At 35.8% G+C, this 72,089-nt stretch overlaps 1 pseudogene; it reads right to left on the minus strand.

Annotated features, from left to right (window-relative positions):
* Positions 1–32,699: 32,699 nt before the first annotated feature.
* Positions 32,700–50,826, minus strand: LOC149175188 (putative methyltransferase PMT20; annotated as a pseudogene).
* Positions 50,827–72,089: the final 21,263 nt, after the last annotated feature.

Raw genomic sequence — 72,089 nt, forward strand, 5'->3', positions numbered from 1 at the left:
AAGAGATTGTGGAGGATCCACCACCTAATACTCCATCGCAATTTGGAGTAGGGGTCACTCTATATCCTTCTTCATGAGAAATTAGTCTACCATTATCGGAAGTTCCTGTAGAATCGCTAGGAAACCTTTTGGATAGACTAGATATGTCTGAACAACTGTCGACATCTAGGACTATGTCATCTGACACAGCAGCGGCAGAACTTCCTGCTGCTACTCCGAAAATGTTCGCCGGCGTACCTTCTGTTGCAACTAGCTCACAATCACTGGATGGGATCCATCTAGGGGTTGTTTCGATGGTATGGTCTATTCCTGTTTGTTCGTCCGGAATAATATCTGGAATCTCTTATGTTGAGTCTCAGCAAATTGATCCTTCGCAATGTCAATTTGGGCAGTTCGGTCCTCAAAGGCAAATAATTCCCTTAAGCACCGGATTACCGCCGTATGGGGGGCAATATGCCCTTTCATTGTCTCCTCAAGGAGGTCAAACATACGTGAGTTCCCAACAGAATTCAGGTTATGCTGGAATTACATCCAGTGGTTGGATGCCAATACTGCCTCAACAACCAGGAGTTGTATACTCAATGCAACAAAGTTTTCCTATGTCAAATATCCCCACTACACCGACTATTGTGACAGTGTCGCAAGTACAAGCGTTACCTATTGTATGCCAACCTCAAGTCTCTCAGGTTGCAATCCAACAACCCCTTGTCCCTACGACGCCACCACAATCATTGGTTAGTGGCTCCTTAACTGGAATGACCCAGGCTCAAACAGGTACCATTACCCCTCATCTTGGTCAAACAACCAATATTGGACAACAACACATGGTCCCACAACCATGGCTGGTGCAATATCAACAACCACAATTCCAACAAGTTTACCAAGGATCTGAGCACCAAGTCTTTGCAAGTAATGGGCAGCCGTATATTCAAAACGGTCAACATCAACCATTTCATAATGGTTATGCCCATCAACCTTATCAAAGTTATCAGCATCAAATGCACTATGCTAGTATGCAAAGACCCACTGCTCAGGCAATCCCATCTTATCCTGGGTATGCTTCGCCGAACCTGAATCAACAGTTGCCCTTCGTGGCGACTTTAGAGTTACCAGATCTAAATCGGCTAACAAACGATCCAATCGCTTACGCCCCTTGGTGGCCAGTGATTCCTCACAAAATTCCGTCAGATATTCCTAAATTTAATGGAAATCCGGGTGAAGACCCATCGAATCATGTGATGACCTTTCACTTGTGGTGTTCGTCTAACACTCTAAATGATGATTCGATCAGGCTTCGCCTCTTTCAGCGAACGTTAACTGGTCCGGCGGCAAAATGGTATATCAAATTGCCTAGAGCTTCGTTTGATAACTTCAACACCCTAGCCACAACCTTTTTAACCCATTTTCAGTTACCCATAAGGTACGAAACGGGAACAGAACTTCTTACCAATTTCAAGCAAACGACGGCCACTCACATATCCGATCATATTCATGAGTGGCGACGTCGTCGTAGAATGGTAAAAACATATGTTCCTGATCATCTATTGGCTAAGTGGTTTATTAAGTCATTGTTACCTTCTATTATGGAAGATGTGGCAAAGGGAGGAGTCGTCACTGAAGAGCAAGTAATCGCTCGTGCCCAATATCTAGACTTGATCTATACTCAGTCTGGCACACTCTTCGATAAAATTCCTGATGCTCCTAGACCAGAATTTTCCATTCCTCCATCTCCTAAATCAAACAAAGACTCTCATGCCGGGGACGGCGTGATAGGAACGACCAGCACGAAAACCACAAAGGCTAAGTCGAAAAAGGCCCGTATGGTTTCAGGTAAAAATGCAAATGAAGAACTTCTTACCTTGGAAGTAAATGTCATATCGACTGACAAAGGCAAAGAAACCAAGCAACCAGGGGGCAAGAAGAAAAAGAAAGGGAAGAAGAAAAAACAGGAGGAGTCATCCCTTGAAAAATATTTTGCAAACCCTTCGGGAGATAGGAAACCAAAAAGTCCATGCCTAATATGTGATGAGAATCATTGGACAAGAGAGTGTCCGTATAAATCTAAGCTTAGAAAATTCTTCAAGAATTCAAAAACCTTGGCAGTATTGACTGATCCGTTTCCAAATCCAGGAACAAATCTGGTTGCTAGTGACAATGCTTCCCCATCCCAAGTGCTAATGTTGCTGGTTTCAAAGCAGTCAAACGATGCTTTGATATCGATAAGGAATAAAGATTACGGGAATCCACAGCTGTCGAACAATGAGGCCAATGATCAACCTAGTAGTTCGACAACAACTTTGACCGAAGTTGTGCCACCCATCATTCCTGAACTAATGATAAAGCCGCCAAAGGGAGTAGTACACAAATCGGCATTTAATCCTCGTGCCAGAGCAGAATAACATTATAATATAGTGGAAGATCTGGCACAATCGCCATTCGTTATGTCGACACTTGAGGTACTGCAAAATTGTCCCTCCCAAAAGCAGGCTTTATTAACAGCGATAGGTGGGATTGACCCAACAGATTCCAATCTTGTGTCCTTTAATCACAGAGGATATGACCCTCAGTTACTAGCTCAACATTCAAGTGAAAGCCCTCAACAAAACTGTTCATAGAACAATTATTGATGAGAGGGCATCTACATGTATTATGTCGATGAGTTGCTGGAAAACTTTAGGATCTCCACCCTTATCACGATCTTCGACAACATTAAAAGCATTTGACGGACAAACATATACCCCGTACGGGATTTTAAGTAACTTGCAAGTCGAACTGGGGGGAAAAACAGTAGAAATAGATGTTGAAGTAATTGACGGAAACCTTGATTACAACATCCTACTGGGAAGGCCCTGGATATACGCTATGGCAGCAGTTGTGTCAATCTACTTCAGGAAGATTGCATTTCCGTTTCAAGGAGGAATTACAATCGTCGACCAACAAACTTTTCTCCCCAATAGTTCACAAGTTACGGGAAGCATTCCGATGATCCATAGAAGCCCTCATTCGCTTCAAAATATCGGAGTAGGCCTACTAAAAGACCCTATATTAATGGGGACTTTTTCCCTACCGCCTCCAATAACTCTGGCGGAAGTGGCAATGGTGGGAACCTGCAATATGATATCTTCTATTCAAAAGATCTCTAAAAACGATATTAACATGGATCATCTGCAGGTATTTCCTCTAAGCCCAATAGAAATCTTGTAGCAATCAATGTTTCTAGCATAGGAGGCAAACCCAAATCAACGCTCATCAAGCGTTTGGATAGATAGGTTTAAGGAATATGGTACCCTTTTAGATCCTTGATCGCAAGTATATTATACAGACGAAGGAATTGTTCAGTCAATGATGATTGACGAGGCCCCATGGGAAGATTACCACCATCGTTCCCATCTTCTGGATTACAAAGAAGATACTCCTAGTGACCTTCATCATCCATCAGTTTTTGATTTTCTATCAAATACTATAAACACGGTGGATTCCGAGTGAAACTTGTCCAATATTGAAGAGACTATCGCCATAAATATCTCGACCAAAACAGATGTTGTAGAGAATATTCATTTCGGCAAATCTTGTTCTCCTTCAGAACTGGAAATATATAGCGCTCTTTTTCGCAAATTTAGAGATGTCTTTGCTTGGTCATATGATGAAATGCCAGGCATTGGCTCGAGTATAGTTGAACATGAAATTAAGATGTATCCAGATGTCAAACCGGTACGACAACGGCTACGGTAGGTGCACCCCAATAAAGCCACTGCCATTAAGGCAGAAGTTGAAAAACTTCTCCATGCTGGTTTTATTTACCCAGTTCCTCTAACCGATTGGGTATAGAATATTGTTTTTGTGATGAAAAACAAGGGAAGATTAGAGTGTGCGTCGATTATAGGGATGTAAGCCAAGCTTGTCCGAAAGACAACTACCCTACACCCTTCATTGACCAGATAATTGATGAATGTGCCGGATGTGAAATCTTCTCATTTATGGATGGATTTTCCAGGTATAATCAAATAAATATCCGCCCACAGGACCAGTCAAAGACTGCATTTATTTTTCCGTGGGGCACATTTGCATATCACAAACTACCCTTTGGTTTAAAGAACGCAGGGGCAACATTTCAGAGGGCAATGAATTATGCCTTGCATGACATCAAAAACATCGTTCAACCACATCTCGACAATCTTTCGGCTCATTCGCGAAAGCGGACCGATCATCTGCAGCATTTGAGAGCGATATTTCTACGTTGTCGACACTACAAGATACAACTCAATCAACACAAATGTGTGTTCTGTGTTAGTTCTGGTCGTTTACTTGGTTTTGTGGTCTCAAAGGATGGGATTCGTCTCGACCCTTGTAAGGTTCAGGCAATCATTAATTTGCCTCCACCTTCAAATTTTCTTCAGATTCAGAAACTCCAAGGGAAAGCAAAATTTCTGAGGAGGTTCATTCCAAATTACGCTGAACTTGTTAAAGGTTATACTCGTCTATTGAAAAAAGAAGTACCCTTCATCTGGGATCAGGTCGCGCAAGCTTCCTTTAATGCTTTAAAGGAATCCCTAATAAAAGAATCATTAATGTACGCTCCTGATTATCAAAAAGAATTTACCCTGTATCTGGCTGCAGCGGATACAATCATCGCAATGGTTTTAGTTCAAGAAGACAATGGAATTGAACATCCTATATATTATTTAAGTAGAAACTTAAATGATACAGAAAGCAAGTACTCCTATGTTGAAAAGCTAGCTCTTGCAGCTGTTCAAGCGATACAAAGATTTTGACACTATATCTTCTTTCGAAAAACTACCATTCTGTCAAATTGCAACCCCATGACTTATATATTGTCGCGACAGTTGTTGGGGGGCAAATATTCAAAATGGATAGCAATTCTACAAGAGTTTGATTTGGACTTTATAAAATCCAAATCGAAGAAATCCCTGGTTTTTGCAGAGCTACTATGCGATTTCCCATCGTCGTCCAACGATGTGACATCAGAAGAAACAATCGTGGACGAATCATTGTTTCTGATATCTTCAAGCAATCCGTGGTATGGAGACATAATAATCTATCTCCAAACCCAAACGTATAGGTCTAATACCTCCCGCTCGGAACAACAACGCATTCGATACCAAGCAAAAGACTACATGATCGTCGGTGATACACTTTACTGTCGTGGTGTCGATACAGTTCTGACGAGGTGCCTCACCCACGAGGAGGCCGAAAAAGTCCTGAATGATTTCCATTCAGGCGCGTGTGGGGGGCATCAATCCAGTTACGCTATGGTGCAAAAGCTCCTACGAGCAGGATACTTCTGGCCAACAATGTTTAAAGATTGCATAACCACAGTCAGAAGTTGCCATGCATGTCAAATCTTTGATCGGGAAACCAGAATATCACCCACACCGCTGCAACCAGTAGTTGCTGTTAGGCCATTTGCAAAATGGGGCATAGATTTCATGACATGTAACCCCACCTCGGCTGGGGGGCATGGGTATATCATAGTCACAGTAGACTATTTTACCAAATGGGCTGAGGCGATGCCTACATTAAACAACAACGGTGAAACAATTGCCCTCTTCTTTTCAATCATGTAGTCTCCAGATTCGGCGTTCCACAGGCCATAGTCACAGATCATGGATCACATTTTTGCAATCACATGATGGTTGAGTTGGCTGCCAAGTTAGGGCTGTCCCATGACAACTCTACTCCATATTATCCACAGGCTAACGGACAAGTTGAGGCAATCAACAAGGTCCTGAAGCGGATGCTGCAAAGGATGATTGGAGTCCACAAAAGGATTTGGAACCTGATCCTGTACTCAGCCTTGTAGGCATACCAGACATCGGTGAGAAATGAAACTGGGTTTACACCTTTTCAATTGGTGTATGGCCTAGGAAGCAATCTTACCAATTCAATGTGAAATCTCGTCCCTCAAACTCGCAGTCGACCTTCTCCCCAGAACTTTTGAAGAAGAGGCTTGTTTCTTGGAACTAATCCAATTGGATGAAACCCATTATGATGCCTCTTTGGCCAACGAAGCCCATAAGAAACGAGTCAAGGCGCAGTTCGACAAGAATGTCAAACCTCGTGTCTTCTCAGAAGGTGACCCGGTCTTACTTTACGACCAGGGATCCGACAAATTGGGAGCAGGTAAGTTCAAATCCTTATGGATGGGCCCCTATATTGTTAAACATGTATTAGCAAAAGGAGCCTACGAGTTAGTAGATTATGATGGGATTCCACTGGCGCAACCTCGCAACGGGTTGTACCTTAAGCGTTACTATGCTTGACTCAAGATAGTAACCCCTATGATTTTGTTACATTTTTGATTTCGCTAAGGGTAATTGTTTTGGTTAAGTGATCCACTTTTACACTTGTTGTAGATGTCAGACCTATTGGAATCATTTGTTGGATACGCCAACGGAGCGAGTCGTAGTTCGCGGAACCTATCTTCTGCGGCCTGGGCCATCTTCAATCCAAGTGGCGAGTTAGTGAGTTTCAGGGGGGTATGTATTGGTCGGTCAACGAACAATATTGCTGAATACAATGCGTTGATAGAGCTCCTCTCTGATGCCATTACGCGTGGCATACGCCGACTAGTCGTCAGGCTAGACTCACAACTCGTCATCCTACAGCTCACTGGTATCTACTCCGTACGGAATCCAGCTATCTATCGCATGTTCCTAAGGGTCAGGATTTTGGAAAGGCAGTTTGATTCTATTCAATATCAGCATATTTCCATAAACTTAAACACATTAACGGACTCATTGGCAAATTATGTGTTAGATAGACATTTGCAACATTTATAAAAGAAGCATTTCATCAAATATTTGCATCAAGATCACGTAACTCAACCAAAATAAAGCTCCGAAAATCAAAAATATATATATAACTATTCATGGTTCATACATAATGTTCTGTAACCAGGACAAAATTGGTCAAATGACCCAAAACTCAAAATGCTAGGGGGCACCCTAGTCTAATGATGTTGGTGATAACAAGTCACCGCCTGTGCAATCATGCGTAACAGCCTAGTCCATCGACTCGGCACGCCAGTAGTATGTCGCTGCAACCTCAGGGGCAGCTCGTCAGTCCTCACATCCGGAATACCAAGAGTGAGGCCCTCAACCTGATCCTGCAATGCTGAAAGAGTCTCGGCCACATCAAGGTCGTGAAGGATAGCCCTCCCCATAGCCTCTCCTGCTGGAGCGGCAGCTGGTACTCTTAGACGTACTACTGGCCGAATTGGTCCAACATCTGCATGAGCACATGAGTTTTGATTAGTCCTGATAGAAGAAAGTACAAGAACATTATAAAAAGAAACGATGAACAGAGATATGGTCAGAGAATTTACCAATAACACCCCACTGCTCACCAGCCGGCAGCACCAAATCCGGGTCACCCCGGAAATCCATACCAGCATATGGATACTTGGAAAAAACCATCTCCTGACAGTTGAACCACTCGAAAAAGGTATCAGAAAAGGAAACTTGGGACTGACCAGCATGTTGGGCCATAAGGTCGACCCATCTCTGCATCCGTGGCTTAGTCGGTGGAGGTAAGCCAAGTGAGATGTACTGCGGCTGCATCAGTGGGATCTTTTCCAAGGAAAAAGCAGTCAAAATAGAACCATAACCGAAGTTCTTCAATTTTCCGTTCTTTACCTTGGTCAGTTGTTCCTTCATCATAGGGAGTACTGCATCACACCAGTTGAACACCTTTGGTTCAAGGCATTCCAAGGCGTACTGCATAAAGGACCTGTTAGCTACGTGAGGAGCCGCACTACCAGCCAGTCTAGTAAAAGTGAACAGAATGGTCCTCAAGGACCGGTCATTGACATCTCGGATGTTGATCTTGTCGTCCCTACTCGGCTAAGATCCCTCTCTGCAATACCGGCGAATATAATCTCTCATGGATTCGCCCCCACGGGCGGAACCTGATAATGAAAGAGGGGCACCATGCCTCGATAAACCGGTCAAAAAATAGATGTCTACGACAGTCAAGGGGATAGATTTGCCTCTGATCTGAAACACCTGGTTGGTAGGATCCCATGCATCAAGAAGATATTGCAACAAGTTGATTTGTTGCCTCATGCTAGAAATGTGGAAAAACTTGAACAAGCCGCAGTTCCGCAGTGCAGTTACTGTAACCGGATCATGTAGAGCAAGCATGTCCTCTTCTTCATGCTCGCGTTCTCGCCATGTAACAACCATTTTGCTCCGATAAATCTCTGAAAAACAAGCAAGAGAAGAGTCAGGATCTTGATTTGGCAAAAAACAGGCAAAAATTCCATGAGAAAACAGTGCAAAAACTTCCCTTCTTGCGCCCATCGCACCCCAGTAGTGTACTGGGTGGGATGCATCCCTACTAGCCAATGGCCAAGCCGGGATGCATCGCACCTTTCGATATAGAAAGGGTGCGATGGAGCCAAGGTGATTTTTTCAAACCCCAGAGGCTCAGAAAAACAGGGAAACATGCACAGAATTCAAAAAAGAAGGAATGCAACTGAAGAGCTCAGGTTTAACTCCTACCTGGTCAAGACAACACCGAGAATCGTCCACAGAATCTCCCGAAATCCACTGGTGAAAATCAAGGGGGAAAATCACCTCTAGAGCTCCAACAAACCAAAGTTCAAATGAAATGGTAAAATGAGGGGTATAAAACCACTTTTAAATTACTTTTCACATAATTCAAGTAAAATATTAGTGTTTTAATTGATTTTGATACATATATTGTTCATTTCTAATCGGTTTGATGAAGCAATTGAACAGGCGGTACAACCTTTGAAGGAACAAAGTGATTAACAGTGAAATTAAATCAATGACCATTATGAAAAGCAGTTTTAATGTGGAATTCAAGCTCGTTAAAAATTAAACATAAGCAATGAGCAAACGTTCTCCCAGAGTTTAAGCTCATTAAAAAATGAACCAATTCCCAGTAAATAACCATTGTGAATGCATTATCATCAGCTTTTGAGCCTTGGTCGTGTTCTCATCATCACCTCCACTCTGTTTAGCCGATCATTCACCTCCATTTGATTGTTTACCCCTTTTGAGGAACAGCTGCGAAGAGTGATCCTGTTAGCCATCCTCGTGACACTGCCGTGACTGGAAAATTCCAAACCTTACCTGGAATCAGCTACTACCCAAAAATTATCACTCGTTCCTCAAAAAACGAGTCTCCTTTAAGCTCTTTTCAACTGACTCGTAAAATATGAAAAGATTGTCGAGCAATTGGCCTCTCCAGCTCATTAAAATGACTGAAAGTGCTATCCCTCCTCTAGATTTTAATCTTTTTGGACCTGAGGGATTATTACACAAAAAGATCGAGCGCTTGTCTTGTTCGGCTCGTTAAAATTACCGAAAATTCATCCCTTTTGTATTATTTTATACTTTTTCGGGCTTAAGGGATTATATGACGAAAAAGGATCATTGGAGTTTCCTTTACGTCCCTTTTAAAACTCTCTAAAATTGAAAAGGACTGAATTATCTTTGTCGTTAAACTCGTTAAAATCGAAAAGCGATAAACTTGTTCGTACAGACAAGAACGAGTTTCGCTGTTGCTAGGCTCGTTAAAATATAGTGACGAGTTTGCCCGAAGGGCAAATTATAGAACAAGCATATGTTATCCTCTTGAAGCTTGACAAAAATAAAGAGGTACTGGTCAGCAATGACTGGGGAAAAATTGGGAAGAAAACTTGAAGAAACTTTATTGGTAGCAAGTCGCTCTTGAACATGGCACTTTCACTCCACATCCGAGTCGGGTTGGGTTGTTCCGTTCACTGGTCATATCACCATTGGTCCATCACACCATCCACATTTGGGGTTAACGCTACCAATCCATCATGTTAGTGTCGCCGATATGTTCAAGAGAAGTCACTCAGAGAATTCACACGCGTCTCATCCGCTGCAATACATTCACACTCCATTCTTTCATGACCGCCACCCTGAACCCTGTATCATCAAACCGTTTTCACCTCCAAAATCATTTACTCCATTCCATGTCGTAGATGTGGGATTCATTAAGGCCCTCCTACGGCAGGTCACTTCTTGTCGACATCAGCTCATTATCCAAGAAGTCGACTTAGGAACAACCCTTTCAGTACTTTGAAGCTTGCATGCCTCAATGGCAAGTTTCTCACTTCTGGCGATAGGTTTACATCAATGGCCTTTGACCGAAATATTTTGCGTGGTGTTCGACGCCAAGTCCCTTATTCACACCCCGCGAATTGTACTGTAGTACCTTGAGGGTCATCATCATTATCGGTGATTCCTCTCGCGCCTGTTAACAGCTTACATCATTGGCTAGTAATCAGGCGATGTCTTTCCATGTTCGACTCCAGAACATCTTTCACATGGATCGACTTGTACTCCGAGTGAAGATTGAACGAGTTTGAAGACCCCGGATCTAGTTTCATCCATCTGGGCTGCGATATATTCAGGAAAATAAAGACATCAAATGTACATTATTGCTGCACAGATGATCATCCGAATCAAAGGATGATGACTCTATCAGAATCATCAGTCTCCCGTGCAGACGGTTGTCTGTCTTATGTACATGCAAATGAATTTATAAAGCTGAGCATGGGAATGCCTGCCTCAGCTAGATCATGAAAAATATTATGAAGATAATGTATTGTATTGTATCTTATTACAGGTCGCCTTCCAGCTCGAAAAAACTTCGGATCCTCATGATAAAGCATTTCACCCGACATCAAAAGATTAATGACCTCATGCTTTAGGGGGCAACTATTATAGACATTTTTGGGCACTGCAACCCCAATCAAACATGTCCATAAACCAAGGGCTCCTATGTCCCTAAAAGTGTTGTTCCATCCCCTAAAAGAACAAGGTCAGCTGATTACATCATCTCCCAGAAGTTCTCCATGAAAAATTACTCAGAACTGGTCAAAACTGGACCATCTCACTTGCTCCATGGTCAAAGTGCGATGCATCCCACCTAAATGCACACGGGAGGTGCGATGCATACTGAAAAGCCCTTCTATGGGGTGTGATGGGCGAGAGTGGACAAATGGCAGAGACAATTTGCGAGGTGGATGATCATGGAATCTTCCAGAAACTTCTCCTGTGACACTTGCCTCTCTGAATTCGCCTAGGGATGAGTAAGAGATCATCAATCTCCAAGTGGAATCAAGAACTATCAGAGAGAGGACACTAATCAAATCCCAAAAGCTGACTCACCCCCCTGCAATCATCTATATATGGATCCCTCATCCCAGAGATCCAGAAGCTGGAATTTTGTATCTTGTAAGGAAGTGTTGTTGGTTTCTTGTTGGAATATCATAGTGTTGGGTGATCTAAGCTTTTCATGAGGTGAAAGAAGGGCTTTCATGCTGGAGGATGACGCTGGGTCAGAACAATTGGTTGTAATCCTCTTTTCTATTCTTGATTATTAATAAAGCTATTCAAGTTTTCCTCCACATTCTTGTATGTTTGATGATATATGCATTTGTGTGGTCAATATACATATGGTCCTATATTGTTTATGACTGTAGATCTCTGTTCTTCGATAGTATTGTGCTTCTGTGATTCCACAGGTTCTCTTTGAAGCTGGGTAGACGAAGGAGAAGCGGAAAGGATCTGTCAGAAGGGAGAGGAATCGAGTAAGGAACCAAGCGCAAGACTGAGGTTGGTGTCCTTCATTCTACTCTTATTTACTTTTCATAAAGGAAAACGAAAGTGGTTTTAGTTTGTTTGTTTCTAAGATAGCTACCAGTCTTAGTGGGACTAGCAGATCTGAGTGGACATTAGATTTCCTGATAACAAGCATTGCTTTGTGTCATTTCTAATATCCAACTAGATTGGATAATGAAAGCAAGGGATGAATGGAAGAATGATGAGAAGTGTGGACACTCATTCAAAAGTTGTAGCAAGATATTATTACATCTAATACATTTCACTGGAAAAATGATTCATTATGGTACAAAGATCGCTTATATATTTGTAAGAATTCCCAACTCAAACAAAATATTCTTTTGGAATTGCACATCTCTGCCTTAGGAGGGCACTCAATATTTTTAAAATCTCACCAGAGGGTCAAGAAGGAATTTTTTGGGGATGGCCTTCCATCTGATATTCAAAAGTTTGTGGCGGAATGTTTGGTTTGCCAACAAAATAAAGTTGAGACAATTAAGATCTCGAGTCTGTTACAACCTTTAACCATTCCAAGTCAATGCTGGGAGGAGGTCTCAATGGATTTTATCATAGGTTTACCCAAGTACGGAGGAATGAGTGTCATCATACTGATAGTTAATGACACCAAAGCCAGTATATCTTCTATTGCATTTATGGAAACAATTAAAAAGCTACATGGAAACTCAAATATTATTGTAAGTGTCGGAGATCCCATTTTCACTGGAAATTTTTGGACAAAATTATTTTCTTGTCTGGGTAATCAATTAGCTCATAGCTCATATTATCATCCTCAATCTATTGGGAAAACTAAGATAGTGAGCAAATGTTTGGAAGGATATCTTTGTTGTTTTGTGTTTGATAAAAAAACATAATGGATCAAGTGGTTACCTTTGGCTGAATGGTAGTATAACATTTCCTTCCATACTGTAATAAAAATGGCCCCATTTATGACACTTTATGGATATCATCCATCGTCGATCACATCATCTTTAATAGAAACTTATAATGTTCAAGCAGTGGAATATCACATCAAGCATCAACAACAACTTCTCCAACTCTTAAAGGATAACCCCACTTTGGTGCAGAATCAAATGAAACAACAGATAGATCAACATCGTAGTGAAAATAGTTTTGATGTAGGTGACTGGGTATTTTTATGACTACAACCATACAAAAAAATGTCCCTCAAGCAAGCTAAGAAGAATAATAAATTATGACCAAAGTACTATAGTCCTTACAAGGTGTTGTAAAAGATTGGTAATATGGCATACAAATTGGAGCTTCCGGCATCTCCCCGAGTGCACCCAGTTTTCCATGTTTCATGCTTAAAGAATGTTATAGGCGACAAGCTCTCAGTTCAAACAGTATTGCAAGAACTTGACGAGGAAGGAAAAATCATATTAGAACCTGAAGTATTCATGGAAATAAGAACCCAACAGCGATGCAATCGATCAATTTCAGAGTATCTCATCAAGTGGAAGAACTTACCCGTTGAAGACTCCACATGGGAGGATGAGAATTTTATATAGACGCATCCAGAACTACTCAATCGTTGAGGACACCACTTTTTTGAATGAGAGGGGTATGTTATGTCCCTATAATACTAGTGTATCCCCTTATTGTTATTATTAGTGTAGCCCCTTTATTATTGTTATTGTTGTGTCCATGTAACCCCCATATTCATTAGGGGACTTTTGAGGTCTAAAATGGGTTTCATAAGGAAATTATAAAATAATAGTGGAAATAATAAAATAATATTACATTACATCATCAAATTTTAGAGGGAAAAAATAAAAAACTACTTTTTCAACTCGTATTTTCAACTTATCTCCTTAAGGGTTTACTCAAGTTTCGAACAAAAAAGTCTTTGAATGCATAATTTTATTACTTATCCAAGGAGTACCCATGTTACATACTGTCGTGAACCCTGCTACATGAAAAATGAGAAATACATGAAAAACGTGATTGCAGTCACATTTTTGTCATGTATTTCTGATTTTCATGTAGCAGGGTCCATCGAAAGTATGCAACATGGGTAATCCTTGGATGAGGAATCAAACTTTGCATCCAACGAGTACTCCCACTCAAATTTTGAGTTAAACCTTAGGGAGATAAGTTGAAAATACAAGTTGAAAAAATAGTTTTATTATTTTATTATCTTTTAAATTGTTTACCTTTTTACTCCAAAAATGGTGAATCATCTCCCATGGTTGAAATCATCATCTTGAATCCTATTGGTTCTTATAAAATTTATTTTGGTTGTACATTTTTCTTAGGAGGCCCATTTTAGACCTCAAAATTTCTTTAATGGTTATTATTGTGCCCCATAGAATCCCCACTATTTTTATTGTTGTACACTTACATTATTATTTTTATGTAGGCTCTGGTGATATTGTGACCCTTTAGACTCCTATATATACCAAGGAGGTCTTATCATTTGTATCATCCAGGAATTTTTCATTTATGTGATGTAAAGGAGGTTGCCACCTCGAAGAGGTTATTTCTCAAGTCGTTGATCTATCTTTTGTTTACTTTTGTGATATGGTTTCATTACATAGTATTTTTGTTTTTATTTTTTTAAATTGAATTAATTATCAAATGCGTACAAGATTTAGTCCCAAGGGGGCAGCTCAATTGGTGATCGAAGTAATATGAAATCTGTGAAAACTAAGAGATCCAAGGTTCAAATCCCCCCCAGTTGTGACTTAGTTTATGGAGAGGAGGACAAATCGTAGACCCCCCAAGGTGTATTATTTGTTACATGTCAGGCGGACTGCTGGGTTCCTCTAGGATACGATAAAAATATATATACAAGATTTGAGATAGATGATCCATAAATTATTTTGGAAATTCGACTGCACAGTTTGTCACAACAAATATGATAAAATTATACTTCAAAATTTGAAATCTACACTATGAGGTTTTACTTCTATTTATATTTATGGATATGTAAATTATTGTTTATTGCATATGCATGCAAGTTATTCTTATGCGTAAATAGAGAACAGTGAAATAAAAACTCAAAAACCACGATTGTCACAAGATATAACCTGGGAAACCCTTTCGAGAGAAAACCAAGTTAGAAGATGAGATTGCTCTGCTCTCTTTATTTGAATAGAAAATGGATACAAGTACAAAGAAGGTTTGTGGAACATGGGCTACTATAGTGCACAGGTCCTCTTTGTATGTTCTATCCTATCCTTCTTGGCTACTATGTTTGTGTATGGAAAAAATGCTTCGAAAAGAATGGAACCCATTTTCCTCTTAGGGCCCCAATTATAACACAACCCAATAGCCTAGTAGTGGTTATGTTTGAATCCTTAAGCTCTTAACTAGAGTTACAAAATTGATTCCTCTAGATCCCTCTTCATCAGGATCACATGGATAGCCCTTTTCCCATGAATAATGGGGTTTGACGTGGCATCCTATTGAATTATGGTGGTCAAAATAAGAAGGTCAACATTCAAGTGGCATAACTTTTGCATAAAAACTATGATCGAGGTGATGTAACATGGAAGACTCAAAGAGTTTCAGATTATCTACATTCACCACTGAGTAAATGCACATGAATGGGGGTAGACTAAGTCTATAGGTGTTATCTCCTACCTTTTCAAATATCTCAAAGGGACCATATCGCAAAGCCTTGATTTTGTTACTAGGACCCTATAGGCTCTCCTTTTTCAACTGTAACCATACTCTATCTCCTACCTTGAACGAATTATATATTATGTACTAATCATGCTTGGCCTTGTATTTTTCTCGTGACTTCTGCATTGTCTCCTATACATATATATGGATTTCCCTTATCTTCTCCAAAAAAATATCTATCCTCAAGAAATTCCTTGTAAGATCCTCCCTCACTCCTCCTTACTTCCCATATGCAATATCTAAAGGTGAATGTGGAAAATATCCAAAACAAGTTTTAAATGGGAACTTACCAATAGAAGTGTTGACTACTCTCTTATAAGAGTGATCAAATTTTCATCCTAGGTATTTGGATGCTTATGATTGTAATCCCTCAAATGCTACACCAAATTCCTATTGACTACTTCTGTCTTCCCATCTTTTTGTGGATGGAATGTTGTATACCTGTTTAACTTCATCTCATTTTCTCCCACAGTGTGGTCCAAAATGCACTAAGAAATCTTGTGTCCCTATCTAAAATGATGCTCCTTGGTATCCGAAATTTCACCTAGACTTGTCCAAAGAACAAGTTCATTGCTTATTTCCTATTGATGGTACTTTTACAAGGCATTAGAACACAAAACTATCATGAACATGTATTCATGTCCCTTCCTAGTTTTTATTGAACCTTCCACAAAGTCCACAGAAATTCCTTTTGAAGGATGAGTGGGTACATGTAGGGGATGATATATACCGCGTTTCATGTTACCAGGCTTGTTGATACAACAAATCATGCATCCTCTTATGAACCTAGCTACTTTCACAGGGGCTTCACTAGGGGAAAATACCATACCACGTGTTTTCATATTAGGGCATATATTGAGGGAAAAATGACATAATATATTGAGCATACAATAGGGGGTAAAGGGTTTTTATATTGATAGGTATAAAAAATGGATCTCAAAGTTAATGAAAAAATGTAAAGGGGTATAAAAAATGTTAATGAAAAAATGGGTACCTACAATATCTAGTGAAATTAGGGGTTTTTTAAATTAGGAAGGTGTATTAGGTTCGTATTGGTAGGGTGTTAAATTATGTGTTTTTTAGATTTATTTTCTAATATGTAGTCAAATTAAGAGGATTGTTTATTATGCCATGAATTCACATGATATGTCAAAGGTTCATTGGGTAAAGCCCCTGTGACTACCTGCTCTTGCATCTTGGGCCAATACACATACCTCTACAAATTAGCCATTGTCTTCCCTACACCAAAGTTCCCTACAAGCTTGGAGGTGTGAAAGTCTCTCATGAACTACAATCATCAACCTATGGAAACACATAATGTATCTAGCTTGTAGAGTAACCCATCCTAGAGATGGTAGTCAACTATGTTGTCACTGTTTTGCACATGGATCTGGTTCTGTATCTATTGAAACACCTCCTTGAAGTCCTCATCCTCCAAATTTGCCTCTCTTTATGCATCATGGGTGAGTGGCTCCATGTGCATTAGAGTTCCCAAAGATGTGAAATTTGATATGAGTGGCCTTGAAAGCATGTTGGTCAACTTGTTTGTGCTCCCCTTCTTATACTTTACCACTAAATGAAACCATTGTAGAAACCCCATCCACTTATAATTCTTGGTTTGTTGTAGCTTACTTTGGGCTTGCAGGTATTGTAGTGGTTGGTGATTTGTGTGGATTAGTCTCTCCTTTCCCAGTAGATGGTGTTTTCAATCCTTCACAACTTGGACCAAGGCATAGGGATCCTTATCGTAGGTAGGGTAGTTAAGAAGTACCCCATGAAATGATTTAGAATGGTAGAATACATGTTTTCTTCCTTGTATCAAGACCACTCCCATAACATACCCACTCGTATCTATCTCCACTTCCAAGGGCTAGTACAAGTTTAGTAATTCTAGAATTGGCGCTTGGCTAATTTTCTTCTTTAACTCCTCAAAGGTCCTCTATTGATCCTTTCCTCACTGTAAACACTTGCCACTTGTTGGTATGGCATGGAGTGGTGTTGCTATTGTTAAAAATAAGGTTATAAATTTCCTAAGGTATTGTGCTTCCCTAGAAAAACTCTTAACCATAGAAACATTAATATGTGTCGACCATTTCATGATGGCCTCCATCTTGGTAGGATCTATCTTCAACTCTTCTCCACCTATCACATACCCCAGATACACCAAATACTACTATGAAAACTCAAATTTCTTGAGGTTTTCTATCAGTTGGTTCTTCTTTAATGTCTCCAACACCTATGTCAAATGTGAGATGTGCTCCTCCTAAGTAGCATTGTATACTAGTATATCATCTAAACAGACAATAGCGAATGAATCTATAAAATGGTGCAGTATATCATTCATTAACCTCATAATGTAGTTGGTGCATTACATAGGTTGAATGATAGGACTAACCACTCATAAAAACCTTCTCTAACTTTGAAGGTGGTCTTATAGGTATCTCCTTCTATGACTTGAAACTAGTGACCCCTCTAAGGATGCCTTCGCTCTTACTGACTCTTCTACAAATTGATTTTCTCTTAAAAATAGTAAACATACTTCTTGCTAGAACTAATTAATTTATTGACTTAGTTGGCACTTACCAATGAAATTTTTGGCTTGCCTTTGTGAACATTAATAGTGAGTGTTTTTCCATCCTTGACAAGCCAATATCGGTTGGCTCTTTGAATGAATATCTCATCCCATATGTACATGTAGGAACTTACAAACACCATAACACATACATCAAGGGGAACTACATCTAGTTATACTTAAACTAATAAAATCAACATTGATAGAAAATCTAATTTTGCATTTTTTTAACCTTTATCTCTACGTCCTTATTTACCCATCCCAATGTATATGGGATTGGATGATCACAACCTTTAAATCCCAATTTGTTGATCAACTCTACTACAATGAGATTCGTCTTTAATCTTGAGTCAAGCAGATCATCAATCTTGGTATTTTTCCCATGTATCTTAATATGGAAGAATTTTGTCTTTTCATTCTCTTCATGTTGTTAAAGGCTACTCTCATCTTTTTTCTGAATTTATGTACATACGATCTTCTCATCCATGTTCGAGGTGCTTTCAACCGAGTTGTTAGAATCAATGGCCATGGTATTCTTCTTCTTATTGTCTTTCTTTTTGTTCTTTGGGTGAATCTCTATATGCAACTTCCAATACTTCTCCTTTTTATGACCGTCAATGTTACAGTGGTTGAAGTGGTTTATGGGATTTTTTCAATTACATGTTGTGGTTACCATATTTATATTCCCCCCTTTCCATTTCTTCTTTCACTCCTTAGAAGTGTCATAGTTCTCCTTATGCTTTGATCCAATTGATTTCCCTTCAACTTCAAGCCTATGTTCTCCAAGTAAGTTTTCCTGTACACAAGCCTCACCCACCAATATGGGATTGAATAACATCACTTGTTTTGCAAATGATTATGCAAACCCCCCAAATACTTGAGGTGTACATCTCGGTTCTTTGGGGAGATACTAGACATTACGACCATAATTCTAAATTTTGTAGTGTACTCCTGTACACTCTGCCCCCGCTTCCGCCTGAAGTAGTACCACTGGAACCATTGGTCCTTTACATACATGATAAAGTAAAATTGTGACTTTATGAGGGTTTTAAAGTCCTCTTAAGTTTACTCATTGAAGGATCTCCCTTCATCCTCAAGGTCTCTATGTGGCTTTCCCATTAAGTCAAGGCATGGCCCTCTAGTTTTCATTGTAGAAATGAAATCTTTTGTTCTTGCTATATATGATGAACATTGAAATAAACTTCTAATTGTTGCAACCATTGATTTAGCTTCAGAGCACCGATATCACCTTAATACAACTTGATATCTACCTTTTCTTCCATTTTGAATAGGAACTATGAATGGTTCATGGCACTCAAACTGGGTTGATCTTTTTTAGGTTCTTTCTTTGATTCATTGTTTTATTACCAATCTCCTGATTTACCCTTTGATTGAACCTCTACATTAAAACCCCCATCTTCTCCGAATAGCCCAAGTATATTGGTCAAGGCCACTATGAGGATATTCACATTACAATTTATATCACTAGTACAAAATGGATAATCAATTACTTAAAAAACAACTAAAATTTGCATATAAACGACTATTTTTCAGTCGATGACCAGTAGTAGTTAATTTACAGTATCTTATAATGCGACTAATTTTTAGTTGTTTTTAGCTTAGTCATTAATTGGTTGTCTCAATTTTATCGTCTAGTAGTATATATAGTCATAAATTTAGTCATTAATTGCCACAATTAATGACCAAATATACAACAAAATATATTACTATATGATCACCCGAGAAAACCAATTAATGACCAAAATGTTAGTTGTGTTATAAGATACTGTAAATTAGCTACTAATAGTCACATATATGCAAATTTTAGTCATCGTTTGAAACCAATTAATGACCAAAGAAATATGACTAAATTTTGGTCATGTTATAAGACACTGTAAATTAGCTACTGATAGTCGTATATATGCAAAATTTACTCTTCATTTGTAATTACAAATTTATCATTTACGATAGTCATTTATCTTTTTTTGGTAGTTTCATATTCATTATATAAACTACTAATTTAGTAGTTTATATTCATTTCATTTACTTTCATTAATAATCATTATAAATAACTAATTTAGTCGTATATTCATTTTATTTGTGTTCATCATTAATCAATATAACCTACTAATTTAGCGGTTTTAGATTGATTTTATGTGTTCATTATTAATCAACATTGATTAATTAATATGATTTTTTGATTAAATTTAAAAATGTCATACAATGTGCATGTTCATCTAATATTAAAATGCAAAATTGCATATGTTAATTACAATACTAAACATAATCAAGTGCAACTATGAATAATTTCAACCACATAAATTTTATTATTTGAAATTTTAAAGTATTACAATATGAGTTTCCAACTTAATATTGGTTGGACTACAATTTACACATGAAATGATGTTTCATCACTTCAAAGCATTATCATTGTGTTGCCAAGGCATTGCAGGTGAATTCACCAACTCTGAAAACTTGACCATCAGTCTCTATGTGTTTGTCTTATGTGGGATATTGACTCTAAGGGTATCACTAGATCAGCTCTCTTGTCTCTCTCTTTTTGCATTTGTCGCTCCAGTGTTATTTCTCTTAGCCTCTTTCTTCAATTCCTGCTTCTTACCATCAATACTGAGTTCCTTTTCTGAAAACAAAGAATATACAATGCAGAGTGTAAGACATTAAATACAATGAACACTAGAATATAAACTAAAGTATACTATAAAGAGTTTATATGACATATACCTCAACATCAGCAATGTCAAATAAATTTTTCCCCATACAAACAAGAAACTCGAACAAGTTTTCTTCAGTTGGGCGATAGTGGCCACTATAACGTATCTAGATGACCTGTATCAACAAAGCAAATAAAATTTCACCATATAAAATAACACCTTAGTAACTTAGTATTCAACCTTCAAGGAAATCTTAGGCACAATCATGCCAACTAAGTTACATGCTAAAAAACTCAAGCTATAGATAACTTGTGAAAACAAATAATCTGAGGTGTGATGTTTAATTCTTGTCATTTTATTCACAACAACATTTCATTTTCTAATGCATGAACTTGGTCAAGTATATAAACAACATGTGCTCAAATAACAACATGAAAGCAAACTTTTTTATAGTCATGAATTTTTTAAACACGAAATAGCTATAAGGATTCCAATCAATATCGTGTAATACTAATTTCATCTTCAAGATTTGGTGGTTGTTTAAATGGACATGATACAAAGTATTTTCTATTTCATAGTTAAAGGACAAAACAAAATCAAAATAAATGTTCAAAATACAATCAAACAATAAAGAGAGGATATCATGGAATGGAGATTGCAATTATAAAAAATTTGTTTACCTGTCCACTGATGTCTTGTCTAGCATTCCTAAAACATTTGCTTGCCCAAAATAACCATGAGGTGAAAGAATCACAACATTAAAAACCATAGGAATCCCTACTAGAAACATTTCCAAAGTCGATAGCTCAAGTGCTTGAAGGATCTCTAACAACAAATGAATCATATCCAAGACATGCTCTGCATTGTCTCCCCATCCTTTTTCCAATCACATTTCATGTAACTTGCCCATAGAAAATTCAAGTAACAATCAAATGAAAGCATTAACATTTGTTTTTATCTTTTATATCTATAAAATTTGAATTTGATTGTTTTAGGAACACATTAATTTATATTTAAAGTCTTCTTGACATATGAGAAGGTATCAATCAAGCATGACATCAGAGAAATCGATCTCAATGAGGTCCTCAAACAATTTCTACAATATCAATATTTTTCTTGCTATGATATCTTGGGTAGAAAAAAGAACATATCTACAAAATAAAAATCCATATATTGCTTATGTTCAAACTATGTATATGGTGTATTCTTAGACAACTTTTTAAGATGTTCCTCCACCTTTACCAAAGTGAACTGTAGCTTGGTTAAACTCTGTATCCTTTCATTTGGCATCAATTTTTGCAAGATAAATGTCACACATTATTATTTCTCATTTCTCAACATGCTACATACGATAAATTGAAAGTCACATAAAACCAAGAGCAAACCCTTTTCTAACCAAAACAAGCAAAAAAACAATGCCTCTAATAAAACTTCATTCTAATATCAGTAGATGAAAAGCGAGTGGTCCATTTTTGCTGCTTGACTTTTCCTGTTTTGTTATGAAAGTGTTTGAGCTTCAAAAACCAACAAATGTGAGGGAACTTGTAAATGTGAAAAAAATTATGTTGACCTTTGTAGACTTCTTCAAAATGATGTGAATGATGCCATTTTCAGATGTGGTAAATCTCATAATAAGAAATGGCCACATTGGATGCAGAGATTAAATATAAAAACTTGTGGACATGACATGTATTCTAATAAATTGCATTGCAATGACTGCCATGGGCCTCCATAGGTTACAGGTCCTCAGTATGTTAGTCTTGATGATGAAAGAGAGATGGCAACGATAAGTATGGGCGGTCCTAGTTTGTATAGTGGATATCTTCAAACCAAGATCGTCATCTTAATGAACCTAGGTTCTGACATGGTAAACTTGGATATGGTCCTCACCTATTTTCATTCCATCGTACTTTTTCAAGACTCAAGAGGACATAATGGTCCTTCAGCTTATAATATGGTTTCTTTTGAGGTTATAGATAAAGCTTATCCAAAGAAAATGGATTTTTGGGATCGAAGAGATATGGATTAGTTAAATGATAACAATCATATGCTTTTTTCCCAAGATTCAAATGTAGGTATACATTTTGCAGATTTTACCTATCCACCAGTGTTTTGTCTGGAATTCCTAAAACATTTGTTTACCCAAAATAACCATGAGTTGAAATAATCACAACATTAAAAACCATAGGAATCCCTACTAGAATCATTTCCAAAGTATATGGTTCAAATGCCTTAGCGCCTCTTGTGGTGGCAAACCATATAATGTAAAAAGTGAACTTCCATAAGCTATTTTGTCTAGCAAATCCTCCATGGTTGAATTTGGAGGTAGTTCTTGCACAGTCATCTATTTAACAATAATAAGAAATCCTTTATTCATGAAATTCATATGATGGTAGAAATTTCAAAAATCATACATGAAAAATTGTGTAAAAGACTACCAAATGAATTTCAAAACAAGCTGATTGCAAAATAACTACATCATAATATGATGGTTTTAAGAATAGAATACTCACTTTATCATCTTCCAACATAATTACAAGGAGACTATCATTTGTGCCACATGGTGGGCTCTAGAATTTATCCATATGTGGGCAACAATCTTTATGGGAAGTGACAATAACACCCATAAATCCATTTGGATTCATTGGATTCTAGGTGAGGAAATCATAGCATGGTAGTAGTTTCATATTTACAAAACAACCAACATGTTGAGCATTGACAAGCATATTAATAACAAGCAAAAGTGTCTTATGACCAATGGCTATATAAACATTGCTAAATCCCATGATTCTAAAGCTTTAAGAAGTCAAGCCATCATCTTATGAAAAAAATATTATTACATCTTTCACAAATGGTCGTTTCAAGATAAATGAACAAATATTGTTGTAAGTATAGTGTACATCACCCTTTCCATGACATCAAAGGCAATTCAATAAGATCTAACTACATGTCCACCTGTAATAAGAGGAAAAACTTACGGAATGCCCCAACTTACACAAATGGCCATTGTGGACTCCCATGCAACATAGTAAGTGGGAAGTATGGGGTTATGGTTGAGGCATGAGTGTCACCAGTTAAAAAAACACACTAAAAACAATAATAATACCTTTCATTATGGTAAATTTGAATGGATGAGGATGAATCCCAAAAATGACAAATCTCAGAAAAAATACTCTTTTTCAATAGACTCAAAGGGCAATCCACTGGCCAGTGTGGGGCAGGGGGGGGGGGGACTGTGCTTCATCCTGGGAGGGAAACATAAATAGTTGTGGGTGGGGTCTAGGGAGGCATTAAATAATTGATCAGCTGGTCATCATAGGATATTCTTCTCTTATTATGAGATACATGCCAAATTTATCCAGTCCAATGGTTCTTAATCATGCAAGAATAATCTCAAGAATCAAACGATAGGGAAAAAAGGTTTGATTTCATTGATTTATACCATGTGCTAAGAGGAATAAACCAGAAGGTAGATCACTCAAAAAATGCAACATCTTTCCTACAAGCTAAAAAACTAGTTACAAATGGAAGGAACATCACTCCTCATTGTCCCTATACCAAGAGCTCTAATTATGATTTATTCAAAGTTTAATGTGCAAGACAAAAAATCAATATCACAGTTCATATGTTAAGACAAGAAGAGGCATGCAAGCTTGTGGCAAGGATGAGCATCAATATTCCTGTATACAAAAGGGTGTGACCATCAAATACTGGAGAAGATTGTTTTTAACATGCCAGTTAGCTCCACAACGGCAAATGCAGATGGAAGTGACCTATTGAATGGGTTTTTTTATCGTCATTTCTAAATATTCTGCAACTCTTCCTGCTGGACAATATATGGAAGGAAGTATGTCAGATCCTTATCCTTCCTTCTCTTGGGATTGGTGTCAGACATCAAGAAAGTATATTCACAAGGCAATGACCACTCTGTATTTTAATGGATGGAAGATAAATCATAAGAAATAAGGCAACTCATCAAGATCCACTCCTCCAACTTCAGAATGACAAGCCAATTGATCTTACAAGAGGAGACTCAGTGCTTGGTACACTGAGATGTTAGAAATAGTAAACTTACAAAAAAATCAAAATTCTCAGCTACAGACAGATTGTGCAAGGACTCAGTGTTCCATTCAACCATGAAGAAATATCTGCTATGGGATTTTTATGACAAAATCTTTTGCCTTAGTGCAAATCATTTCACTATTGAATTTCCACGACCTTGGGTCTAGGTTAGAGTCTTAAAATCACTAACGCTACCAAACCAAGAATCTCAACCATAAATGACTTTGCACAGTGGAAATATAAAGTAGTAAATCACATATGCACAGAACATAGACAACTTGTTAATTTTTCAACCAAACTTTATTATACTAACAACATATAATACAAAAGTCTAAGGCTCCCGTATTAGGGATAATGGCCCTCATACATCCACTAGTACAAGACAAGATACTCTGACCATCTGGCTGTCACATTCTCCCTCAGCTCCTCTCGGTCGTACCCTGTACCTGCCCAATCCTTCGGCTCCCGATCTACAGCTCCTGCCTCTCTCAATGCTCCAAGTCCATCTGGCCACTGAACCTATGAGGGCCATATTAACAACAATAAATAGAATCAGAAAAAGAACAAATTTGTTTTCCATTGTTTCAAGCTTCAGTGTTGGTATATCCTATGCAGAAACAAAAAGAAAGGTCAAGGGCAACAACTCCAAATTAAAATGACGAGATGAGCAGCAAAGGTGCATTCATATGGACAAACAAGCTATGAAAAAACATTTGTCATTTTCTTCATAAAGCATTCCATCAATCAATTTTTGAATGGATGTTGATACATTCATTGAGTGGATAGTATTTTCAGAATGACAAATGGCATTCAGAATAAATACTTGGAAATACAATAATAGCATCTTCACTTTATGACTATAGATAAGACAACTGACAAATTGTTATAAATGTAGGAATTCATGGAAAATTAATGCCAACAAAGTACACTATTTTCTAAGACAATTGAGACCCTTCATACCTAAGGTGACTAACCTCCTCAAGACACCTCATCTGCCTTTCTCTTCTTGGAAAGCAGTTACACTAAAGAAGACTAGAACTTAGAATGCAAGAGGGGATAAAGGACAGAATTGAAGACTTTGCAAAGAGTTGGAATTTTGAAACCTGTAGGTTGAATTTCTCTAATGCCCAAGGGGCCACTATATTCACCAAATATCCGAGAGTGCACCAGAAGATTTATGTCCCTTTTTGCAGAATTTGTATCCTAGTTTTTGTATGTTTTCTTATTTAATCAAGAAAATTTTCCCAATTGGAAAATAATTCAACTTCATAGACACAATATAGAGTTCAAGGGGACAGAATGGAAAACAAACACGCTGAAGACTGCGTTCATCTTCACTGGCATTTTTTTTGGCATTTTCCTTGTCCTCAATGCACTGATCTAAGGTGAAGAGCCCTCTAGTGCTGTACCAATTGGGACAATGGCTATGTTGAAATATGTCAACAAGAATATTCCAATTTAATTTGTCCTTGAATTAAATTGTGAATTAAAATTGAATTTAGTCTTAACAGCTACTTGGAAATAATTAATTAATTTATTTTAAATTAATTAGTTGGAGAAATTCAAGTTAGAAGTATTTCTGAAGTCCCACAAGAGTTATCCCTTAAATTAAGGAGATAAGATTGAGTTATATTTGAGCTATAATTAGTTAACTCAGTTTACTGATTTAAGTCTAGTTAAATTAGTTCCAAACTGTTTGAGGAACTAATAGAGAGTTAACATTCAGTTGTTGCATTAATGCACTCAACTAGTGCTACTCCAGTTAACTGAAGATTTCCTCATCAGAAACTCATGCATGTCTATTCTGAGAAAGACCCAATTGAGATAAATGTTCAAGGACAATGTACTATCAATTGCATGTGTTTTCTCATGGAGAAAACACATGCATGCAGTCAAGGATAAATCCTTGAGGATTGTGCAGTTTTGAGAGAAGGTTTTCCACTTGGTAAAAGGAAAATCATCCACAAGGAACAATGCAAGGAAATAGGAGCTTGGAGGGCAGAGAGGAAGGCTGGAGAGAAGCCAAGATTTCCTATGAGCATCTGTAAGGATTGTACTGAGAGTTGGCTAGCTGTGAGAGCTAAGGATTTGTATAATTCCTATGTATTTCCACCATGTATGATAATACAATAGTGTGGGGTTTTTAGCTGAGGCTTTCCCCAAAGTATTTTCATGTGTATTGTGCCATTGATTGTTCTTCTTCTAGTTATATTGTTCAGCTTGATCTTTAAGCTTCAACAAATTGATAGTAGAAGTAGGTTATAGTATTCTACTTTGATTTATATTGCATTATTGGGTTAACCTACTATCATATTTTCTACATGGTATTAGAGATAGATTTGTAGAAATTTTCTACATGGTATCAGAGTTGTGAACAATACACTGAGAATAGAATTCAAAGTTTGAAGTTCAGGGTTGCAGGTGCAAATCGAATTCATATCATACTTCAAGGTTGGCCAATGGCATTTTATGGCTTGAGACTCGAGTATGCCTTAGAAGGTAGCTCGAATTACATAGCATGGAAAGATAGAATGGAGGCTGTATTAGAAGACAATGGCTTGAAGGAATTCATTGATCAAGAAGTCCCAAAGCTAGCTTCAAATAATGCACAAGATTTGGCTGAGTGGAAGAAGTGTGTGGCGAAGGCGAGACAGATCATCCCCGAGGGAGTTTGAGACCATATTGTCTCGAGTCTCCATGGGAAGGATACTCCATTTTCAATGTGGAAGACATTGAAGGACCTCTACCAGAATAGTAGCGACCAGAGGAAATTGGTTCTCAAGGATAAGATTCGAAGAATCAAGATAGAGAAGGGTGATACTATTTCCACATATCTGAACAAGCTCACCACCTGCAGAGATGAGCTTAGAAGTGTGGGAATAACTACTTCCGATGATGATATGGTGAGCCTTGCTCTCCTTGGCCTTCCAAAGAGTTGGAATAGCTACCAGGACTCTGTGAATGGAAGGGAGAAACTGCCGGATTGGGAACGACTGTGGTCAGATCTTATGCAAGAGGAGATCAGGAGGAGCACACGAGATGGTTCTTCATCTAAGAATGATGATGAAGAAAATATGGCCTTAGCAAGTAAGGCAAGGAAAGGGAAGGGGAATGCTTCCCATTTCAAATCAAATTCTTCTCATGGAGGGAAGAAGGGTGATATGTCTAAAGTAAGATGCTTTAATTGTCATAAGATGGGACATTATGCGACTAATTGTCCATCGAAGAAGTCCAGGAAGGGATCCTCGGAAGGATCGAAAGGTGAGGCATTAGCCTCTCAGTTCGAAATGGACTTTACCCTCATCGCATGCGTGGTGTCATCGATGATGGGTTATGTATGGTATCTTGACAATGGAGCCTAATTCCACATGACCGGTGATAAAAATTTATTCAGTGCCCTGGAGGAGAAAGACCTCAAGATGCTCATAGAGATGGGTGACGATGGAAGGTATAATGTTTCAGGAGTGGGCACGGTTTTTTCAGAGGGAGCATGGAGCTCCTCTCACCTTGACAGATGTGATATATGTGCATGGACTAAAGAAGAACTTGGTATTGGTTGCGATGTTAGAGGACAAAGGCTACGATGTTGTCTTCAGTAAAGGAAAGGCATTCCTAAGACACATAGACACGGGGCAGACCAAGAGGATAGGGATTTAGGTGAAGAATCTCTATAAACTAGAGGTAGATGATTGTGCAGCATTGAGTACGAAAGCAGAATTGGAGCAAAGCCAAGACATTGGTGAGTTGTGGCACAGGCGGTTGGGCCATTTGCATCATGGGGATTTGAAGATAATGCATCAGATATCTACAGGACTTCCCAAAGGTAAACTTGAGCAAGTTGACACATGCAAAGGTTGTACCTTGGGAAAGTACACCAAGTCTTCCTTTCATGATCGAGACAGTCGAGTAGAGATTATCTTAGAGCACGTTCATACTGATTTGTGTGGACCATTCTCGATGGCATCCTCAACGAAGAAAATGTATTATGTGATTTTCATTGATGACCATTCTCGTAAATGCTGGATTTATTTCATGCAGAAGAAGGACCAAACTTTCACAAAGCTTTGTGAGTTCAAAGCTTTGGTCGAGAAAGAGTCAGGGAAGAAGATCAAGGCCTTGAGAAATGACAACAATGGAGAATATGTCTCTCAAGAGTTTAAGGACTTCTATGCAATGGAAGGAATTAAACGAGAGTTGAAGGAACCTCATAACCCATAGTAGAATGGGGTGGCCGAGAGGAATAACATAACTATTGTAGGGGCAGCACGGGCAATGATGCATGACCAAGGCCTACCACTTCACTTGTGGGTTTTGGCATGCAACACAGTGGTCTATTTGCAGAATAGAAGCCCACATCGCATACTTGGGATAAAGACACTAGAGGAAGATTTCTCCGGTAAGAGACTAGATGTGGGTCACTTCAGGATCTTTGGCTCACTAGTATATTGCCATGTGAAAAAGGATGCACGAAAGAATCTTGAGCTGACAACAGAGTTGGGGATATTTTTGTGGTACAATGATACACCTCACAACTATCGGGTGTACTTGCCTACCAGTCAGAGGACAATGGTTCGCAGAGATCTCAAGTTTGATCAGCAGAAGGCCATGGGAGTTTCCCTTGAGAGGGAGCTCCAACTATAGGATGTGGAGGAACTATTGGTTCCTAAGGAGGAGGAGCCTCAGACTGATGCGGAGCAGCTGCAAGCAGAGGTTCCAAGAGTGGAGACATCCACTCGATCAGAGTCTTCCAAAGATGGACATAAGCGCATGAGAGAAGCTGACAGATTGTTGGAGGATGTGAGAGAGAATGTGGGAGCACCATCTTCTCAGCGCAGACAGAGGAGGTCACCTGAGAGGTACACTAGATACATGACCCTTGTTGGGGAATGTGTTGAGACCGAGCCATCTTCCTTTGAGGAAGCAGTGCAACAGCCGATTTGGATTGATGCTATGGTGGAGAAGTATAACTCCATAGTTCGTAACAGTGTTTGGGACGTGGTTCCAAGACCATAGAACAAGTTAGTTGTGAGTTTCCATTGGCTTTACAAGGTAAAGAAAGCTATTGATGGTAGTGTGGAGAAGCATAAGGAAATATTTGTTGCTCGTGGCTTTTCACATGTCGAGAGGATCATGTTTCTGCAATATATTTCGACAGAGGAGCAAGATGCTGACATTTTGGCAAAGGCATCGTGAAAGTGTAAATTCGAGTTCCATAGAGACAGGATTGGGGTGGCAGATAATCCCTTTCTTGTTGAGAGGGAGTGTTGAAATATGGCAACAAGAATATTCCAATTTAATTTGTCCTTGAATTAAATTGTGAATTAAAATCGAATTTAGTCTTAACAACTACTTGGAAATAATTAATCATTTTTTTTAAATTAATTAGTTGGAGAAATTCAAGTTAGAAGTGTTTCTGAAGTCATGCAAGAGTTATCCCTTAAATTAAGGAGATAAGATTGAGTTATATTTGAGTTGTTTAGCTAACTTAGTTCACTTAGTTAAGTCCAATTAAATTAGTTCCAAACTATTTGAGGAACTAATAGAGAGTTAACAATCAGTTGTTGCATTAATGCACTCAACCAGTGCTACTCTAGTTAACTAAAGATTCCCTCATCAGAAACTCATGCATGTCTATTATGAGAAATATCCAGTTGAGATAAATGTTCAAGGACAATGTACTATCAATTACATGTGTTTTCTCATCGAGAAAACTCATGCATGCAGTCAAGGATAAATCCTTGAGGATTACACAGTTTTGAGAGAAGGTTTTCCACTTGGTAAAAGGAAAATCATCCACAAGGAACAACGCAAGGAAATAGGAGCTTGGAAGGAAGAGAAGAAGGTTGGAGAGAAGACAAGATTACCTATGAGCATCTGTGAGGATTGTACAGAGATCTGGCTAGTTGTGAGAGCTAAGGTTTTGTATAATTCCTATGTATTTCCACCATGTATGATAATACAATAGTGTGGGGTTTTTAGTTGAGGCTTTCTCCAAAGTATTTTCATGTGTATTTTGCCATTGATTCTACTTCTTTTGGTTATATTGTTCAGCTCAATCTTTAAGCTTCCGAAAATTGATAGTAGAAGTAGGTTATAGTATTCTACTTTGATTTATATTGCATTATCGGGTTAACCTACCATCAGATTTTCTATAGGCTACTTTGGTATTTTTATGGTTTGTGATATATGTGTCTTGGGTATTTGTTGGTAGTTACTTTGGATATAAGAAACCTATAATTGAAGATATTGTTAAGACAAATAAAATTCCCAGGTAGATTCTAGAGCAGGCATGGTACATACAACCAATTTTCTTAGTACTCATTGGAGGCATATTACCCTTTGGTGTAGTTTTCATTGAATTATTCTTCATCTTAACATCTATTTGGCTACATCAATTTTATAAAATTTTTGGGTTTCTGTTCATTGTCTTTGTTATCATTACTGTTACTTCTGAAAAGATTACTATTGTCCTTTATACTTTCAGTTGTGTAGTGAGGACTACCACTAGTGGTGGAGAGCTTATCTAACTTCAGGCTCATCTGCACTTTACCTATTCCTGTAGGCTACATTCTACTTCTTCACCAAGATGGATATTACAAACCTTGTCTTTGGTATTCTATACTTCAGCTACATGACAATTATCTCATATGCTTTCTTTGTATTGACAAGTACAGTTGGTTTCTACGCATGCTTCTGGTTTTTACAGACCATTTATGCTTCAGTGAAGATTGAATGAAGTTACATGTTGTAGCCAAATTTTCCTCAAGGCTCAAATTTGCATTTGAGCAGAATCAGGTGGTAGAATGCTAGATGTGTGTTCTTTGCTCTAGTGTTTAGGAAAATAGAATAGGAATTTTGTTGTGCTAGCAAGAGGAGATCTTTGAGTGGATATCATAAATATCACCTATTAGTTGGGTATCATGAGTTCATCATGTCATATATGCCTATCGAGGTATTTGCAAACCTATAAAGACGAACAACCAATGAAATTTGAAAAACTATGAGATTGATAAATGTAAGGCATGGAGCTATTTTGATGGAGTTTGTCAAGGTATTCCTGGAAAATATGGAGGAGGATACAATATAATTATTGGAGACAACCATGTTGTTTCTTTAAAGGCAGCAGGTGGGGTTGAGACTAATAACAAAGTAGAGATATTTGCACTTTGTTGATGCTAAAAATTGTTGTTGAAAGAGGTATAAACTTTTCTTCGATAAAGGATAATTCCAAGTTCATTGTAGAATGGGAAAATGGTAATTACAGGGTTACTTCTAGGGCTATGAGTAGATGTATTCAAGAGCTCAAAATGAAGGGCATAATATTTAATCTTTCCAGAGAGCCTCAAACTACCAAGAAGATGAAAAGCTCCAATGTGGAAGACCAAATTCATCCCTCTTAGATGGTGCTCTCAGTTCTTCCCTCCCTTTACCTTGAAAATCACCTCAGGCTTCATACTCTACTCATGCAAGTCCATTTCCTATAGCTAGCTAGGCATTAAAATGCTCCAATAAGTACTTTCATGGCCTGCTCTTTTTACAACGCATCACTGGGCATCTGTTTGTATCATAAGACATAAGAAATGAAAGTAATAAAAGAGTTCTAAAACACTACAGCACAAAGGGTTTTGGCATTACAAAATCCCTCCGTCATGAAAACTGCAAATATAAATAACACCTAACTACCCACCTTAGAGCTTCAAGATAAAAAGAATGGATTTGATTCAATATAGTAGTTCTAATATTTAGTATTAGGCCTCCCAAATACCAGGGGAATAAATAACTTGGCATCCTGGGAAAATGAAACAGATCACTGAATTTCACTGACATGATATATAATGGTTGGAAAATGCATCCTATCAATAGATACCTTCACAGCCACACACTCACTTTAATGCCAAATTGATTGGATAGAATAGGAATAGAGGCCTTGAAATTTTAAGGTTTGATTTATCATTCAGAAGCAGATTTTGAAGACCTCCAATCCTTTTTCTAACAAATGAGAAGTTTTTCATCCCCATTCTTAGCATCCTTAGTGTCCCTCTAGTGGCAATTCCATCTCATTCATGTGGCTAGATTCTTGACACTATTGACAAAATGGGGTCATTCACGCATTATGACATAGCCAGCAGGTCTTAATATATGGTCCATTTCCAACAACACATATTTCATCTCATATTTGTTTCAAAAAATACACATAATCAATAATCAAATGTACTTTTTCCTCATTCAAGGTCATCAAGATAAAAAAGCCAACATTTAGCATCACTTGATAGAAAATTATGTACCTACCTGTGAATTTCTGCATTGAAAATACCATCAACATGTAGGAGATCATATGTTCTTGGATAGGTTGAAAATGCCTCACACCTGAACAACACAAGCCTCAAGTATTAGCGAAGATAATGGTGTTGAGCACACCAGATTTCCTAATCAAACCATCGAGAGAAAGAAACTTACCAGTCATTATATGTACCAATTAGTCCTCAGTCATAAACAACATTCAAGGAATTTATACCATAAGAGGAAACCACATTCATGACCCATAAAAGATAATCTATCAATGTTGCAACAAAACCCCCATAAAGAGTATTCATATCCATAACATTTCTTATTTTATCTGTTCCAATATCAGGTACCACTGTCTTGTAATGGTTAACGCATGCCACCCATTGAGTTGTATCATTTCTGAAAGCACCATCACTACCCCCAAAAAATGTATGGACCCACTTTGGGGCTACCTTCAAATGTTGTGGCCACTTTGGAGTCTGTCCTACTCCTAACTACTTGAAGTTGGGATTTGGTTTTACTACACAAGACTGCATGGGAACATACCAGGCAACATTTGGTTCAATGTTGTCATCACATTCATGGGGGTAAACTATTTTTTCATGGGTAGTGTAGCAACCATTGTCCAAAGATTTCTGCCATACAACAATGTCATCCTTTTCATTGTATAGTTTATAGCACATCTTGTTCAAAATACCTTGAAGGGCATCATAGTCAGCCTTCTGCTCCTCTATAGTTGTGTTCCATCAATGCCATCTATTTTCATAGTTTACTAGTGCTCTAGATAGGACCTAGAAGCCTCCTGGTTGCAGTACTCGATCTATTTCCATAAGGTAGGCTCTACCTGCATCAACAGAACTTCACTCAACAAATAGCTACCAAGCTCCCATAAAAGTTAAAGAATTGAAGAGCAATCAAGGATAATTTTGATAAAATGAAACTAATTCAAACACCTTAGTTGGATCATGTTCCCTATGTCTTCTAGGGAAATTAATTTTTTCATAAAATCACTCTCTTACTAAATCAGTGAACAAAACCCACTAAACTAAATAGGAATATCAATCTAAAATGATTCGTAGCCATAACATTTGATTGAATTGAAATAAATACTAAAAACGAAATAAATAAATGAAATTAAAATAATTGTAAGTAATTTAATTAAATAATTAGTATGGGGTTAATGGTTAAGAACATGTGTTTTCTCATAAAAAATCACTACTTCAAATCCAAAGAAATAGAGTATGTACACCTTCCTAAACTATAACAATCAAATCAAAAGTGAATATGAAAATTTCTATTCACTAAATAAGGAAAAGGGAATGAAATATTTTTTGTTTGGGAAAGTATTGAAGAACGAACTATCGGGGCTTGGCCTTGACCCTCGAATAGTCGTCAAAACAGGAGAAAATTGACTGAGCTTTGCACTTGGCTCTAGTCAATTTCTCAAATTTTTACAAGGCAACTTTCAAAATTTGATTTTTACAATGGTGCTTTTGCACAATCTGGTAAAAAATTACCCCCCCTCAAAGTAAAATTACTTTGAGTTACAATGTGATGATCCCAATTAAAAAATAAATTCTTGAAAACAAATTACAAATAAAGTCTCCTTATTACTCCAAAATTTACAATCCCTAACATTTACAAATATCCCTTACACCACCTCAAACCTTATTTCTCCAAATAGTAAATTCCTTATATCTCCATATTACAAATAATAGAAACTCCCTTATTTCTCCAAGTGCCAAACAAATAAAATTTTTTGTTATCTCTCCAAATTACAAAATCCACAACTGGCTTATGATGATTTCATATGTGTTAGTCCATGTGGAAATCTCAATCTAATTCTTTCCCTTAAACTCAAAGCACTGTGCATCGACCTTTCCAGCGTAATTCTGCTTATATAATTAAACTGCGCAATTAACATCCCAAAACATTCAACCACAGGTTTCCTTACCTCACAGTTTTACAGTGCCCTAGCTTTACGTTCAATAACTTTTCTAGACTCGTTCTTTCTCTGCAATTCCAATTGATAATTTGATGTCTAACAGACTCTCCCCATTTAATGTACACCCCATCAACGAAGGTTTGCTGGTCAATTGATTTGGTTCTGCATTAATTCACGTTGCAGCGCTCGATCTTCCAATCGACCGATCCATCCAATTATTTGCTGAGCAATTCAATGGAGTTTTGCACAAACTTGTAGGGCTGGAATCTCCTCTTCACATCCACTGCAGCATTACTGGAGCTCTGATACCACAATAATGGCAGAAGTGTCCTCAGACACATAATTTTATTAATCAGAAAAAATAATTACATAATTGATTTTGCAAGAGTTTACACCCGAACCACACAAACACTCTTGCAATGAGCTATTTATAAGCTCCATGTCCTAACTACCTCTAATTATGGATCACTTATTAAATAACAAGTGTCCATTTACAATAAATGCTATAAAAACCAACTAGCTAACAAATCTCCTAAAATAGAGCCTAAGATACGACACATTTGGAGAGTCATATCTAGTTACAACAATATGCTAATTCTAAAAGTCTCCATTAAATAATTAAACATTCTAGAATAATAATTATTAATTTAATATCTTAAATTAATAATTATTTTATTCTAATTTTATAACCTATGATAAAATTGTATTTTTGGATCATCTAACAATAAGAATAAGAAACTGATTGGGAGCTGGGTGGAAGTCCCCTACACTTAGTTGCAGTAGCACTTATACTCTCGCCGCTGGTTATTCATATTGATTATGCAATAAGAATGAAACTATATTTATTTTTACCAAGTAATGATTTGCAAATTGCTGTGCTCACTTTATCCATGTTAATTTGAGTACTTCTAAGCCATTACACAATCTAGAACACAACGAAAATTTAGAAGGTATCATCAAACATACCAAATTTTGTCCATGGAATGAGACATTAAGAGCAGTGAGCCATGTCAAATGCATTGGATGGATAAGGAAGCCATTGTGTAGAGATGATACACAACATTGCAGGAATACCCTGTTCAAGTGAAAACTGCACTTGCGCTTCATGATTGTCTCTGGGCGCCAGTGACATTGTAATAATTCCACGATCCAGCAAATCACCACCCCAACTGGAAACTTGAACAAAAAGTATTCTCTTATATAAACAAGGACATGTATACTTATATAGTAGATCTCACAAGTCATATTCAAATAACATAACTATGAACATTTACATTAAGTAAATTATTTTGATCTTTATCATGTAAGATACAAAAATATACATATCATAGCAAGCAATAGCAATTACAGATAGATTAATGAATACTGGATGTAAGGCTATCTAAGAATCAACTTCTAGAAAAGACCTGTAATTCTGCAGCTATTCTTTGTTAAGTACCATGTCAACATGTTCACTAAGGCTATAATTCTACAACTATTCTTTGTTAAGTACCATGTCAACATGTTCACTAAGGCCTAATTGTATAAATCCACCTTGTCACAGCTAGTAGGAGGGAAGAGAAATGTCTCTCTAACAGAATGTTTACTATTAAACTTAGCTCAAGAGCAGGTTCAGATGTTATGTAAAGTAAAATGATGCATAGAAAAATAACTTTAGATCAATTCCTATTAATCCTCTTGCTTCTGACATGAAAATTTATGTTAGCTTTCTTTTGATAATCTGGATGTCTCAGACTCTCAGGTATAGTGAACATCATAAGGTGGATCATCCATGTGTGTTGATGGTGCATCCATTAGTTTAACTTGACTCTAGATTCCTTGTTGTTGTTTATGGAGTATACTTCCTTCATAACTTGACTACGTCGTGTGATCGACAATATAAACTCAGAAAGGTATCAAAGACTGGATTCGTTTTGGTAAAACTATTGACACTAGTCAGAATGTTACCCACCCCACATCCAATATCAAGTGCAGTTCGGACTATTCCATCTTTCATTCCTGGGACCAACTCTTCCATATGATCCACATATTCACCAACTCCATTGGGAAACATTGTACCTCCACCCGGGAAGAGGAATTTCTCCCCTTCCTTCCTCAACCAATGTTGATTTGATTTTTCATTATTGATCCATTCATAGGGGACATTCTTGTGCCAATAACAACATTTAAGAAGCAGTAAGTCCGGAAACAATGCCAAATTATTATCATAGATCCTTTACAACATTAATGTACAACTTCTGCTTCCAATCATGAAAACCTCTCCTCTACAAGATCAAGATGGTTATTAATAGATTCCTCAACCATGAAAAGGTTTTGTGACTTTTGACATAACCGATCTATATCCCCTACAAATCTCCACAATATACCCAAAGAAACCTACTATAATACCAATATGATCCATAAATTGTCATGGATATTGCACTGAACAGTTCATCACAACATAAATGATAAAATTATACTTTAAAATCTAAAATATACACTATGAGGGTTTACTTCTCTTTAGATTCCCGGATCTATAAATTATTATTTATTGCATATCTATGCAAATTAAAATTATGCAGAAAATAAATAACAATGAAATAAAAACTCATGAACCACTACTAACACAAGATATAACCTGGGAAACCATTTCGAGAGAAAACAAAATTGGAAGGTGAGGTCACTCTACTCTCTTTCTATGAATAGAAAGTGGCTATGAGTACAAAGAAGTAAGGCATGTGGCTCATGGGCTACTAGAGTGCAAAAATACTCTCTGTATTCTCTCTCCCTATCCCTCTCAACTACTTTGTTTGTCTATGGAACAAAATTCTTCGAAAAGAATAGAAACCCTTTTCCTTTTAGTGGCCTAATTATAACAGAGCATGACAACTTGCTAGTGGTTAGGTTTGAATCCTTCAACTCTTAACTAGAGTTACAACATTGACTCTTTTAGTGTCATCTTCATCAAAATCACTTGGCCAACCCATTTTATATGAATAATGGGGCTAGCATGGCATCCTCTCAAATTATGTTGGTCAAAATAGGAAAGTCAACTTCTGAGTGGCATTAAGTTTCTCTAATTGAGGCAATTATTGCATTGTTGGAAAGGTCTTTCTGTATATAATATATAAAAAGGGTGTCATGCTATAGCAACAAAGTTTTAACCACCTAAAAATACTATTTTATGCCTCAAAATGGTCCCAAAGGGTTTTAAATCATAATCTTCCCAATTGGATCCCATCCGTAACAATAGTTCTATGACTTGATTCCTTCACTTTTTTCAGAGTACAATAATTCTATGAGTTGATTCCTTCACCTTTCTACTCTAAAAACATTGAGATGAATAACAAACAATATAATGATCAAACCATAATCAATAAGTAATAATAAATTCCCTTTAAAATTGGTCTATTTCATATTTAAAAAATTTGTAAGGTCCCACCTTACCAACCATCAATAGTATAGAGAATTAAAGGTCACATTGAATACTATTACTCAATTTCTATTATTTTTTATTTTTATTTTTGTATTACTCATAATACAACCAACTTAGCTATCATGTAATCATGTTCCTTCAGCTATTTCAATGTAAGAATATAACATAAGAAGTCGTGGATAACTTTCTCTTAATATCACAAAATATATTGACCCAACAAAATTTCCAAATTCATCAATTAAAATTCCCAATCCCAATTATTAAGCTAATGCTTCAATCGTGAGAATTGTATAATGAATGTTACAGCAAGAGAAACTAATGTTACCAATTCAAAAGCATATTATTCTTCAAAATGTGTCAAGTAAAACAATGGACCTACATAAATTGGGCACAAGTAGTTGTTTTCTACAGTCATTGAAGCACAAGAATGCACCCATGAATACATGCAGCTCATACAAAATTTATTATGCTCATTTGCACAAATTCCTACAGAATTAGTCATTGTAAAATTGTTTCCAACAACAACCATTTTTTAAATGAAAGCTTTAGATAATAAAAGTAACAATTGTCTTATTCTCTATTCACACTTCAACAACTTATTAAATTCATTTTCACATTCATACAAAAACTTGCAGACATAGGAAGCTACATCCATTAAATAATCTATTCATAAATTTTCTAGTGCATAAAAGCTACAGTAAGTAGGACATTTACTCTAACAATTTGTATGCACAAAAACTACATCCATTGAAGTTTTGACAAACACTTTGCAAGCATGCAATCTAAAAACTACAGCCATTGAGGAATTTTGACAAACACTTTGCAAGCATGCAATCTACAACCATTGAGGCCTTTTAACAAACACTTTGCAAACATGCAATCTACAGCCATTAAGGCATTTTGTCAAACACTTGGAAGCCACAATCTCTTAAGGAAATTTGACATGAATATAAGATTCTCCCTCAACCTATTTAGATCATAAAATTTATATATTAATTCTTCAAATGACAAAATATTAAAACAATGACTAAATCATCTTATTCTTTCACCCAAAACTTGACAACAGACGCACACAGTTGGCAGTAGCAATCTGCAAAATTGCCCAGATTTATGATATGGGTTTTGAAAAGTGTTTTTTTTTGGAATCAAATTGGGGTTTACATGTCCATATGGCACACATACCCCCATATGTTTCCCTAAATCGGCACGAAACCATGCATAGATTCATTTTTAAAAACTAGCAAATATTTTGACTCTTGAAATTTCATTTACAATTTTTGTCAAACAGATGGCATGCAAGATTGAATCTAACAATGCAAAACAAATAACAACCTATAATTAAATTATAATTAATTATGTATTGTCTAAATTCCTTTCAAAATCATTTCATCCACTGTGCTTTGAGATTCATCAAACATTTTTTTCATTCAATCATTCCTACAAACCCATGGCAACCATCTTGAACTATTTCAATACATAATGATTGAAACTTACCTCAATCATTCTTTTTAAAACTCTTGTCTTCCATCTTCTTTTTTTTTAACATTTTTATTTCAACAACTGATCTAGTGAATCCTCCTGGTATATTTTAGATATTCATCAATTTCCTGCTTTAGTAGGCTGCAAGTTAACACTTATTCATGCATAATGATAAAAATACCAATAGTATTTCTCATTCACATATTTTGATAAACAATTTACAAAATATCCTAAAACCATTTCTAAAACATGTCTCTAATTGCATGAAATAGAACCATAACTCATGAACTCTTACCCAAGTCCTTTGGAATTTCTTTATTGCCATTATCTTCGGCAATATTTGTCTTTCCTTTCTCAAATGATACAATATCAATGTTAGTACAATAGAATACATCAATAATAATTCAATAACATCTTGAGATCTAAACATCCATTCATATAGACCACTCTTAGTCTTCATTTTCAAGTATCCAATAAGATTCCAAATAACATAAGTTTAAACCAAAATTAGATTCTTACAACAATTTAAATTTCTAGATTTTATTTTATGCTAAAGCTATACTATAATTTTAGGACAATAAAAATTATGCCTGAAGAGATATTCAACTCCAATCACTGAGAATATGATCCATATTTGATCCCTTAACCAACTCATTTGAACCATCTAGCTTTTCACCCAACCATATCCAGGGAGAACTTCTCCCCTTGGAACCCCCGAGTTGTAAGAGCTCACAAATAATACCAAAATATAGCAGTAGATAGATATCCAAGGCAAGTTGAGGAAGATAAGTTTCACTTCCTCCCAACACCACTCATGGTCAGCTCCACCAGGTAGAGCTACTTAGTAATTTAGTTTAGGAATTTCAAAATCATTTCGAAAGAAATTGGCTACTCTCCAAGTCTCTCACTCTCATAATATCTTTCAAATCTCTCCAACTCTTGGTATCATAATGAACCTCTCTCTCCCCCTAAAGTGAGAATACATGAGACACATATATAGGAGGAACAACAAATTATTGTCATAAAGGAGGAGTAATATGCATGCCTTGTATTCCATTTAGAGGAGTGTAACTCATGCCATTAAGGAGAGGTGTGCATGCCTTAGTTAAGGAGAGTGTAACTTATGCATTAAAGAGAGTGTAAGAGGAATCTTTTATGACATGTCCTTAATGAGTGTAAGAGGAATATGCCATTCTTTTATGAGTGCATAAAATAAAGTGTAATGTATTATTAAAAGAGATAGATTTACATAGAGCCATGAGAGTCATCAAGGAGAGAGGTGTGAAGTGATTGAGGAGATGAAGGTGACTTGTAATTCTCTTTTAATAATAGTATCATAGTTTGATAAAAGATAATAATAATATTAATAATATTGAGGATTAAGTCGAGATTGGACTATTAGGATTGATTAATTATACTTGATTGCCAATTTATGCAAGGTGATTTACTATTTTTGAAAAGTCATGCTTGAGATGCTAGATATGACTTTCTATTTTTAGAAAGTCACTGTAGGATTGTTAGAAAAGAGGTTTTATTAAGGAAATTCATCCCTGAGCTGCCCATGAGTGGTATTTTTCTTCAGAAGAATAGGGATTCTGCACCCTTATTGCATGCATCTTTGTGCCTTAGTAGATTGAGGACTTCACACCCTGATTTGCTCTAAAGATCCAAGATTCAACACCTTGATATTTTTAAATATTCAGGACTCTGCACCTTAGACATTTTATTATAGATACAAGACTCCACGTCTTTATCTTTCATGGATTTAGGACTATGTGCCCTAATTTCCATGGCTTCTCATCTACTTTGCTTTGAAACTCCATGCTTCACCTTAAGGTACTGATTGTGAGCTCATACCCATCTAATGGTTCATTGGTAAGGCTTTGTTCCAAGACCTGCACACATCAAAATCTCATAGATCAAAGGAATCAATGAGTTTCATAATTAGCTTATTTACATTTTACCAAATAGTGTGCATGACTTCCACAACCATTTTAGTTCTAGAGAAATGATTTTTGTAGCCATTTAAAAGTTGAACATCCTTTTTTGAAAATAACCACATTCCATATCACATCTTTCTCAATACAAGATTAAGCATATAAAATCTTAAAAATCATGTATCATGACTTCCACAGTCATTTATAATTTGAGCATCCTGGTTTGCAAATAACCAAGTCCCCCGCACATCCTGCTCAATACAATATTAAGCATATATAATCATAAAAATAATGTGTTATGACTTCCATAGTCATTATAATTTCATCCTTGTTTGCAAATAACTAGGTCCATCCTGCTCAATACAAGATTAAGCATATATAATCATAAAAATCACGTATCATCCATAAATCATAATTAACCATATGTTTCACATGACTATGATCATCCATGGATCTATGTTTCTCAATCCTGAATAACCGTCCATGTCATACAACCATGCCCAAGCTAGGATACGAAAAGAGAAAACATTGATAATATGCTCTTAACCAAAATCAATTCTTGTACACACAACCATAGATATTATCCTAAGAACACAACAACTAGGTGACCCAAACCAGGTCTATAGCATATATGTGTGTACATAAGTTTGTCATGCATAATATTATATCGTTATATCAAAAGCATCCTCTCTAAGTGTCATCAAAGCTATCTCACCAAGAAGGGACACTACATACTCCCCCTCTTGAGCTCAACTTGGCCCAAAGTTTTTCCTACAGTCATAAGATACTTAGTTATTTTCGATTCTCCTATCACTAAGGTGTTAACCTTATGTATATGTATTTGATATCTTTTTGTTCATGCCAAACCATAGTTTAATTTTTTTAAATTGGAAGCAACTCCATGAAAACCGAAACATACCATTCTTAATCAAGTAGAAAATATATCCATGCCATATTATGCATGTTTCTATATAAAATGCCAAATATTTCTATATCAAAACAAACCATACAATTTATAGTACCATATCAAAATACTATTTTATGTAATTTATATGACATCTAATTAAGATATCTATAATAATTTTATATTCTACATGTTCTTATTTTTCATAGTCTACATGAATCCTACATGTGTCATATTCTTGGTTCTATAGTACGGTGAGCTTTCCAAGCTATAAATAGCTCACACATTGGTTGTAAAAAAAAACAATAATGGTCCATCCCATCTCACAATCAAATTTGCATACAAGAAGCATAAAATCATCCACATACAATTGCCAGTGAAACTATGCAACAAAACATGATGTCATATATAAAGCCCACTCTTACATCTCACTTAATTTATGTCTTCTCAATCCAAGTTTCCCCTTTTCATTCCATAAGACATTCTTGCAATCAAAATATTTAGGACCTACCTATAGTTTTTACTAAATGCTTACTCTTTAGGAAAAATCACAATTTTAGGTTTAAGACACCATTTTTTTAAAACTAACAAGCTAAGGTTCCATACAGTCCTCATTGACCCACTTTTGTATTATAGACCATTCCTTTAATTCCCATAATCTTCATTATTATTCACTTCTCTTACTTGAGAATCAATTATGAATGATTCAGTTAGAAGATATTCAATCCAAAAATAATTAAATATATCTTTTCGAAAGTGGCTTGTAATCAAGAACAACTTTCATAATTATACAAATACAATATCTATATTATTGAATCTATCTTGATAACTATAAGTCAACTTGTTTTCCCACTATAAAATCACTCATGATTTCTATTCAATAATGAATCAATCCATTTGGTTTCATGTCTTATTCCTTACTATTAATACATACACAAAAAAAAAAACAAGTTATGAAAACCATACATTTCTCAAATTATGAAGAATCTTGTTGATTTTAATTAAGATTTAGACTATCATAAAGGCATTTCTAGCCTAAGGATATTTTTTTATATTTTTTTTTACTACCTCTCAAAAGATTATAACCTTTTGCAGGATTACTAACTACTCATACAACTATACATCCAAGAACAAAAGTCCTAAATCCTTCAATCTCTTCCATTCCACATATAATACAATCATCTTAGGCTTCTAAATCATGCAAGAATTACAATTCATCAAAATGTGATCTCACTCTCCTTCAATTTCTCCCTCAAAAAAATATCTCTTATTGTAAAACAAGAACTCAACTAAGCTTTTCATTAATCACATACTTTTTTCTTTAAGTTCAAATAAAACAAAGTTCTCACCACATAAAATGCCTATCTTTTAAACATGTTATTCTCTTAACAATTTACAAGCTAATCAAATTCCAAGAAGGTAGTTGATCAAGTTCATAAACAATATGAATTTTGACTCGATCACCTAACTAGAAATAGTTTAGAGCAGTTCATGAGTTCAATCCTCATAATTTCTCTAATTAATTTGGTTAAATAGAATTCAACCAATATTCAACTGACAAAATAATTAAAGAGACTATTATGGATTTCATATACCTAATTTGTCTTGAGCCAATAGAAAAGATATTTCATCAACTTATCACAATAATATTTTTCTACATTTCAATCATTTGAAAATCATTTTAATTCTACCTAAATCCAACACATACAAAATAATTAAAATACTAGAGGATAGATACCTAGTTCACACTTGACTCCATATATCAAAATCAATTATTACAAACATTATAAACCACCTAATGGTGTTCACTATACCAATCTTAGTATCTTCATTTGTAATAAAAATAAAATAATGGATTTAAATCTCAAGCAAATTCATGTTACAAATCTCTATCCATTTAACTTTAATTACACATAATCAATCCTCCTTAATCATGTCTATGAGATTTCATCATAATATTTTTGTTCATTCTAACTAAAAGAATTACTTAGCTCATAGATATATGTTAGTATGGATTAGGGAAAATTTTAAGAACCACCTTAAATTTATATGTATAATAAATGGGAGAATCGCCATGATACATAGGAAAAATGGGAGGCGATTTTATCAATAATATAATATGTATATATAATTTTTTTGGTGAACCTCTCACCAGATTATATTATCTTGTAAAGTCATGGTGAATATTTCACTGAATTATAAAATCTTGTAAGATCTTGGCAAATCTTTCACTGAATAATAAAACATTGTGAAGTCTTGGCGAATGTTTTGTTAAAGTATGAAACCATATATGATAATAGGAAAACATATTCATTAAACTGTAATATACTAACATACATGTTTGGAAAAAAGAAACATAATTTTCCCTTCTACAAACAATGTTGAAAGTTTCAACGGTCGTATTTGTCAAGGTTCTTACTGTACACTCTTTCATATCCTTCTATTAGTTTTGATAATATTCCACAACAAAGTTCTTGTAGGTGTTGATCTTGACCACCAGTTCTGTCAAGGTAGGAGAGATTAATCTTTTCTCTACCACTTTTGTCAAGCTATGAGAGATTAATGTTTGTACAAATTTTGTTTTACCTTTTTCCCAACTTTTGTTTCCTTGAGTGTTTCCATCACTACCTTATTGATTCCATATCAAACCAACTTTTCAAATGCCAGCCTAACTGTGACAAAGGACTTTCTTGCTTCTACAAATTTGCAGCCTCATTGTAAGGAGAAGTTGTTATATTTGCAAGGGTAATTTATAAACACTTTCATTCGCTCTCCGGGTAGTTTTTAAGCCATCGACCTTCAGGTAGTTCATCCTTCCATATGATATTTGGTCATTACACTTTGTTCTTCAAGAAACATATAAGTTATGAAAGTCATTCTACCATGTCATGAAGTTTTGAATTGAGGGAATCCCATACCCATGAACCTTACCTGTGGTCTTATGATGCAATCTTCTGTTTTGAGTCATTTTGTTAAAGTCCCTCCCCTTCATGCATGCTTTATGCAAGTAGGAAAATGAAACAGGGCCCCCTTACTTACTGACCTTCCTTTCTCTTACCTGAATAGTTGTATCTTGCCCAACCAACAAATGGTTCCTACCTTGAATTATGGAGTTTAATAGACCAACAATAAAATATTTATGTAACTCTAGTCCCCACCATTTGAACACCTTATGGCCCAGCACGAATGAAGGCATGTTAAGGATTTCTTCATTAGTCTTCGTAAAGATAATTTCAATTCATATTCATCATGGCTTCCGCTAACCACTCATGTAGGGTCACTTGGCTTGGCAATGAAAATTTCTCATTAATGCTTCCCATCACTCGACCACCTTCAATCATATTCATTACAACAATTTCATTTTGATTAGCATTTGTGAAATTTGTATGTGGTTTTTGTAATCAACAACTACTATTTTTTTTTGAATTGCTCCATCATATTCCTAAGTAGAATTTCCATGTTCATCATCATCACCTAATAGATGATAACATCCTTGAGGTAGTCTCAACATGTTTATAACAACTTTTTCATCTTTATCACCGAGTATTTAAGAATAGCAAGCCCCAACTATATCATATAAAAAAGTAGTACGTATCCCAAAGGCCTGAAGGGGATCTAATGGAAAGAAGTGACTGTTGTCAGAAGCCTTCAAATCAATATATAAATGTAGATTTCTTATTATTTTAATTGGAAATCTTCAATTAAATAATAAAATTTAATTACGACTCTCCCAATCTAAATTTCTTATTAGCATAATTCACTACCTTCATACGTCTTGCATTTTTTAACAACGTTGTAACATGTGGATTAATTTCCTTTTTGGTGCACAATCTTTGCCTTTCAGGACAATATGGTGCAGTGGCCCAACCCCTACAAATCATTACGACAAACTAAGAATAACAGAGAAGATGAAAGGTTGTACAAACTAGAATATTTATCAAACAACTAATTCAACATCAGTACCTTAACTTTTTCATGAAGATATCATATTGAGAACGTTTGAAAAATGGTGGGAAATCTAGGCAGCGACTATATCTCTTCTGTGAGGGTGATGCGGAAACAGTGCTAAGATTTCACTGTTTTGAATTTTTTTTTGTTAAATCCGAAAAACCAATATTAATGGAGATATTGGTACTTTTTACTAAATTTTGTGAAGTGACTAAATGTAGCTTTAACCATTCACCTTAAGATGTTTTTTACAATATAATTTTCTATTTATTATCTTCATTATCATAAAAGCAAACCTATATCCATCTTAACTCCACATCTACCACTCTTAGAGGGATGAAATCTATTTATCCCTCTTAGCACTTGGTAGACCCTGAATTAAGATGGATCTATGCTGATAGAATTCCCCCTTTAAATAGTCTATTCTCACATGAATACCATGGTATTACCATGGGTCAATACCATGGGTTATCATAAACATGGAGCTTAAAAACTACTATTAGTAATTTATAAAAATTAATAAAATTAATAATTGATTTTTATTTTTTTTAACCGAGTTAAAATGTTTAAGTGAAATTAAATTACAAGATCCATTTTTACTCTTAATCTACCAAGCCCCAAGAGGGATCAAATATTTTTTCACTCTATGCTAGTTTGCATATCATGATATTTGATCCCTCTTGGGGCTTAGTAGATCTAGAGTAAAGATAGATCTATGTTGGTTTAATAAATCTATGCTGGTTTAATTCCCCCCTTTAAATAGACTACATTCCATGTGAATACCATGGGTCAATACCATGTGCCATATTTATTTTTATTAATACTAATATTAGGGTTAATAATGTTTTTTTGCATGGTATTAATAATAATTTGGCCCATGGTGTTTGGCCCATAGTATTTGGCCAATAGGCTTCACCTAAATATAACTCATTTTTTGAGTGTTCGTAAATGCAAGGTGACTTATGGAGTAAATATAAAAAAATGTTTTATTTATTTACCATACCTCTCGTTTATTTAAATTTTTATGAATTTACCATACCTCTTTTATAAATATGGTATTTGGCCCATATTAGGATTCACTTAAATAAAACCTCCTTTTTGAGCCTTCTTAAATAGAAAGAGGGTTATGGACTAAATATAAAAAGAGGTTTTATTTATTTACCATACCTTTGGAGTAAGTATAAAAAGAGGTTTTATTTATTTACCATACCTCCACTTTATTTATATTTTTATTTATTTACACCCTTGCGTGTTCATAAATATAAGGTGACTTATGGAATAAATATTAAAAAAATGTATTATTTATTTACCATACCTCTCGTTTATTTATATTTTTATTAATTTACCATACCTCTTTTATAAATATGGTATTTGGCCCATAGAATTCATTGAAATAAAACATATTTTTTGAGCCTTCTTAAATAGAAAGAGTGTTAATATGGACTAAATATAAAAAGAGGTTTTATTTATTTACCATACCTCTAGTTTATTTATATTTATATTTATTTACCATACCTCCACTTTAGTTATATTTTTATTTATTTACACCTTTGCCATTGATGAAAGCCAGATTTGAAAATAGGGAGCCGTTCACGGAAGAAATCAGGGTGATTAGGACCAAATACAACCTCCCAAACTAGAAAATGGGCGATTGCAAACAAATTTAACATTGGAAAGCAGAAAATCAGGTGATTGTAATGGAATATAACCTCCCAAACTAGGCGAACTGGATCAAATGAGTATTTTCATGGTTTATCCTCCCCTTTTTTTGGGCTAAAATGAAAAAAATAATTATTTTTTAAATAAAAGTTGGGCTAAATATATGAAATGGATGTTTTATAAAAAATTTGCCCCTTTAAAATTAAAAACCCTTAAATTTCGCCTTTGGGCTAAAATTCGCCTCTAAAATTTACCATGGTATGGATTCCACAACTATACCTCACCTAATTACTTAGCTCATAGATATATGTTAGTATGGATTCCACACCCATACCTTACCTAATTACTTAGCTCAAAGATATATGTTAATATTTATTCCACACCCATACATTTGCTCATAGATATATGCTAGTATGGATTCCACACCCATGCATAACTTAGGGAAAACATAACCTTCAAGTGTTCTTTCAAATGGCTTCCACAACCCTTCATGCACCAGTAATTTAAGCCTCTTGTTTATTAGGAAGGTCATACCTCAACCTAGTATTTGAGTAATTTCAAGTTATTTGATGCATAAAGTCAACCCAAACTACACAAAATCATGTCAAATAAATCATAGGAATTCCATTCTTATTCATTAAGAATGTATTCCCAAATCATATTTTAACACAACAAATTAATGCACATACATTACTCTTGAATCTACATTCACAGTTAAAAGTGACATCCTTCAAGGTAGCTTCTGTTGAGTTTCCATTAGTGTAGGTAAGAAAAGAATCAAAATTAACATGACGAACTCAATCATCATGTTAATTGAATCTTTGCCTTACACTTGTTACACATTCCCAAAGAATACACACCAAGGTCATCATACTGTTGGAAATACTAGGGGGGTGAATCAATATTTCTTTTCAATTGTCATTTTTACTAGTTAAATCATTTGCATTTAGAACACAAAATGAACAATAGGAATACATGCTTTTATTAATATAATATTTCTAATGAATCAGGTACAATATATATAAAGCTTCAATTTATTTCCAAGCACCAACTTGGACTTTTTGTGAGGCTCCAACCTCCAAGGCACCAACCCTGTCTTGTCAAGGCACCAACCTTGGATTTAGGAGCACCAACTCCAAGGACACCAATCCTTCCAATTCTGAGGCACCTACCCCAAGGGCTCCAACCCTCTACTGTATATTGTCTAGATATGTTTGGTAGTTATTCTCTGCTCCCAACCCTGCTGGACCTACGACTTACTTCTGTCCTCCTGCTTTCTTCTGTCCTGCTGGACCTGCAGCTTACCTCTGTTTCTTCTAGTTTACGAGTTGTGAACCGTTACCTCTTCTCTGTGATAGATGCCCGAGACGCCTGACTGTCTGCACCAAAAAAAAAAAAACAATTCTCTGATTCAACCCGTTGTTCTATCTGTCGCGGTAAGTGCTTCAGGAGTGACTGCTTCTCACTGTTCTTAGTGTCATGATCTCTTACTTCCAAGGATCATACTCATGAATACTTCAGTATTGGTGTAGTCTATTACTCCCTTCAAATGATGGCAGATCAAACCTTATTTCGCTTCACCGAATTGTTCAACTCAGTTATGATCTGTACTACTCCTCTTTTTTAAATCATCACAGGTTCAAGCATTTCAAATATTAACCCACGTAGCAGTGTCACTTGACCTTCAGCTTCCTTCTTTCTCGTTTTCTCTTCGGCTTCCTCTGTTCCTTCGATTACCCAAGGAGGTCCCACATCCACGTCATCAATCGCAATCGCAACTTCCAGAGGTCTTTTATAAGTCGTGCCCATAACATACTCTGTCCTCCGATATCAACATCATCGATCTTCACATATCAACATAGTTAAAACCATATAATGGGTGGTCCCACCTGCCACATCATCACCTTAATCGCAATCGCGGTTTACCATCGTTACATTTCTTCAAGACTAGTGATATGCGATGGATGCGATATTCCAATAAGCTTCTTTTGATAACTCAATCGGGTCCACTTAGTCCCAAGTCTTATCGGATTAATTCTCCACCATTGATCTCATCTTTAATCCGACGGTTGTTGATCCACCCAATCAACAAACCCAATTGCCGATCCTCCACCGTTTGATCAAGGCGCGCTGGATCCAATGGTTCATAACAATATCAGCCAGCAAACTTGCATGATGCTTAACCACCTTTACGGATCCAATAAGGATTATAAATCCTTGATCTATAAAATTTTGGGTCTATTCTTGAGATTAACGTCCAATCATTTTGTGACTCGATATCCATTGGATATACGAGGTCATCAAATCTATGGCCTGCGGGTCTTCAACTAGCACACGGGTTAACAATAGGCTTAACCCCCACCATTGACTGTGATGTAAGCGTTGAAAATGAGATCGATGGCTAGGATTTAGTGTGGGCCTTCAGCCACGATCAAAATAGACGTACACTCCTACCCTCGCTCTTCCGATAGTTGTTGCTCCTGTGGCTTATCTTCCTGTGACCTCCTATAACTTCCGATACTGCTCTGATAGCTCTTCTCTGCTCTGATATTCTCTGCTCTGATAGCTCCTATGACTTTCGATATTCTCTGCTCTGATATTTTGCAATACTCCTCCGATATGTTAACTCCTCTGATATTTCTCCGATATTTCATGTTAACTCCTCCGTTAACACTATTTATGCACCTCCGCCAATGTGTTCCTTTTTTCTTCTCGTGGCTTCCAATGACCTCTTTTCTCCTTGGCTTCTTGCTCCTATTTCTTCACAGATCTACTCTGCTTCTCCTTGGCTTCATATCATCATTTAGTATCCTAGAATATTGCCATATTGACATTAATGACAATCTAGATCAACAATCTCCCCCTTTGTCATTGATGGCAATATTCTTCTTCTCTCCCCCTTTGACATCAGTGGCAAAGGAGTGCATAAGGACTCCCCCTGTTGAACTGTTCCCCCTGTCATGCAACATCTTTATGAATCAACTTAATGTGATGCTAAAGAAATAACCCCCATCTTTTGATGAAGATGTTCAAATGCTTCTCGAGGAAGAGGTTTTGTGAAAATATCAACTATCTTATCCTTAGTATTAATATATTCCAAGATGATGTTTTGTTCAACTACTTGTTCACGAAGGAAATGATACTTGATTGGCTTGTGTTTGGTTTTCAAGTGCATCACTAGCTTTTTGCTGAGGCTGATAGCGCTTGTGTTATCACAATAGATAGTGATTGGTTGATTTGTACCTATGTTGACATCTTTCAGAGCTTCCTTCTTCCATAATATTTGAGTACAACAATCTGCGATAGCTGTATACTGGGCTTCAACTGTAGATAGTGATATGGATGTTTGTTTTTTGCTGAGCCAAGATACTAGACAATCTCCCAGGAAGAATGCATTTCCACTAGTACTTTTCTCATCATCGACACTTCTGGCCCAATCAAAATTAGTGTATGCAATCATAGTAAGAGTTGAGCTCTTAGGGTACCAAAGACCAAAATGAGGAGTTCCTTTCAAGTATCTCAAAATTCTTTTTATAGCCAACAAATGGGATTGTTTAGGAGCTGATTGAAATCTTCCCACCATTCCCACTGCTTGCATAATGTCGGGTCTCATAGTAGTTAAGTATAAAAGGGCTCCAATTGTTGACCTGTAATGAGTTGCATCTACCGGAGGGGAGTCATCATCTTTGCTTAATTTGCAATCTATGGTCATAGGTGTGCTCATGGGTGCATAGTCTTCCATTCGATATCTTTTAAGAATGTCTTTAAGATATTTGGCTTGAGATATAAACATGCCTACCATGGTTTGAGATACTTGTATTCCAAGGAAGTAAGATAACTCTCCTATAATCGACATCTCAAACTCTTTTGACATATTTTGAGCAAACTCATGGCTCATCTCATCGTTATTACTAGCAAAAATCAGATCATCAACATAGATAAGTGTCACTAGTAACTTATCCTCATCTGTCTTTATGTAGAGATTACTTCCTGCCACCCCCTTCTTGAAGCCTTGTTGTTGTAGATAGTGATCCAATCTTGTGTACCAAGCTCTAGGAGCTTGTTTCAACCCATATAATGCCTTTTTCAACTTACAAACAAAGTCTTTTCCTTCTGCTAGATTAAACCTTTCTGGTTGCTCCATGTAGACTTCTTCCTTGAGTTCTCCATTTAGAAACGCTGATTTTACTTCCATTTGATAGATTTTAAATCCTTTTGAGCAAGAAAATTCCAAGAACATCCTGATAGCTTCCACACGAGCTATTGGTGCAAAGGTTTCTTCAAAGTCAATTCCTTCAATTTGTGAATAGCCTTTACAAACAAGCCTTGCCTTATTTCTGATGATTTGTCCATCTTCATTCATTTTGTTTTTGAACACCCACTTGGTTCCAATTATATTTTTATCCTTTAGACGAGGTACTAGCTCCCATGTCTCATTCTTCTTGATTCGATACATTTCTTCTTCCATGGCTTTTACCCAATGAGGATCCTTACTTGCTTGAGTAAATGTTTCTGGTTTTGTCATGGATAGAAGAGAAACATCATTTTTCAATTGTGTACTTCTCATCCTTCTTCGGGTTTGCATCCCTTCATCTATATTGCCAATAATCTGTGCTTCTGTGTGATCTTTTTGGAGAAACTTCTTCTTTGAAGGGGTTTGAGATGGTTCTTTTTCCTTGTGCTTTTCTTGATCTTTTTCTTCTTTTTTAGGTTCTTCTTCAATGAGAGGGTCAACTTCATGTTCTTCAATTTCTTTTTCTGGAAGGTCTTCATCAATATTCACATCAATGCTTTCCATTATTTTCCATAGTCGATTATTGTAGAACTTGTAGGCTTTGCTCCTTGTAGAACATCGAAGGAATATCACTTCGTCAACCTGAGAATCAAATTTTCCTGGTGAGCCATCATTGATTTTTATGAAGCACTTGCTTCCAAAAATATTGAAGTATTTTACTGAAGCAGGTCTTCCTTTCCATAATTCATAAGGAGTCTTCTCATTATTTGGTCTTAGTTGAGTTCGATTCAAGGTATAGACAACTGTCCCAACTGCTTCTCTCCAGAATTTTGGCTGCAAGTCAGTTGCTATTAACATTGTTCTTTCCATTTCTTGAACTGTTCAGTTTCTTCTTTCAACTACCCCATTTTGCTTGGGTGTTCTAGCAGCAGAGAGTTCTCTTTCAATTCCATGTACTTTACAGAATTCATCAAATTCTTTTGATGTGAATTCTCCCCCTCTATCTGTTCTGAGACATTTAATGTTAGAGTCCTTTTCATTTTCTAGAAGAGCTTTAAGATTCTTAAAACACTCAAATGATTCAGATTTATATTTTATGAAATATGCCCACATCATTCTAGTATAGTCATCAACAAATAAGGAAAAGTAACTTTCTCCTTGGAGTGTCGGAGTTCCAGTTGGTCCACATAAATTAGCATGGATGATATCCAAAGGCTTTGATGTAGAGAATTCCTTGGTCTTGTGGCTGGCTCTAGTTTGCTTTCTATGTTGACATGGACCACATACTCCTTGATTTGGCTTGAATGACTTTGGGATGTCTCGTACTGCATTAATATTGTTGATATTGATCAAGTTATCGAAGCTTGTATGTCTTAGTCACTTGTGCCACAACCAACTTTCATCTATTTGACTTAAGTAACATTTATCTTCTTGAATTTTGTTCAGAATGTAGATGTTGTCTGGTGTTCTAACCCCTTTCGCCACAAGTTCCCCTGAGGAAGAGTTCCTTATTTCACAATCTTTAGTGCTAAAGATAACATTATGTCCTTGATCACAGATTTGGTTAACACTCAGGAGATTGTGTTTGAGCCCATTTACTAGCAAAGCATTTTGAGCCTTTCCTTTTCCATTAATAAGGGTAACAGTTCCTTTTCCAAGAATTTTGGCAGATCCACTTCCAAAGGATACATTTCCTTATTTTTTGTTCAATTAGACAAACTTCCTTTTGTCCCCTGTCATGTGTCTGGAGTACCCACTATCCACAAACGAATGATTTTCATCACTGTGAGCACATAGATCTAGGCCACATTTATTCGTGTTGGGACTCTCATTTTTTGCTTTTCTTCTTTTGAGGGGGCAATTTTGTTCATTGTGTCCATTATCATTACATAATGAGCACATCAGATCAAATTTGTCCAAGGGATAAAAAAAGTTGTAAGTCTTGATTTTTCCTTGCCCTTTGGGGCCATATGGCTTGTTTGTTTGATCCTTCAATTTTGCAGTTTCATTCTTACGGGCCATGCAATGTCTAGCTCGATGACCAAATTTTTTACAATAAAAAAAATGCCCAAAAAAGATAGTTTTGTACTTGTTGTAATAGCCATGATTTGAATCAACGTTCTTCTTTGGAGTTACTCCCTCTTCATTCTTTTTATTTGAGATGGGCCTTCGGTGAAACGATGTTTTGTACCTATTGTAATAGCCATTATTTGAATCAACATTCTTCCTTGGAGTTACTCTCTCTTCATTCTTTGGATTTGAGATGGGCCTTTGATGAAATAATCTTTCTTCTTTTGGGTTGCTGGAAAGTATGTCGGCATAGCTTTTCGCATTATTCTTAGTACTTGATTATTCTCCTTTAAAACCTATCCCAGATTTTTCATGTTGAGGTTTTTGATTATTTAGGATAGTGTCAAATATAGTTTAGATTAGGCTAATATTTTTCTTGATAGATACAATTTCAACTAGTAGAGATGACTGGTAGGCCCATATCACATTGATAATGATGCATTAAACATATATGAAACCATGCATCCACTCCACATATCTCACTCACCCATTGAAAATCAAACCATTCACATGCTTGGGTTTAACCCCAACTTCTCAAGCACATCCTTTCCCAACATGTCTTTAAGTCCTTTATCATATTTCTTATAATTTGTCTTAACAAAAATATAAAGGAATATAAGAAGACATTATTTTTCTTTCACAAGTTTCTAAATGACATAATAATAATAATATCCTTTATGCAACCAATATGCTTCAAAATCAACATACACAATAATTCAACATGCATGCAAAATAACCATTCATGCATCAACATACAAGCAAGCATGTTGGCTTATTAGGCCCTAGTGTTTTAACCTGGCTTTGATACCATATGTAAGGTCCCACCTTACCAGCCATCAATAATATAGAGAAGTAAAGGTCGCATTGAATACTATTACTCAATTTTTATTATTTTTATTTTTATTTTTGTTTTACTCATAATATGACTAACTTAGCTATCATGTAATCATGTTCCTTCAACTATTTCAATGTAAGAATATAACATAAGAAGTCGGGGATAACTTTCTCTTAATATCACAAAATATATTGACCCAACAAAATTTCCAAATTCATCAATTAAAATTCCCAATCCCAATTATTAAGCTAATGCTTCAATCGTGAGAATTGTATAATGAATGTTGCAGCAAGAGAAACTAATGTTACCAATTCAGAAGCATATTATTCTTCAAAATGTGTCAAGTAAAATAGTGAACCTGCATAAATTGGGCACAAGTAGTTGATTTTTACAGTCATTGAAGCACAATAATGCACCCATGAATACGTGCAACTCATACGAAATTTATTATGCTCATTTGCACAATTCCTTCAGAAATAGTCATTGTAAAATTGTTTCCAACAACAATTTTTTTTTAAAATGAAGGAATTAGATAAATAAAGTAAAAATTGTCTTATTCTTTGTTCACACTTCAACAATTTATTAAATTCATTTTCACATTCATACAAAAACTTGCAAACATAGGAAGCTACATCCATTAAATAATATATTCATAAATTTTCTAGTGCATAAAAGCTACAGTAAATAGGACATTTTCTCTAACAATCTGTATGCACAAAAACTACATCCATTGAAATTTTAACAAACACTTTGCAAGCATGCAATCTAAAAACTACAGCCATTGAGGACTTTTGAAAAACACTTTGTAAGCATGCAATCTACAGCCATTGAGGCCTTTTAACAAACACTTTGCAAACATGCAATCTATAGCCATTAAGACATTTTGTCAAACACTTGGAAGCCACAATCTCTTAAGGAAATTTGACATGAATATAAGATTCTCCCTCAACCTATTTAGATCATAAAATTTATATATTAATTCTTCAAATGACAAAATATTAAAACAGTGACTAAATCATCTTATTCTTTCACCCAAAACTTGACAACAGATGCACGCAGTTAGCAGCGGCAATATGCAAAATCGCGCATTTTTATGATATGGGTTTTGAAAAGTGTTTTTTTGGAATCAAATTCGGGGTTACAGGTCCATTAAGACATTTTGTCAAAGACTTGAAATCCACAATCTCTTAAGGAAATTTGACATGAATATAAGATTCTTCCTCAACCTAGTTAGATCATAAAACTTATATATTAATTCTTCAAATGACAAAATATTAAAACAGTGACTAAATCATCTTATTCTTTCACCCAAAACTTGACAATAGATGCACACAATTAGCAACAGTGATCTACAAAATCATCCAGTTTTACGATATGGGTTTTGAAAATTATTTTTTTGGAATCAATGTGGGGTTTACAAGTCCATATGGCATGGATACCCCCAGATGTTGTCATGAATTGATACGAAACCATGCATAGATTCATTTTTAAAAACTAGCAAATATGTTGACTCTGGAAATTTCATTTACAATTTTTGTCAAACAGATGGCATGCAAGATTGAATCTACAGCGATAAAAAACAAATAACATCCTATAATTAAATTATAATTACTTATGTATTGTCTAAATTCCTTTCAAAATAATTTTATCCACTGTAAGTGAATTGGAGGGCTTTGAGATTCATCAAACAATATTTTCATTCAATCATTTCTACAAACCCATGGCAAGCATCTTGAACTATTGGAATACATAATGATTGAAACTTACCTCAATGATTCTCTTTAAAACTCTTGTCTTCCATCTTGTTTTTTTTAAACATTTTTATTTCATTGACTAATCTAGTGAATCCTTCTGGTATATTTTAGGTATGCATCCATTTCCTGCTCTAGTAGGCTGCAAGTTAACACTTATTCATGCATAATGATAAAAATAACAATAGCATTTCTCATTCACGGATTTTGACAAACACTTTGCAAAATATCCTGAAACCCTTTCTAAAACATATCTCTAATTACATGAAATAGAACCATAACTCATGAACTCTTACGCACGTCCTTTGGAATTTCTCTATTGCCATTACCTTCAGCGATATTTGTCTTTCCTTTCTCAAATGCTACAATACTAATGTTTGTACAATAGAATACACCAATAATAATTCCATAACATCTTGAGATCTAAAAATCCATTCATATAGACCACTCTTAGTCTTCATTTTCAAGTATCCAATAAGATTCCAAATAACATAAGCTTAAACCAAAATTAGATTCTGACAACAATTTAAATTTCTAGATTTTATTTTATGCTAAAGATATACTATAATTTTATGACAATAAAAATTATACCTAAAGAGATATTCAACTCAAATAACTAAGAATATGATCCATCTTTGAGCCCTTAACCAACTCATTTGAACCATCTGATTTTCCACCCAACCATATCTAGGGAGAACTTCTCCCCCTGGAACCCCTGAGCTATAAGAGCTCACAAACAATACCAAGATATAGCAGTAGAGAGATATCCAAGGAAAGTCGAGGAAGATAAGTTTCACTTCCTCCCAACACCACTCATGGTCAGCTCCACCACGTAGAGCTACTTAGTAATTTGGTTTATGAATTTCAAAATCATTTCGAAATCAATTAGCTACTCTCCAAGTCTTTCACTCATAATATTTTTCAAATTTCTTCAACTCTTGGTATCACAATGCACCTCCCTCTCCCCCTAAAGAGAATACATGAGACACATATATAAGAGGAGAAACAAATTCTTTTCATAAAGGAGGAGTAATATGCATGCCTTGTATTCCATTTAGAGGAGTGTAACTCATGCCATTAAGGAGAGGTGCACATGCGTTAGTTAAGGAGAGTGTAACTTATGCATTAAAGACAACGTAAGAGGAATATTTTATGACATGTCTTTAATGTGTGTAAGAGGAATATGCCATTCTTTGATGAGTGCATAAAATAGAGTGTAATGTATTATTAAAAGAGAGATTTACATAGAGCCATGAGAGTCATCAAGGAGAGAGGTGTGAAGTGATTGAGGAGATGAAGATGACTTGTAATTCTCTTTTAATAATAATATCATAGTTTGATAAAAGATAATAATAATATTATTAATATTGAGGATTAAGTCGAGATTGAACTATTAGGATTGATTAATGATAAGTTAAGTGATTTTCCTTCCACTATACTTGATTGCCAATTTATGCAAGGTGATTTACTATTTTTGGAAATTCATGCTTGAGACGTTAGACATGACATGTGTTTCAATCTTGAATAACCATCCATGTCATACAACCATGCCGAAGCTAGGATACAAAAAAAGAAAACATCGATAATTGCTCTTAACTAAAATCAATTCTTATACACACAATCATAGATATTATCCTAAGCACACAATAACTAGATGACCCAAACCAAGTCTATAACATATAAACATGTATATAAGTCTATCATGCATAATATTATATCATTATATCAAAATCACCCTCTCTAAGTGTCATCAAAATTATCTCACCAAAAAAATGACACTACACCCATAATATGTTTATTTTATATTTTATTCCAAAGCTAAAATCTTAAAAGCCAAAGTTTTACTAAGATTTGAGATAATTTCTTTTGAACTTGGTTATGTCACATTTAAAAAATTAATTTAATATTTTGTTTTCTTTTGCACTAAAATTGGATTTATTAAAGTTATACGACATTTGAAACAAGGTTTACGTTACATTAATTTTTTTTTTTTCTACAAATAATATTTTTTCTTCTCTCTTTTAATGCCTACCGAAGGGTCACAATTTTATGGAGTTTGAGATAGGGGATAATAAATTCCTCTTAATTTTGTCTATTCACGTTTAAAATGTCCCATTATTCAATTTTTACTACAAAGTCTCCTCCTTTTGCTAATTGACGTTTAAAATGTCCAATTATTTAATTTTTACTACAAAAGTCTCCTCCTTTTGTTATTCGCGTTATTAAATTTATATTCTTACCTCATCTTTTATTAATTTTGAAAGAGTTCACCAGAATTATTTCATTTTAAAATTATTTTGTTTAATCTATTTTGACTCAAGTGTCATGGTTGTACAATATTCGAAATGAGTGATAATAAATTTTCTTTAAACTTTGTTCATGTCATATTTAAAAAATCTATTCATAATTTTTTATTTTAAAGTAAGAAATTAACATCAACGTTAAAGCTGTAAAAGATTTGAAAAAGTATTAATTTTGATTAATTTATATTTAAAAATCTTAGTTATACTTATGGTATAAAGAGATGATTAAGTATTAATTTGGATTAATTTATATTTAAAAAAATTAGTTATATTTATAGTATAAAGAGATGTTTTCTATTTCAATAGGTAAGAGATGTTGTAATATGTTCATCTGCGAACATTTTTATTCGGTCAAATTACATAAAATTAAAAGTAAAAATAAATAAAATAATAATAATAATAATTAACATAAAATTGAAGTAAAATAATCAATTACCGATTTTGGCTATGGTTTAATTTACCTATGGTTTTTCCAATTATATATATATATATATATATATATATATATATATATATATATATATATATATATATATATATATATATATATATATAACCAGCCTAGATCTATTTTAACTCTAGATCTACCAAGCGCCGAAAGGGATCGAATTAAATGAGATTTGATCCCTCTCAGCGTTTGGTAGATGCATAGTTAAGATGGATCTAGGCTAGTTTATTTTTTTCCCTTTAATGTGCAAAAGTGACTTGATGTAAGGTAAATCTAATGAATCACATTGGAATTATTGTGATAGACAAGAAAGTTGAGATTAAACTAATGAAACCAAGGTCTTTTGAAAAGATTTACCTGACCCAAATACCATGGTAATTAGAAAAGAAATATGGTTTTCAAAACAATGAAGAAATAACCATATTTGTGTATTAAATTTTCATTTATTATGGGGATAGTATGGTAATATAAGAGAAACAAGTGTCATTGTGATGGCAAATGCCCTCGTTGAGAATCTGTGTTTATGGTTGAGTTTAATGAATTATGCTTTTTTCATTTACATTTTGGTATTGCTACAATCAAACAAGATAGGCAGTCTTCAACTTATAAGCGTGCCAACTCATAGGCCTAGGTTTCATACCCACATTGCTCAACAATTTCATTGCATATATATATCTATATATATATATATATATATATATATATATATATATATATATACTTGCACACATGACTAATGGTTCCACTGGTAACATGCATCACAGTATGGGACATTTAATATTGTCAAGCAGTAACAATCATGCCCAAACCAAGCAAAGGGGATCCACATGCCATTCTAGTTAACTGAACACATTAACATACATTCTTCATTATGTAACATAGACTTAAATTTAATGAACTATTATCAACCTAGGAATCTGCAAATTCATCCAACCATAAGAATACTTACACAACCATCTCAAATAAAGTTAGCCAAAAATAACACATTCATTTATTAACCATGTTGATACATTCATAACATTCATGAGAGATAATATCATTTAATACAGTGCAACACATGAGCAAGTGAATATACTTATATGAGTATCTTAAATATTGGAAACTGAGGGAGGGACTTCAACTCTCCACCCAACTGTAGGCCAGTTGCATTGTAGTTTTTCTTGCAACTAACTACCCCCGAGCTAGATCCATGGTCCAAGGGAGTGATTTCTTAGGGATTCCACTTCAATTTCAGTGTTCTCTTCATCTTCTTCCATAGGCCTCTTTTATCTTCCTTTCATGTTGTGGAATGAACAAGAAAAATGATTGTGCCTCATCTACCTCATCATTTTGTTTCTAACTATTTCATGGTGGGGCATTCCATCATGCCACGCCACCCACTCACAACCTCCTCCTAGACCATGGATCTATCAGTCTCATTCCTTAGGCCAAGCAATCAAAATTTATCATATTTTATCATTATATAATATATCAACCAACTATGATTGTCCATGTTGGCATTATATCATTTTTCTATACAAAAACATAGGTTAAAATAGGAGATGTTACACACGATATATCGAATAAAACAATAAATTGACAAAACTATTAAGAAAGATGGTTTTTGATTGGAAATATGCTCTGTTGTAATGTTTCTTTACTCATACAATTTAATTATAAAATTGTACATTATTTTTTAAAGAATAATATAAGTTATCTCTCACTTTGTAATGAAGTTGGCATGTTTTATAAATGCCACTTTCCTTTTGAATTTTAGGAAAATAATATAGTTTTATCATTTTTCAAATAAAATATTCATTTTCCACTGGCATGCTTATTCTTCATGCATGTTTCAATGGCTAGATGTTACCTTGCTGCAATCAACGGTCAACAATCAATTGCCGGACCCCCCATAGTCCCGACGTTTAATGAAGGGCAGGGGGGTCTGCAATCCGGTTTCATGAAAACTACTAAAGGTTATGTGTCAGGCACTCATCCATTATGCACTCCCCCTCTCCTAAAATTTCTTACCGCTAACCCCCCCCGCAAACCAATCTCCCACCTAACCGTTATTCGTGCCAATTTATCCCTCAACTATCTTATCTACTAATTAGTCGCCAAAATAGTCACAAGTATTTCCTTTGCTATTCTTCATTATATAACCGTTATTCCTGCCAACCTTCCAATATCCGTTTTGGATGCACCAAGATTTAAATTCATTAACAGATTTTCAAAACCATTCTATAAAACTAAACTATCCTCGATTAAACCTGTCATTTTCCTCATATCAGCAGTATTTGCAAGAGCACCTAGTAGCAAAAAAACTCTAGAATTTCACATTCAACCCTATCAAAAATTTGAAAACTCACAGAGTATTCATAATTTCCTGCTTTCTTTTTAATTCAAAATGAGCAGTCAGAAGGGAAAGAGTAAGATATCAGTTGAAAATATTATGCTTCCCCCAACCCGAAATCTGGATGAATTCCCATTAGTAGATGTTGATTTTAAAGTTGCATAGACCATATGCGAATTTTACCTATATGAGGTGCACAATTGGGCCTTCCAAAAATTTGTGCAAGCAACAAGTTTGGTTTTTGGGAATCTATGCTTCCTCTATTCATTGTCCCTCAAACCTATCATTTTCTAAATTTGTCTCCTAGTTTGAAAACCATTATTTTCCCAGTCATAGAGAAATAATAGCCAGAAATGGCAAAACCTTATTCTCTATAATCTCAGAGTCTATTTTCCAGGATTTGCATATTAATATTCCAAGCTCTCTTCATAATTTTTCAGTTGACTCATTAATGGAAATCTATCAAAAACTTACATTTCAGTAAAGAGCCAACATTTTTGAGTCATTTATGCCAGAAGGTTCTGAATTGCCTCATCATAATCCACCATATTTCTCAACAACATTTCCAAAAATGTCCAGATAAGTGATTTATATGGCTTGTTGTATTCTAGGCTATCAAAGTGATGAATGGGTTGATGAGGTCATCCTAGGGTTCCTATCTATATTTTCATCTGGGAAGAAGCCCTCAACCCTTTTCAATTTTGGCCAGTTCATTTCAGATATCATTCATGAACAATTCCTAAAGTTCAATGCAGAGAGGGATTTTAGACATCAATCGGTATTAGTGTGTATATCATCAAATAGAAAGGTTCAATGTGCCAAATCAGAAGTTAGATTCACATGGAAGGTCATAGTCTATCATTCATTAGACTTCACTAGTCAGAAAGAATTCAGAAGATCATTCTTTTACTGACTTTGTACATCAATTCTATATTTTTCATTCTGTCTTTCTAGTAGTGATGCAATTCCAAGGATATCAACAGAGATCAAGAGAATTTTACATCTGAGTGAGCAGTCAAAGGTGGGAGACTGGTACTTATACCATAATTTTACATAGATTAGAGTTTATGGTTATGAATTGCAACCCTACAAGCTACCAGTTTTTGTTCCTGTAAGAATTTTTGCTTTGGAATTCATAAGACAAAGCATGAATGTGGATGAAATTCATTTTGTGTTAAGAAAAAAGAAAATGCTCAATTTAAATTGAAAGCTCAGGTTAGTCTATTTATAGTAAATACCACATTAGTTGATAAAGAAGTAGAAGATTGCTAAGTGAAATGAAGTTTAAATTAAGTTTCAGTTGGACTTATGAAACTTTGGGAGTAATTTCATCAATTAGACTTGAGCAAAAGTATGCCCCTTATACTCATTTCTCCAAACCAGAGATTGAACAATATGCTAATTAGGATGTTTGGGAAGAGAATACTTTACAAGGAGTTGAAGAGTAGGTTTCTAATCAAATAAATTTAGAAACTCCTAGACTTAAAGGGAAGGAATTAAAAAGACCCAGTGGCAACATTTCTCCTGCTGGTTCAATTTCTAAATCAACATAATTTAGAGTTTTCAAAAGGAGAAAAACAAAGGATACAGAGAAAGAATCATCTAAAGCTAGGAATAGAGGTGTATACTACAGTAATGGTATCAAGTGAGCCTATTTTCACTTTACAAGTTGAAGAAACAATCTCTGATGTATCTAATTCCCTTCTAGTGGACAAAATATTTTTGCTAGATTCAGAGAAATGAAGAAGAAAATTAGTTACTTAAATCTGCTACCTATTCTTAGTTCTGGAAACAGACTTCTACCACCAAGAACAAGTTATTATTTGACTAGACCCTGACAGAGGATAGTTTCAATTGGAATTTCTTGAGCCAAAGGTCCCAATTCCAAATTACGCAGAAGATTACAAGTCTCCATTGTTCTCTTTTGATACAAAACAAATTCATCCTTAGATCAAATAGATTTGCATAAACAAGTTGAACATAGTTACTGTTCAAACGAGAACTTTACCGATTACCTGTTTCTTTGAGTTAGCAAAAAAATCACTTGATTTTGAAAAGTGGCTATTCATAATACAACTTTTTCTTGGAACATGTTTTTGGCACTTTAAATTTTCTTATGTATCAAGTATGAACATTTCTTTTTAAATGTTAGTGATTGTCATGTTGATTTTGAAAAGTGTTGATGCAACATCAACCCCTTTCTTTTAGAGGGCATATTTTTGACACTTTAAATTTTTTCTAATGTCTTCTTCTTCCCAGAGCTATTTATTTTTCAGTGTATTTATGTTTTTGTGTTTTTTTATTTTTCTTTTCATTTTATTTTTTATAATGAAATCTTCGTTTTTTCGCATAGTTAATTTTTTTTAAAAGGGTCAATATTTTAAAGTTGAGATTTTGTATATGTTTATGTATCGTTAATTAATATTTCAATGCAAATGAAATAATTGTTACTAATTTATTTTTTTTAAACATTTGACAAAAAAATACACATTTTCAATATAGATATAATAAAAAAAAATACACATTTTGAGACGTTTTGTTAAAATGACATGTCAAATAAACAATTTTTGTGGGAAAATCATAACAAAAAAACTTTAAAAAATAACATTTTTTTATGAATTTTATGTCAAAAATTAATAGTAATCACAGTTTTTTTTACAAAAAAATACCGATTCACATAAAAATTAAAGTGAAAATCAGATAATACAAATATTAAACATATAACAACAATAATCCAATACTCATTATTCTCATAAAATTTCAAAGGCAAAACATTACAACTAAAACTAATGAATAACTCTCAAAATTGAGCTTGATTTGCAAGCATAACTTAAAGTTAATCAATAATATCATATAATCCATGTTCATCATCTTCTAGAGCTTCATTATTGTCTTCTTCCACAATATTTTCTGCTTCAGTTTGGTCATTTTCCTCTTCTAATGGATCTTTTATGTCTACAAATCTACCAAAGTATCATTTTCCAGTCATTCCATCTAACAATGGTAGAGGTTCCTTCGCCTTTTTTCCACACGTGATTAATTAAAATCCCCTTTCCTCAAACCAACTTCTTGCATTGCATCCAGAAGAAATTGAAGATCATTAATTATTTTTTGAATAAAACTGCATTGTAGTGAGTCTTTTTCAATGGCAACGCAATTTCTTCATTTTTGTAGGCAGCATGCTATTGTTGTACATAATCGTCAAGCACCAAAGAAATAATTAAGTACATTAGTATAAACACATAAAAACTAAAAATAAAATATTAAACTCACTTTTATATAATAAAACTTACCTAAACTTGAGAATAAATCCAAAACCCAATCTCCTTCATTTGAACATAAATATATAAGATAGTTAATCAATGCTTGTGGTTTTTTATAAATGTTAACTATCTCTCCTTTTGCATCTTTATCCTCATATGTTAGTTTCTTACGACAACATCATGAACCAGTACTTGGCTATGACTCTTTCCATCTACTCGATTAAGAAGAATAGGCTTATAACTATCATCTTTTGTCCAACATTCAACATGGATGAACTCACAATCACTTATAATTGGTTGATCTTCAGAAGAAATAAGATTTGACTTTTGCCTGTAACATGACATAGTAAAAGTTCAATTAACTTGTACATAAATAAAAAAAATTAACATTAATCAAACATACAATTTCAATGTCTTACCATGTAAGTTGCATCCTTGAGTTTGTTTTTCCCTTGAAGCTTGTTAATAACATTGCAAATTGTGTGTTTGAATGAAATCTCACAAATCTTCAAAGTGGTGATGTTATACTTCTTGAAATCCCATAACCACTTTATTAAAATCTTGATAAGTATAAGGCTCACTACTATATCCATTGTCTGGGAAATTGAAACCATGAGGAATATTTGCAATTACTAGGGCATATTCCCATTTAAGTTTGTGTTTTGTAATGTCTTCACAATCACATTGTACTATTTGATATTGGATAGTGTCGAGCACATTCCAAATAAAATGAATAAGAGTAGGATCAAGTTCAACATTCATAAAATGTTGCTTTCTCAGCCTTTCAAACTTATTTTTTTTAATTAATATTTTGAAAGTATTTGGTACTCCATTTTCATCCTTCTTCGACATTTTTAATGAAATAAACAAACATATGTATAAGTAATAAAATAAAAATAATTTACATATGAATAAAATGAATGGATAAATCAACCTACCTTTTTGAATGCAAGATACAAATCTTTAAGTGTTGATGTAGAACTTGATTCTGGGTAGTTGCGTACAACATCACCCCAACTCTCTTCATTCAACATTTTAACCATATATTCTTGTATTTTCATATAAATCTTATGACTAAATAAATAAAGTAAAAAGTGTTAATATAGTGATATTTATAAAAAATACTACCAACAATAATATGTTATGTTTAAAATAAAATTATAATCCAAGAAAAACTAAAAATAATTTAACAAACTTACTTTTGAAATTCTGAGCACATTTCATCCATTGATAATTCACCTAACTTCGCATGACATAGTATTGATTCGACTAGTTTGTCATCCTTCACTCCTTGCATTTTTCTCCAATGTGTGATAGTCATATTATCTGGAAGTTGCTTGAGTTCATGACCTGTCTTACTATTGGTACATATTATGGTTTAGACTTTTTAACTTTTTGATTTTTTATAGCACTATTCTGCCACATGTTGAAAATCTCATCAATCAATTCCCATATCTCCCAAGTTCTAAATGCCAATTGGAAAATGTAATTCTAAGCAGTGTTTGCATTTGGCACCAAACATATGTCTCGTACTCTTTCCATCACCTCATATGGTTCACCAAAGTTAAGCATACCACAATATAGATAGCTATGCACACATTCATCGTTTTCACTATTTTTAACATGCCATATAAAATTTGTTTTATTTATTTCTCATGCATTCCTCCATTTTGAAATAATATTGAATCTACTTGATAAGCCAGTTGCTTGACTTTTCTGATGTTTCTCAGTTCAGGTATGTTCAACAGTATTCATAGTGTCTAGCTAGAACTTTAGATGATGTAATTGTTTCCCTTGGTCCAGAAACATTCATAAATACTTTCTTTGATGTCATATATATATATATATATATATATATATATATATTAATTATTTTTTTTAATTTAATAATATATATATTTTTGATCTCGAATTGAGAATGGAGTCAGAGGAGACAGAACAGAGACTAGGCTTGGGTTAGGGTTTCGACGAGACAGTGAAGCCTGCAGCATCACCGGAATTTTACACCTACACCTCCCAGATCACCCATACGACAGCCCCGTTTCTCACTTCACATTACTGGTGAGCCTTCACAGTTAACCTTTCACTTTTACTACTTAGGTTTTTACTCTCTTCCTCCTCGACTCTACCCTGCTTGCTCCCGATCACAACAGTGACAGGCATCCCTTGGTCCTGGAGGGAGCTGGCACAGGAAACTTGTGATGGTTATGGAGGAGCTTGTCAACTACTTGGAGGACCCATTAGCGGGTACCTCCATTTGGACTTTTCCCCAAGTAAATCCGACAAGCGTCTTCACCTACGACAATGAGTTCTCTGACAACATTTATTCGCTGCCCTCAATCTCAGGGCCTTCATGTTCTTGGCTACCCTCTTGGAGGTCTCCCCCTCCTTGCCAGACCTCACTACTCAGCCACTGTTGCCTTCCACCCTAAATTTTGTGGACCAAACCCTGGAACCTAGCTTCAGAACCTCCTCGGTGGGTCTCACTTCTTTTCCACCTTCCGCCGACTCTCGTGTCCCCTCGGCTGCTCAATCCAGCGAGCCTGTCGCCATCGCACCAGGGCATCATACAACGCCGCCCTTCATGGCCCCCCATCTAGAAATTTTACTGAGATTCCCCCCCATCTCCAGTGTTTTCTCATCTGAGCCTCATTTGGACATCCCTATTCCCATGACAAACCCTCCCCTGAGTGACTCCCAGCCTACCTTACCTGATGAAAGATCCCGAAAAGCAAAAAAATAGAGGGTTTTGAAATCAAAGGCTATCAAGGTCTTCCTACATTTAGGTGAGGACTTATAGTGGAGTGAAGCCATGGACACTGCCAATCGAGTATTGGTGGGAAGAATAAGGGGTCAGTTCTACAGTGCCTCAAGGCTAAGGCAGTGGGCGATGAAGGTCTGGGGTCATCATTTGGTTAAACCATAGTTTGTCCAAACCTTTGTCAGGGGATGGTTCGCACTTCGTTTCGCCAGGGCAGAGCATACCAATTGGGTACTCTCAACGGTTTGGCATCTGGAACAGACACGAGTGCTCCTTCGTAGGTGGACTCCCCTCTTTGACCCAAAATGGGAACAACTTGGAGCAGGCTCTCTTTGGGTTCAACTACTTGGCCTACCACTACATTTTTGGTTCGAAGATATCTTTAGCCACATAGGAAACACCTTGGGTACTTACCTGAAGCACGATAAATTGTATCTCACGACAGGCAGGATGGCATATGCAAGAATACTGGTACACCTAGATACCAACGATGGATTACAGGAGTACATCACAATTCAATGGTGGAATTTCTCTCGGAGACAGAATTTGGACTATGAAGGGGTTCCCTTTAGATGCAGAAGATGCCACAAGGTTGGGCATCTCTATAGGGACTTCCCTCTTAACAACAAGAAATCAACAGGGGATGCAGGACGGGCAATTCCTTCAAAGACTGTACAAGATCAGGGGGAGCAGCCCCCCAGCGGAGAAGTTGGGACTCAAGCAGAACCGGCACCTTCAGATAAGGCCCCCTCTTAGAAGACCCTAAAGAAACGCGGCAGGCCTCCTCTTCGAGCTCCCTCTCCTCCTCTCACTAGCGCAAGGGCAATTGTTGGGGTTGCGTTATCTTCAGGTATGATTTCCTCTTCCCCTAGCCCTTCTCATTTGATTACTTGTGATGTTTTTAATGCACTTTCTTCTGCTGGTAAAGATAATGGATCTGTGGAAAATTCAATGCCCCCCACCTCTCTGGCCTGTTCCCTTCACTCCCTCACATCCAATTTCTATATCATTCCCCCATCTCTTTGGATCTCCCCCCCTTAATACCCTGATTCTTGAGGCAGGGCCTTCCTCCTCGCATTACCAGACTCGATCTAAGGCTAAGCATAAATTAAAGGTCTTTGATCATATTGGATTAGACCTTGTTTTGACCCCCATCCCTCCTAAGCTTCCAAGGGGCCGACCCACCTCCCTCTCAAAAGCACAAATCCAGGTTGGAGACGAGATTGCCTCTAGCAAGAAATCAACCATCCATAGGGAACTTAGAGCATCAAACCCCTTATCCGATCCCCCTAATGGAGATTGTCTCTTTCAATTGCAGAGGGTTAGCTAGGCCTGATAAAAAACTAGCCCTTCGAAGACTGATCTATGCTGCTCCAGTCGATGTTATCTTCCTACAAGAAACCTTAGGATCAACTGAAACCATTACTCATCTCCTTGAATCAATGTTCCCTGGCTGGACCTTTATTGGCCTTGATGCTAATGGTCGATCGGGAGGAATTTCCCTGGGGTACAATAAGCGTTCCATCAATCTTAGTAACTATTGGGGAGGCCCAAGGTATATTGGGGCAGACTTGTTTTCAGCTGATCTAGGTATAGAGGTATGAACCATCAATATATATGGGTCGTGCCAACACGGGCCTGCCTTTTGGGACCACTTCCTAAGCTCTGATTTATTGCAAAATGATTTCCTAATCATGGGAGGGGATTTAAATTTCACCATTGGTCACTCTGAATCCTGGGGACACCAAGCTCAATTGGACCCCTATATGCCTACTTTGAGAATTTATTAGATTCCTATAACCTATTGGATATCCCCTCAGCTAAATTGCAGCCCACCTGGAGGAACAACAGAGCTAGGGAGGATAGTCTTGCTCGAAGACTTGACTGTCTCCTTATCAAGGAAGGCCTTCTTAACCTGGGTCTAATCCATAGACAGTGAGTGGGATCGGGAAGCATCTTTGATCATCTGCTAATATACTTGGAAATCTATGGGGGGCCTAGGAAACCCAAGGGTCCTTTTAAGTTTAGCTCCTCATGGTTAAAGGACTCCACCTATGTTCGTATGATCATGGAATTCTGGAAGTCGCATCCCCCAGCTACTAGAGGAAACATAGCTGAGGTTTTTGATCACAAACTAATAGAGATGAAGAGGCTCTCCAAATTATGGCCACATAACAAGAGAATACAGGACGATCAATCCCTTAGGAATGCAGAAAAAGAAATTGTTGATTTTGAAAATAGTTCGAGAGGGGTTTATAGATCAAATGAACACAAGGAAAAACTCACTGCCTTATATGCCATTAGAGGAAAAATTCTTAAACACCGTGAACAAGCGTGGAGGCTAAGAAGTAGGGCGATCTGACTGCATGAGGGAGAAGATAATACAAAATTCTATCATACGTATGCAAACGGCTGGAAAGTTATTAATACCATCTGGTAGCTCTCGAATGAGCAAGGCCTCTCCGTAAACACTTTCCCTCATCTAGCATCAATGGCATCCTCGTACTTCAAATAGATCTACAGGGCTCCCCCCAATTTAAATCTTGTTGAAATCATACAAGTGGCCCAGCTTTTCCCACGATTTGTGGAGTAGGAGGATGGCAGGGAATTGACTAAGGAAGTCACCCTAGGCGAACTAGAAGCCACTCTCAAATGGTTCAAGAAGGACAAGAGTCTAGGGCCAGATGGATGGTCAGTCGAGTTCTACCTAGCCTTCTTTGAGACTCTAGGGGCAAACCTCCTCAAGGTAATTGAAGAATCTAGAATAAATGGCAAGATGTATGAACCCTTCAACTCTACATTCATCGCCCTCATTCCAAAGTCTGAAAATCCATCCGCATTTGACAACTATAGACCTATATCATTATGCAATTGCATCTATAAGATCATAGCTAAGGTCATAGCCAATCGATTGAGGCCCATTCTATCCACCCATATATCACAGGAGCAATTCGCCTTTCTACAAGATCAACAGATCCATGAGGCAGTGGGAACAACACAGGAGGTCTTGCACTCATTGCACTCCAAGAAAATCAAAGGTATGATTCTAAAGGTCAACCTCTCTAAAGCTTTTGATAGAGCTAACTGGTTGTATATTTGAATGCTTCTAACACACCTAGGGTTTCCATTCAATTTCATTAAATGGATTATGAGTTGCATCACTAACATACCATTCAGTGTTATGATCAATGGGGCGGCTTCACCCTTCTTTCATTCTGAAAGAGGCCTCTGTCAAGGCTGCCCCCTATCTCCACTACTTTTTCTCTTGATCATGGAAGGGCTCAGTAGGCTTGTTAAAGAAGAGTTCAGAAGGGGCAGATTGCAGGGTATAAAAATCACAGAAGGATGCATATTGACTCATCTGCTATTTGTGGATGATGTTTTGATATTTCTCAATGGAAGCATAGGGGATTTGACAAATATGAAGAACACATTTGCACTGTTCCAATCGGCCACCAGTATGACTATAAACTGTAACAAGTCCACCCTAACAGAGGCTGGATGTTCCCAATATGAAATACATTTTGCGCTGCAAAGATTCCAATTCACCTTACTAAGATTGGAGGATGGCCTTAGATACTTGGGTTACAAGTTGAAGCCTCTGGGGTATAAAATAGCAGATTGGACATGGCTTATTTCCAAGATGGAGAAAAGACTCAATATTTGGTACTACAAATACCTATCCAGGGCAGGTAGACTCATCCTCATTAAAGCTATTTTGGAGGCCACTCCGGTCTATTGGATGTCATTGGCATGGATTCCTAGGGGTATACTCTCTAGGATCCAGGCCTTATGCTATAGATTCCTTTGGAAGGGCAAACAAATAAGAAAAATTTTTGCATGGGTCAAGTGGGAGGCACTCAATTTTCCTAAGAAATGGGGAGGATGGGGCATCAAGAAATTAGAGGATTTCTCCTCTG

The sequence above is a fragment of the Pinus tabuliformis genome, chromosome 4_1 (assembly GCF_031772625.1).
Source record: "Pinus tabuliformis cultivar Carrire ecotype Pingquan chromosome 4_1, CPIR1, whole genome shotgun sequence".
Classification (NCBI taxonomy): Eukaryota; Viridiplantae; Streptophyta; class Pinopsida; order Pinales; family Pinaceae; genus Pinus; species Pinus tabuliformis.